The 72089-nt window shown below is 37.7% G+C and overlaps 3 protein-coding genes and 1 pseudogene across 3 annotated transcripts; 3 read left to right on the top strand and 1 right to left on the bottom strand.

The window, feature by feature from the left end:
- Positions 1-22916: 22916 nt before the first annotated feature.
- Positions 22917-25053, top strand: LOC147502010 (uncharacterized). The gene is made up of 5 exons (XM_086606981.1): positions 22917-23228; positions 23346-23414; positions 23505-23587; positions 23862-24064; positions 24643-25053. Exons 1-5 carry the CDS (start codon positions 23008-23010, stop codon positions 24787-24789), a joined length of 723 nt encoding a protein of 240 aa, XP_086463107.1. The 5' UTR covers positions 22917-23007; the 3' UTR covers positions 24790-25053.
- A 7297-nt stretch (positions 25054-32350) lies between these two features.
- On the top strand, positions 32351-34263 carry LOC147502009 (uncharacterized). Its single transcript, XM_086603844.1, has 5 exons — positions 32351-32846; positions 32934-32996; positions 33241-33323; positions 33443-33645; positions 34013-34263. Exons 1-5 carry the CDS (start codon positions 32659-32661, stop codon positions 34094-34096), a joined length of 621 nt encoding a protein of 206 aa, XP_086459970.1. The 5' UTR covers positions 32351-32658; the 3' UTR covers positions 34097-34263.
- A 10798-nt stretch (positions 34264-45061) lies between these two features.
- Positions 45062-47934, bottom strand: LOC147502008 ((R)-mandelonitrile lyase-like; annotated as a pseudogene).
- A 16373-nt stretch (positions 47935-64307) lies between these two features.
- On the top strand, positions 64308-66401 carry LOC147502007 (28 kDa ribonucleoprotein, chloroplastic-like). Its single transcript, XM_086606980.1, has 5 exons — positions 64308-64680; positions 64773-64871; positions 64958-65242; positions 65336-65492; positions 66023-66401. Exons 1-4 carry the CDS (start codon positions 64333-64335, stop codon positions 65474-65476), a joined length of 873 nt encoding a protein of 290 aa, XP_086463106.1. The 5' UTR covers positions 64308-64332; the 3' UTR covers positions 65477-65492; positions 66023-66401.
- Positions 66402-72089: the final 5688 nt, after the last annotated feature.

The raw sequence follows: 72089 nt of genomic DNA, 5'->3' as shown, positions 1-72089 counted from the left end.
TCGGATCTACATCCCACCTTACAGCTCGTGTTTATAGGGCAACTTGATTTGCTTAGAGATAACCTGGTTTGTGTTTTTGTGACACTCAGGTAAATATCTTTGTTTGTAGATGTTTATGCTGCATCTATTGAGCTAGTCTGTAATCTTGTAATGTGTTTTGTGAGACTGCTTCTATTGAGACGCTCCCAGTTGGCTCTCTTTGTTACAGAGTAGGTAAGCTTGCGAATACTTGATGTTCAGGTTTCAAGGACATCCAGACTCTTGTATATACCCGTAATGTTGAACTGTACGTGTCACCACACTCGGGTTGCAACATCCAATATTTAGAAAACCTGCTTCCAGCACAATTACTACCATTGATAGTTCACAATTACTACCATATATTAGAAAACCTGCTACATTGATAGTTCACAATAAACTGTTTTTACTCTGTACAGTAACTACGCTTTGACATATTTAGATATCAAATCTGCTACGCATGACAACATATGACCAATTAGCCAAAACATTCTCACATTAAAACCGACATAAAGATCAAAACATAATGAGTGGCCATTAACTAAGAAAGAAGGGGGATCACGACCAATTAATATCCATATTTTCACTCTACTTGGTACAAAAATTCAAATCTTATGAGCATTCGAGTCATTTTTTGCACATTATATAGAGAGATTTCTGATCCCCTCTTGTCAGCAAAGTCTTCATGCTCATTATCTAAAGGATCATTTCGACCAGTATCATAGCCATTTGCCACTTATTGCACCACCACTAAAAAAATTATCACTGCCACCTCCAGCATCTTCAGGCTCATTATCTAAAAGATCATTTTGACCATACCATAGCTGTTGCCACTTGCACCACCACTAAAAAAGTTATCACTGCTACCTCCAACAGCGACACCATACTCCCCACCGCTTCCACCATAACCACCAGCAGTAGCACCTCCATCAAAATTGGTTCCACTACCATAGACACCACCTCCACCACCACCATAGCTGATATGCCGCCACCATAACCACATGTCATGTGTCTTCACATCAGGTTAGAAAATGAAGGAGTGCATTTCAAGAAGCTTGGACAGATGGGTTTCATGTTAAGTCATAGAATTTACGCACTTTTAACATGTAATTAACTTTCAAATTGATCTTGAATGTCTCATGTTGACCTGAGCTCCTACTTGCACTTTTGTGGTGGTTAAGTACTCTTCAGTAGAATACAGCTTCTTCTTAAGTGATAGCATCTCAATACATTGCTAAATAAGATTTAATAGAAAATTAAAAGACACAGGTTAGAGGCAGAAAACACATTAACCACATTAACAAAAACCTTAATAAGCACCATAATGTTTTTCTTAAATTATAAATATTCCAAAGTACATACCAAAGTCACATCTACAGAGCTAGATATCCAATCTAGGATTTGGCATAATAATTTAAAAAGTATGTGCAAATGCAAATCAAATGTAGGCTTCAGTCTGACTATTTATAAGATTAATCACGAACTGGATTGTTTATGGTATTAGCTAGAAGAACTTACAATGGTCCATTTGATCTTAGAGTTAGAAAGTGAAAGCAATCATATTGCGAGAAGGAGTATGTAGACACGTATCGAGCCTTCATCTTTCATCCAATGATCAGTGTAATTCAATTTTTTGCTGCAAAAGCAAAAAAATAAAAATGATGAGAGCAGCACCAAGAAAAAAATATATATGAGTTCTAGTGTTTCGAAACCCTTTTATCCTTCTTTAAATTGGGGAAGAAAGTGGAAGTATTAGGCAAGAAATTGCATTTATCAAAAGCGGTGTTACTAAAAAATGAGAAAAGGACAGTAAAAAAAATACACTACTGGAAACGGCATCCACTTCCAATCATAAAAATTTCGATATCAACCACAAACTCATTAACAACTACTAATGGGAAGACTTTAAAAAGAGGACAACTACTACGAACAACAACACTAAAAGGTTAGTTGCACGACGATGCTTTCGACTTCAGGATTCCTATTTACAATGTAGCACCTGATTTTTTTTCACACAATAATTATGTGTTTTGTTGCCCTGTATTTTTTTTTTAAACAATAATTGTTTTTCAAAATAGATGTGTAAATAATTTGCAAGCAATGACATACTGGTGCAACTTTGCTTGATTCTTCCTTATGGTCAAAAGTAAAAAACGTTAAGACTACATAGTACATATATAATTAATGGCTCTAAGATTCTATTTGAAGCACTGTTTAGCTGTTGATTACTTCAAATTTCAAGAGCAAATCTATATGAAACTTTGGCATACACTTTTCAAGACTTGAGCATTTCTATGTCCTGAATCCGAACCTACCTATGCAATGCATAAAAAGTTGCTAGTACTATTATCATGTCATATTTGCTATCGAAGCAAAAGTAATATAAAAGTAATTTAGTGACTTGAATATACCCTTGAACCAAAAGACACCTAAGAAAGATTTATGTACTATCAAGTTATACATTTTTTTTTATACATGCACACACCCAAGAAGGATTTTAAACTCGAAACATTAGTTCCACAACTGAATTTCTTTAACTTCCCCCCATCTGAATATACTTACCCACTTTGGTTAGATGAAAATCAGAAGAACCATTTTAAAGACGATATATAGGTTCTAGGACATAACGATAGTCAAGACCGATTAAACATGGCATTGTCTTCTTTAGTCTGCAAATTAAATGTCATATTACGAAGAAATCCTTACCAATATCTTCATCTTGATAAGTACATTTTAACCATTAAGAACATAAACTATGGTACGTTCTTACGTTTTTTTATTGTACAAATCAAAGTTTTTCTTCTTTTTTTATTCTTTTCCAAATGATGTAGGCAAATAAATTATTCTAGTTAGTGAAAAAGAGCTGACTTCAGAACCAAAGACAAACTTCAATCATTCATTATGGAGGTATTAAATCATCGATTTGACACAAAGAGTTGATTGCAAATTAATCGCAGATTGCAAAATCATAAAAAAATAAACATTCGAAAAATCCCAGCATCCCCAACACAAAGCACTCATTTATATACATATGTTAAGTTATGCATATCATATACTTAAACTGAAAAAGGTGAGCCAACACAAAGCCTATGAAGCTTACCAACTGATGGTTTTTCCTCCTGTGAAAATTTCTCTAGAGCCTCCCGATCTCTGATTGTTGCCAAAGTAGATACTTTGAGCTGGTACCATTGTTTATCGAAAACCTGCAAAGTGATTCAAGGTTTGACGATACGTTTTATAGTGTTGCAACAACAGCTATTTCTACAATAATAATATTGTAAGGAAGCAATTTATCAACCTTGAATTCTTTCTTCACTTTCAATGAAACATGATGATTGCCAATTACAATACACGTTCTGATAGTTTCACTAATAATTGAATCAACACTCGAATCGAGGCACGTAGCAAAGTAGCAAAACGTGTTCAAACACTCAGCACTCACTAGTCTCAGAGATGCAACTGGTCTGTCTAGTGTCTATTAATACATTCCTATTTTCCATTAGAACCCCATATTCTAGACTAATGCATTTCTCTTTCACAGCCTCAGATTCACGTTCAAGTAAGAAACCTAATAAACACTACCAAGGGGGGAAAAAACCTCTTCCAACGCCCATTTCCTACGCCAAGCAAAAGATTTGGGGAAACCGATTGGACTGCTGATTTCTTTAAGCTGCACTGCATAAGCATTTGGAATGATTTATATGTATGGCTAAGTACTTCCATATGAACTCTCTTGGATACTAATACAGCCGAGCATTTAGTTTTTCTTTTCATTTTCTATTTTTCATTTATTTTTTTGCTTCAAGGTAACTGTATTGATTAATTAAACAGGTTACAAACTTACAACAGATGTTTGTATCCACGGTATAGGATTAGTAAATACTTTTCATTTTCAATATTTAAACAACTAAAAGATGTTATTATATACACAGGAGAGTTCCTTTCCCAATACCTAGTTTCACAACTAAAATGATGCAAAAGTTGCGAGGAACAGCTCACAAGAACTTCTCCATAACTTTCTAGGGAGTTTAGTGTCATAAGAAAGTTTGGAAGAAGTTATTGTCCTTCCGCTTCTGCCAAAGAAGTACTCTCCTGATATGTCCTGAAAAGGGAGCACATCAGCCTCCCAAATTAGTCTTCACACAAGATTAAAAACTTAGACAGAATGGTATCTACAAAAGTTCATATTAGTGGGATATCACTATGAAATATGGCTCCACGGTCCTTTCAAAGATGTGATATGGATTCCAGGCCCACGCAGAAAAAAATCTAGCTTACAAAGAAAATGGACATCTCTCAAATCACACCATAATCAAGCACAAACTAAACATTGCCATCATTAAGTGGTGACTCTATTTATAGATGGTAAATATACGACCAGTAATGGAGGCACAGTATTTACACCCAACTAATGAGATTGGCACCCCTTCGACAAATTCCCATGTATTGGCAGCCCTCCATTAATCATATAAGTTGATGTACACCCCTCCATTCTCACGGGAACAAACTTCCGCAATCTTTATATACTCGCGGCAGCGTCTTACCATGGTTTTGGAGGCATCACGGTATTCGTTTGCTGTGGGTTTTGGGATATCACGGTATCCGTATGTCATGGGTGTTCAAAACTTGAAGTACAAAAAAAAATCCTTCGCGACAAAACTGTGTCGTGGGATGTGGGAACCCACGACAACTCGCTGACGTGGAATGTGGGAACTCACTGAGTCACGACAACTCGCTGGCGTGGGATTATCAGGCATGTTGGGGGTGTAAAAGGACATATAGGAAATAACTATTATTCTTCTACCCTTTTGTCAAAGAGGTGCCAATCCCATAAAGTGGGGTGTAAATACCGCCGCCTTACTTTTATGATCTCTTAATCTGACATTCAGTAATGACTCGGTGCACAAAGAAACCAAACTTACTAGAGGAGCAAGAGTCGCATCAATAATCGAGTTGACCCGCCTTGGAGAGATCGTAGAAGTCCCAATACTTTCATAATTGTAATAGCCGTAACTGAAAGATGTGAGGGCAATTCGCGATGATGTTTGTTGCCACCGCTCCGGGATCAACCGCGACTGCACAGAGAAGTCATATAAACCCGAGTCTACCTAGTATATGAAACGTAAAACCTACATATGTCAAATAAAAAATTACAATAATTTGCAGAAGAATTGTTATCGTAATATAATCCATTTAACGACCACTTAATCGCGACTCAAAGACGCAGCCTACATAGAAATTATGCACTAAGTTTCTACAATCCCACATGTTTGCCGTGAGATTAAACGTAGGTGGGAGTAATAAGTTGTTGGAACAACATACAGATTGACTTTTAGATGACAAAGTTAAAACAAAAGTGGTGTTCTCTAATAGATGGTTGTGGCCAATAATTAGGCCATCCACCAAATAGACCAGTATAGCTCATTGATTTGGGGGCTTCTGCACCATCCACAACTATCCTTTTCTCATCAATGTCATGCTTGCAGATGGTCGATTTTCAATTTTTCATTAGATTTCTCTTAATTGGCTATCTTCTACAGTAATTTTAAGTAAAAGCGAGAAAGGAGACAAAGAAGTTCTTAAATACATACAGACGTAAAACACGGGAAGAACCTTCAACCAACCATAGTTGCCGATGGAGCTCATAAGAGAATAGCAATAAGCGCATTGTTGAGAAAATAATTAAATGTGATTATTATTTTAATTTGGGATCCATTAACATACTTACCAAATTTACTAGTATAATCATTGATTGATATTTTCCCATTTCTAATGTTATTCTTTTCTCAAGACAGCTTACATTTGGTGGATTCATAAACTTCAAAGACATGGATATGCTTTTGACAGAGATGAACACTTCCCAAATGACGTTTCCTCAATGACTTGTATAGTAGATAGATACTGCAGAAACATCATCAGTTATATTTATCAAATTATTTTTCTAGATACAAATGGAAAGATGACTGAGAAGAAGAGTAAAGACTCAAGCCCGTAAATAATGTGGGAACCCCATATTTGCACACACACACACATGGAAAGAAATTGAAAAGGTAATAATTCCCAAAAAATTGAGTATACCATAGAGCACAGTTTGCAAGATTTTGCATACAATTTCAAGGTACCAAAGAATCAGTAGAAGATATTTCAACTTTTTTAACACTGGATAATTTCTAAATATTATGACGAATCTCAGTTAAACACTACGTCTTTTCAAATGGAGAAATATTACCCAAATCCGAGGTTTAGTTACACTGGTAAAAGATCAATACATGAAAAGGGATCAAGGTATTCCAACTTTTGGTATGTCTTAATAAATTTATTAATAGAATTGGCATTACGTACTCCCAAATGGTTTTGATTGCTCGAGAAAATGGGTTTTCACCCAGGAATCTAGAGTTGATTAAATGGACTCTGAAGTTGCAATTAGACAAAAAGAAAATGGAAAATCAAGCAGTAAAAAATAAACTGAAACAATTAAATAAGCATGATCAGAAATAACCTGCTTGCGATTCATAGCAGTGCTAGAGTCAGTGGTACGGTTTATAGAGAAAGCGTTTGTTGATGAACGAAAGTGGGGATAGAGGGAAAGGTTTTTACTGCTCTGTTTCCACAATTAAGTCTCCCAACACTTAGTAGTTTAATTTTGACATCACTCTATCATTCTTAGTTTAATTTGGGAAGAAGAGAAGAATAAGAGAGAGGGTTTGAAGAGATGGATCTGGAACATATTTGGGATAACAGAACACTGATTTTCAATTTCAATGTATTGGAATATTTGTATGACTTGTCCAAGTACAGGGCAAAAGACTACTAGAGGGAGCAGTCCCTTATACCTGGAATGCTTGGAAATAACCACTGGAAGCAGCAAGGTAGAGGGGGGTCATCCCCAACTTGTTTCTCTGGCTCCCATTATATTAGCTCCACGTTTCAGAAGTAGAAATGGAATCCTATGATTATCATTAAGCAAACGCCACAATCTTTACAGTATAAGAAAAAATATATGTCCTGCATTGAGATTTTAACCATGAACCGCTATTAGGATAGCAATGCACTTGAGACATAAAATTCACCAAACCCGGGAATCTTAGTATTGGAGGCGATGCTTGAGGTAGCAATGCAAAGTGTCGAAGTTTCCTTCTCTCTCATCTGTTTCATTTACATCAATGTTGGTATCGGAGAAGAAGCTTTTTACAACTTCTTCATCGCGACACCTTAAATAATAGTTCAAATTGTTACTATCTCATCCGGACATTCACATTGCTCCTCATAATTTTGCCTCCAAAATGCCATGTTTGATTTGTCTTCTCATCCTTAGTACCATTATTTTATGCTCCTTTGCTTAATTATTAAAATTTAGATAATACCTTAGGCCATTTTTTCACTTGGGATGAATAAGTTAGGTGTCCCTCATCTCATGTCATTTACCACTTCTAAATTCCCAGATTAATTGTTAAATGAATAGGATAATCTTTGTTTTCGACAATCTAACATTAAGGTAATTGTCAAAATGACTTTTAATAATTACAACCTTCCTATGTATATTTATATTTTACGAAAGCGGCAAGAATAAGCGGTGAGGTGACTCGTGGTCGCCTTTACAAGAATGAAGCATCGAATAACTGCAGCAACTCAATCTCAATGAGCAATAAATTTCTTTTTTGAGTTCTACTCATCAATCCAAGCCTCCTTCTTGACACTTTAAATGAACCCTCTTTCTGACCAAGACACAACACTTCTCATATAGCACATTCATAGATGGTTGTCATGTCTTTCGAAGCTAATCCTCCATCTGGCCTCAAAACCATAATCGAAGCTATCACCTTCTCTGGTACCACCATAAGCAGAGCTACTAAAGAGACAACTTCTCCTTCCATTGAGCTCAGGTATGCCACTTCTGCTATATCATAACGTGTTCTCAGCCAACAGTCTTACGACACTCAGATCCTACAAAAAGCAAAAAATCAACAGTTTTGTATAACTTAAAACTTATTATATGAGGAAACCAACTCTTAATAATCAACCAAACAGTGATTAAAATATAGTATGAACGCAGTTCCTAACTCGGCAAGGAAGATTGAGCCAATAGTCAAAAAGGTATTTAGTGAAAAGATTTTGGTTCATTTTCGAATACATGTGAATTGGAAGAAGAGAAGAATAAGAGAGAGGGTTTGAAGAGATGAATTTTTTTTTGGAGAGTTGGGAGTGTTTTGTAGAATTGAAAAAAGAGTATAGAAAGAAGTTTTTATCTATTTTGGGTTACGAACAATTGAAATTGGCAAAAAAGGGCGTAGAATTCTTTTTTTTTTATGAAAAATCTGATGTGTCAATCTCAGAGAAAAAAAAGGTTGCTGACGTGGGTCACTGGGATCATTTTCCACTACTCAGTATTAATGGTCTTTGATTGAATGGGAAGAGTTGAACTTATAAAAATTACTCCAATAAATTAATAAATAAAGAGATAAGAAAATAACAAAGAAAGTTATCGATGGATTGGATCGATTTCATCATTTTGCATTGTCGATAGCTGGCTTTGAAATCTTGAATTGCATTTTTCTTCAGATTTTGAATCTACAATACTCTGGACCGAATTCCTGAAAGTGTTGTCAAAATCTTTAAAATCAAGTTATTTCACAATCAACTGTTTGGAGTGAAACTTGCGCAAAGGAGATCGATAATCGTTGGTATACTTGCACCAAAATTGGATATTTGTTGCACATACTTGAAGAAAAATAATTCCAACAATGCGAACTGAAGCTTTAGCTTAAAATGATGAATTTGAGTCCAATAGTTATGGATCCAGACTAGACTCACCAGATAGACTTGTATACCGAATTTCTTTATTCAACTTGGATGATCTGTTTCTGGCAAAATCTTTTAAATAATTAAAATATTAGTGAACAAATAAACATCGACCCAGAAATATTTTTTACTGGATGGAAATGTGTAAATTGCTGTAAAGAAACAAGCTAGCTCAATCAATGAATCCAATAGACCTCGTTTAAACCGTTTAATATAGGTATGTGCAAGCTGCAAAGCTGCATCAGTAGTAGATCATATAAAAACAAGTGGTCGGATTGTCTCCACCCGGGTGGAAAACTTTAGCTATTACACCTTACAAAATATTTTTGACATGTGTCCCTTATTTAACACCCAAAGTAACGGTGTTATTTAAAAACAAAACACAAAATCAATAAAAAATCACTACAAAAAAGGAAAGATTAGATGGAAAATGGAAAAAAAAACTCCACCATTTTGTTTTTAAAAATATTATCTTTTCGTCAACAATATTATTATTATTACTTGTAGATGTTGGTTATTTTGGGACTACGACCTGATGTTTGGTTGGATAGGAAGTGATTGCACTCTTCTTGGGATAAAAGTTGCCTATGTATCAAGTTTTTCGGGGTAAACTTGAATCAAGCCTTACGTAGTTCATCTCTATCTATTTATAGATGTGTGCTTGAACCGTTATGGATTGCAGATCCATCTTGTATGCTATCTTGATGATTCGTCATTACTCTAATGTTACAAAGTAAATGACTCCTTGATTGTTGCGTTGACTGAGCTCTAGGATTGCGCTAGTTGATATCTCTCCATGAATGGCTGTAACTGCTGCTAGTAACGACCTGGGTTTTGGGTCATTGGTACGATCTGATGTTGTGGGACGATCTGAAGTAAGACGTCTTGTCTTGTGGACACGTGCTCCGTAGTGTGGAACGGAGGGTACTTACACAGCCCCTTTTACTTTTTATTTGTTCTTTGGATAGCTGTTGCGTGAAACAAGAACGGTTTAAAAAGTAAAGTTTGAAAACACGTGTCTGACAGCTGGTTTGTTTTGAATTTAAGTTTTGGAGAATCTATTTTCGTACGAAGAACGGTGTTATTGAAAGGTTTGCTTGTTTGAGTTTGGAGGATAAGCAGGCTTTGTTGGGCGAGGTTGCGCATTACTTTAAGAGGTGTGGAGGGAAGAAAATCAACCGTAAGAGGCTGGAGCAAAAAACTAGGGCTCGCAAGGTAGTGGTTGAACTTTCTGATTCTAGCTCGGAATCTGCCATGGAGAGGGAGAGTCACAAGAAAGCACCTGTTTCTAAAGTGAAAAGGAGTGGAGGTGCTGGTGATAGCCGTTCTGGTGGAGCTAGGACGTCTGGTGGGGTCGCTAAACACCTTTCTGGAGCGGTGAGGGTGGCTGGAGGGAGGACGCCTTCCAAACATCCTGAGTTGGGTGACGCAAATTGTTTGCTATCCCAACGTTCTGAGTTGGGTGATGCAAATCGTTCGGCACCCCAACGTTCTGAGCTGGGGGGTGGAGGGCGCTCTGCGTCCAACCGCTTCTCCTCTGGTGATGCAGATCGTTCTGCATCCAACTGCTTCTGCTTTGGAGATGCGGGTGCTGGAAGTGCTGGTGGTGCTGCAGGTGGCAGTGCTGGTGGGGAGGGTGATGCTCCCACTTCGTTTAGGAAGCCTAATCTGAAAAGGCGTTCCGAAGTGGTTGAGTTGGCAGGGGCGAAGAAGGCCCGTACTGAGTCTGAAGACCGACTTGGTTCTGTTGAAGGTCGTTCGACTTCAGGTCGGGTCCTCTGAAGATGATGAACCTGATTGATTTGGCTGATGATGCCGGGTTGGCTGAAGCTCGTGGAAAGAAGAAAATTGGTGAGGCTGCGCCTGCTGCTGAGCAGGGCAAGGGGTCAGAAAGTACGGACCCAGGTAAGAAGAGTGACTGTGATGTCCTTGATAGAATGGTTATGTATGAGGACCCCTATAGTGGGTTGAAGAAGTTTGTTGAGAATGGTGACTGTAGTTGGTGAGAATGGTGATTGTAGCTTCAAGTCCCCTTTGGTTGGTGGGGCGTTGTTGGAGAGCATTGCTGTCACACCCCAAATTTCCAAATCTATAAAATAGGGAATTTTCACACCCTATTCCATATTTTGGAAACCCAGGATGAAACTAAACCCTAATAACCTATTACTAAACACAAATAAAAATTTTAATCATTTTAACTTGGAAGACAAGTTAGTTCCATTTTCTCAAAATGGCATGTAGTTTCTTCCCAAGTAAGATTTCACCCCCAATATACAATTCCAAGAATCCCATATAACGGTACTCATCATTCCCACTTTCCATAATAACTCACAACATAAATACCACTTACATTCCACTTATTAAACGCACATATGATAACCTAATTAAATATAAATTTGATACACCTTACCTTTAAGCCAACACGTCGTCTTAGGGTAGGATATTTACGTCCTTGCAAAAAAGATTAATAGATCCTACCCTCCTGCAAAACAGAGTTAGACATCACAATAAATGATTTATCTTAGCCAGTCAAATTTCTATTCATAACCAGACCTCATTTAAGACATTTAAGTCTAATTGATATAACCTGGTTCATCCCGCATACTTGAGGAATACCATTTATCATAATACATATATCAAGGGTAGTCATTCATATGACATCATTACGTCATAAAGTTTTCTGCGTGCATAACTATATATCTCAGACTATCACAAGTCATTAATATTTTCGTAATGATATATCAAGTTATAATCATTTCGCAGTCACATAGATATCACAATCATTCACTAATATTTTTCACAGTCACACTTCACATCCATAACATCACACAATTCATATATTTTTACTTAAAAACCACTCGTCTACTTATGAGAACGAGGAAAAGTCACAACCAAGGAGTACATTTATCCTTTGTAAGTCTTAACTCATACAAACCACGTATATATTTCTCATAAGGGCTAGAATTCATATATATCATATGCAATAACTCCATCACACGAAAAATCAATATTTTCACTTTTCTTATTAATTATCTTGTTGACTCATTTATTGAAAGACACAACCCAACCTTTAGTTCCTACTCCACGATTTGCACTACACACATTTGCCAAATCACACATATCCGTGTGCCTCACTCACACCGAGTACCACTACAAGACATATGTCCCAAGCGGGATATCGCCTCCAGGAAACATACTTTTATCTTGTAAACTCGTAACTTGTGAGTCACAGCCATCTCTGGGCTTTCCATACACATAATCACAAAGCCTCCTTTGGGCATAACAAAATATCAGGTCATTCATGGCACATTCAATGAATACTTTGGGTCATTCCCGCCACATTCAAGGAATACCCATTATAACACTAGCGGGCCATTCATGGCACATTCAATGAATACCCTGAGTCATTTCCGCCACATTCAAGCGTACATTCAAGGAATACGACCAACCCGCAAGGCGAATACCTTAGTTCCTCTCTAGGGCAGTCCAAACTATTAGGTCATTCATGGCACATTCAATGAATACCCATCTATCACATGACATCACAAGTCATAATATCTCATTACCAAATCTTGAGGCGTGGAGAGTTCTAAAGATGTGGGTGACACATTAAAACATTATTATCACTTATAATTATACTAGCATTACTCATGTCAAAACACACCACACATGCAGAGAGTCATTTTCGCGCGTTAAGGCAAATCAAGCACTTAAATATCATTGAATGTAAACAGACTTATAATCAAACAAATACAATTTACATAACCACACTCATAAACACAATATCGTAAACAAATAGTTCATTAGCCCAAATTCAAGTCCACACGCACTAATGTCCAAAACAGATCCACATATATTAAAGTCTATATTCATATACAACTTCTATTTCACACATATATATTTATGAAGTCTCAAAACAACAGTAATTTCTAACACAATCGTATAGTTATCACACAAACTAATATATATATTATAGATATAGTGGCTGCACTTTTATTCAAAGCTGCCTACGTATCCAAATATTTTAGGATTGGAATCAAGCCTTCGTAGTTCTTAATATATTTTCTAAATATTTTAATAATCACGATAAAAGAAAACATATAGATATCTTTTCATTCCACACCAATATTTCCACAATAGTAAGAATATATCGAAAGTATAATAACCACTGACCATCTAATGCCATCATGTAACCACCCAACTATATCCATTTTAAACTTTAGCTAATTCGAACTACCTTGTTAATCCGTGCCTTGATAGACAACCCACCATTGGATCTGCCTAAAATTTGTATATGTCATTTAACTGAATATCAAGAATCTACAGATTTAAATTTGAGGTCAATCCGATAATAGGTTGACCTCCATCTATGCAGAAACAAAGGACTGCACCCATCAGTTTTCTGGTGTAGTTTCTACTACAACCAGTCTCACTAATGGAAGCCTCGACAGATATCAAACCGTTGGATAAATCTAAAAATCTAATATGAAAGACTACAATGTGTCAGGAAACTATGGATTAAATTTTATATAAATCCAAGTAAGGAAAGGTCACCATCTAAGCAGATACAAAAGACTGCGCAGTGCAGTTTTTCTGGTGTAGAAACACCACGACCTGTCACGCTTATGCGCGTCTCGATAGAAATCTAACCGTTGGATCTGTCCAATGTTTTAATATGTCATACTTCAATGTGTCAGGACCTTACGGTTTAAATTGGAGAGATATCCAACTACGGAACGATCTCCATCTAGGTAGAAAGAAAAGACAGCACAAAATGGTTTATGACTAGTGTCATTTAGGAGCAAGACAGAGCAAACGAACAGTACGTCTCATTTCTTTTTATAAATTTTCTGTGATTTAATTAGATTTTCTTTTAAGTTAGAACTCAGAAGCAGACCAAGACGGCAAGATGTGTTTAGAAAAGTACGCGGGAGCGAAAATAGCACAGCATGATAACGATACCTTAGACCTCACTTTAAAATTTTCAGTAACCAATTACCGGACTCTGAAAACTTTGGGGCATTCCGATCAAATCGATATTTAGTCAAATAGTCACACCTTGGCAAACTGATATGACCAACAGTGATGATTTATCACACCAAAAAGAAGAAGACAAACATGCCCATGCTAACTCAGACCAATTATAGGCAACAATAAATAAAAGTGACAAGAGAATAACTTACTACGGTCCATTAGGTGCAGCTAGTTTGGAAAATCAGAACCATGATGATCAATATAACCAAGTAATTTACGCTGAACCGGAATGTCCAAATGAACAAGAATGCGCATGGACGCTAGCATGCACTAACTTACTAACACAATAGCACCCACCAGTTCCCAATAGTATACGAAACTCAATCCAACACATCAGTGTTTAGCTCGCATAATGTACAAGGTGATGAACTTGTGCAAGGAGATGTATTCATTATCCATACCCGTTAGATCTGTCAACTCTTTAGCAGGACCAAATATGACTTCCATCAGTTATCAGGGCTTGCTAAGTGATATCCATGCACTCCCAATTTCCTCTCATGAAATGTTGAGAGCTGAGAGAGATGTCTATCGAAACTATTACTTCTTTTAAATATTCTTTTTCCTATATTTCCTCTAACCACTCCCTGTATACACGACCCTTTACAGTTATCCTTTTTTTTTTTTTTTTTTTTTTCATTATTATTATTATTATTATTATTATTATCAAACCCCACTAGCCCACATTGTAGATACTAGGTCCATGTCCAAATAATATTAATAAACAAAATAAAATACATGATATATATATTTATTTATTTAATTTAAAATAATAGGGTTGTTATAATTGCGCTTGCTGGGTATAGGCGCAAGCTGGATGGTAAGGGCTTGGACGTGAACTTTGTGGAGATGGACTGGTCATTGTGCTTTGTGAGTATTCTTCCGTTTTGAGCTTTCTCCTTTTTGGTCTTGTTGATTTTGATCCATTTTAATGTCTATATTTGTTATCTTGTTTGCTAGGTTTTGGCGATGTATCAGAAGATGAAGGATATGACGTCTATCTCCGACCGTTACAAGAAGGAGCTGGATGTCTACAAGCAAACTTGTAGCAGACTGGTGGCTGAACAGCAAGTGGAGAGAACGGAGGTTGCAGGGCTGAGGGATCAAGTGCAACAACTTGGTGGTAAAGTGGCTCTGCTGCAACCCGCTTTGGATTCTGCAAAGGTGGAGGTTCAGCAATGGGTCGATGAGTGCAAGAGGCTGCGCTCCGTTGTTGAACGAGCTGAGACTGCATATAACGACTTGGTGGACACGGTGGAGAGTGGCGATGTGTACGTTCTGTTGGATGATTATGTTAAGGCATTGGATAAGTATGATCGCCTTAAGATGTCTATTGAAAGTGGGGCTGCAACAGTGTCTGCTGCAGATGCTGGTGTAGATGCTAGTAGACCATTTGATCTGCCATCTGACCAAGTTGTTGCGCCACCGGTTGCTCCAGCTGTTCTTTCTGTTATTCCTGTTGTTTCTGGGTCAGGTGTTTCTGAAGTTGTTGTTGATCAGGCTACTGGTTTTGGTGTTGTAGAGGGTGGTGATTTGGACCCTTTGAATGTGGATAATCTTTTTGTGTTAACTGATTCTGAACGTCTTGTGCTTGTCTTTGGGTTGGGAGGTCTTTGAACGTCTTGTGCTTGTTCTTTTTCTTGGTTTGGGAGGTCTTTAAACAATATTTAAACAACTTTTGTTCTTGATACTGATACAATATTATTTTTTTGATGGGGATACTGAGGTCGTTTTCCTGGGATAACCTGGGGGCCTCAGTATCTAACCGATTATGTAATTAGAAAAATTTAAATTACTTACTTGTTGAAGTTGGCTTGAAGTATGCATGTGATTGCTTTTGTTTTGATTGATTTGTTGTTTGACGACCTGTGCTGCGTATTACTAGTCCTGATGGACTGCTTGACTTTGCTAGGTCATCTTTTATCACAGGTCGTAGAGCATTTGAGTACGACCTGATGCATTTGCGTAGTTGGCACCTAGGTGTACGCCTTGATTCGTTCCTTTTGGGGGAACTTCTGATTGATATAATTAGCCTTTGAGTGGCCATTATATTTGAGTCTGACTTAAATCTTTTGTGAGGTTGTAAGTTGACTTGGGGTCGTTTTGGGGGTCTCCTAGATTGAATTTGTCTGATAATTGGCCTTTGAGTAGCAATTACAGTTGAACCATACTTAACCCTGGTGTTGGTGTTTAAGTTGGTTTAGGGTCCTTTTGGGGGACCTTGGTTTGAACTGATTGAAAATTAACCACTGTGTGGCTGTTGTTGAGTCGTTCTGGATTCCATCTTTGATATCCGACCTGATATTGTGATGTCTTAGGTCGGGTTGCGTAGTGTGAAATGTGATGTGCTAATGTAATGCAATAATGATAGCTGCACTCAAAGTGTTGATGAAATTTCATTCATATTGAATTATGTACTTGGAGAAAAAAACTTATTGATAAAAGCGCTTGAGGAGAGCTGTATTCCAAGGTCGGGGAAGCCTATCACCGAGCTGGGTTTTGATCCAGTATGTGCAATTTCCAATGACTTTGTCAACAATGTAGGGGCCCTCCCATGTTGTGTCGAGCTTGGCTGGTACTAAAGTCTTTTTGAGGACTAGGTCGGCAGCTTGGAAAGTTCTTGGGACGACCCCCTTGTTGTAAGAACGTTGGATTGTTTGGTAGTACCGAGCTAGGGATATTGCGGCAGTTTCTCTACGTTCTTCTAGGAGATCAACTTCTTTTGCCAAAATGTTGTCATTGACTCCTGATTCCACAATGTCAGAACGTGTAGTTGTGATTGTGAGTTCTGATGGTATCACTGCTTCTGTTCCGAAGCAAAGTGTGAAAGGAGACTCATTTGTTCTGGCTCTAGCTGTTGTTATGTATGCCCATAGAATGTTTTTGAGTTGTTCTGGCCATTGGTTTTTCTTGCTCTCCAGCTTCTTTTGGAGGTTTTCTTTGATGGTTTTGTTGGTGGCCTCTGCTTGGCCATTGCTTTGTGCATATCTAGGTGTAGAAAATGCTTAAGTGATGTGCCATTTTTGTAGAAAATCCTTGACTTGTGTGCCAGCAAATTGTGTTCCGTTGTCCATGACTAGGGTGTGGGGTAGACCAAATCTAGTAATGATATTAGTCTAGATGAAGTTGATTACGTTGACTTCCTTGACTTGGACTAGTGGGATTGCTTCAACCCACTTGGTGAAGTAATCTGTGGCAGCTAGGACGTATTTGAGCCCTGATTTCTTTTGCGAGATGAACGGTCCCATGATGTCTAGCCCCCACATGTGGAATGGCCATGGGCTGGCTATGTTGATAAATTCTCTTGCTGGACTTAGGTGATTGTGGCCAAAAGTTTGACATTCGAGGCATTTAAGAACGCACCTTTTTGCCTCGTTATGCATGTCTGGCCAATAATACTCTTGAGCGATTGCTTTGTGTGCTAGTGATCTTGCTCCGGCGTGGTTGCCACATTCACCTTTGTGGATTTCATTGAAAATGAGTTGTCCCTCCCTTGGAGTTCTGCACCTTAGGAAGGGTCCTCCTGCTGATTTGCGGAACAGTCTTCCTTTGATCAATGTGTATCTTGGGGCTCGGAATTGTATTGCACGAGCATTCTTTGTTTCTGATGGGATCTCACCATGTAAGATGAACTTGAGAAATGGGCCCATCCAAGATTGATTGATCTCTTCTTCGGATGAGGGCTGGAAATCTGTGAGGCTATTGATATTTTCTTTCTGGTAGGCAAGTCGTTCCAGAATGTCAATGTAGACTGTGGTCAGACATGCCTTTTATGTTTTGGAGCCTAGGAAAGCCAAGCTGTCTGCATGTCTGTTGTCTTCTCGAAGAATATGGTCTAAGGAGAATGTTTTGAACGAGCTGATTATGTCATAAACGACTTGAGCATACTTTGCCAAGTTTGCTCTGTTCATGACATATTCTTTGGTGATCTGCTTGACGACTAGCTGGAAATCGCTGTAAGCTTTAAGCTTTGAGACTTGTAGTTGTTGTGCCATTCGGAGGCCTGTGATCAATGCTTCGTATTCTGCTTCTTTGTTGGATGTTGCAAAATCAATTTTGATTGATTTCTGTAGCTGGGCTCCCTCTGGTGAAGTTAATACAGCCCCCAGTCCACTACCACTGCTATTGCATGCGCTATCTACGTGGAGGTGCCATGTGTCTGGGGTGGCTTATTGATGGAGTGAAGTGATTGGCTCGGGTTCCCAGTTGATGTCTTCGACAGGGAAATCTGCCAAGAAATCAGCAACGACCTGGACTTTGCGAGACATTTTTGGAACAAACTTGATGTGATGTTCTCCGAGTTCTTCAACCCATTTGGCCATGCGGGCTGTTTTGTTGTTAGAACTCAATACCTGTTTGATGGGTACATTAGTGATGACCTTGATGCTGTGAGATTGGAAGTAAGGTCGGAACTTCCGAGCTGAGTAGAGTAAAGAAAGCATTATTTTCTCTATCGGAGAGTAGTGTTTTTCTGCATCTGCCATCGTCTTGCTGGTGAAGTAGACCGACTTTTCGATTCCATCATGCTCGTGAAAGAGAACTGAGCTGACTGTGAAGTCGGTAGTTGCAAGGTATAGCCCTAGTGTTTCTCCTTTTTCTAGTTTGGACAGAACGGGTGGAGTTGATAAATAGGGTTTTAGGTCGGTGAAGGCTTTATGGCACTCGTCTGTCCAAGTGAATGTTGCTCACTTTTTGAGTATTTGCAGGAATGGTTTGCATTTGTCAGATGCTCTTGAGATAAACCTGTTGAGGGCTGAAACCATGCCAGATAACTTGTAGATTTGTTGCTTTGTCGTTGGTTCTGGCATTTCAAGGAGAGCTCATATATGTTCTGGGTTTGCTTTAATGCGTCTTTGTGAGACGAGGTAACTTAATAATTTTCCTGAGGCTACTCCAAATATACATTTGGCTGGGTTGAGCTTCATCTTGTTTTGGCAAAGTCGTTCAAAGGCTTCTTGTAGGTGGGAGATGTGATCACCTGCCTTTTCGCTTTTGACAACCATGTCGTCTATGTATACCTCCATAGTGTCTCCTAGCAAGTCTTTGAACATTTTGGTGACCAGTCTTTGGTAGGTCGCTCCTGCGTTCTTCAAGCCGAAAGGTAGGACGTTGTAGCAGAATGTACCTTGCTCGGTTTTGAAGGACGTCTTTTCCTGGTCTTCTTCTGCAAGTGGTATTTAGTTGTAACCATTGTATGCGTCCATAAACGATAAGAGCTCATGGTCGCAAGTTTGATCTACCAGTATGTCGATTCTTGGTAGGGGGAAGCTGTCTTTTGGGCAGTGTTTGTTGACATTGGTGAAATCTATGCATTGTCATACCTGACCGTTCTTCTTTGGGATGGCTACTATGTTGGCAAGCCAGGTCGGGTACTCGACTTCTCTGATGAATCCCACATTTTTGAGCTTTTCTATCTCTTCGTTGATAGCTTTTTGAACCTTGAGTGCTAGCTTTCTAGGTCGTTGTTTGATAGGGTTGATGGTTGGATCTACATTTAACTTGTGGCAAGCGACCTAAGGGTCGATTCCTGGCATATCGATATATGACCAAGTCAAAACATCTTTATTGAGAGATAGAAATTTGACATGCTGCTCCTTGAGCTTGGGGTCTAAGTCAGCCCTACATAAACAAATTTTGGGTCATCAGTTGTGCCCAAATTGATTTTTTCTCCTGGTTCTATTTGAGCTTGTTTTCCTTTGAGCTTTTCTGATGTCGTTGTTGGAGGGTTGGATGTTTGAGGATCCTGCCTCTTTGGGACGTCCTTTGCTTCGACGACCTGGGGCTTGGGTGAGGTTGTAGTGCTGACCTGATTGCATCGGTGAGCTTCTAATCGGTTGCTTCTGAGCTCCATGATGCCTCTGGGGTCGGGAAATCACTGGACCTGGTGTAGGGTTGATGTAATAGCTTGGATTTTGTGAATCCAACGGTGTCCTAGAATGGCAGTGTAGGACGACCTGACATCGATCACACTGAAGCGTGTTGAAGTTTTGACCATGTCCTCTTTTTCGCCAATGGAGATTGGTAGGATTATGTCTCCGATGGCATCTGTACGATCTCTACTGAACCCATAGAGCAGTGCATTGGACTCTATCATCACCGAGTTTGGCAAGTGCATGTCCTTGTATGTTTGGTAGAATAGTATGTCGCATGAGCTCCCTGGATCAATGAGGACTCTTTTGACTATCCAACCATTGATTTTGACATGCACTACCAAGGCATCATTGTGAGGTAGGCACACCTTGTCTAGATCCTCTTTTGTGAATGAAATTGATGTTGTCCTTTTAGGGTCGGTGGGGTTGATCATCTCGACTTTGTGTGAGAGGTGGTAGATTTCTTGGATTGCTCCCACTCTTCTGCACTTCTCCCGACCTGAGGTTTCATCGTTTGAGGTGTCTGTAATCATGTTTATTACTTTGTCCTTATCTTGGTCGGAGGAGTGTTGTCTCCTGTTGTGCCTTGACCGACCTGGAGACTTAGATCATCGAGCTGATCTGCTCCGCTTCGTTTACATTTGTTGGCGCGTGTCGTTCATTCTTTGTGGCTCCATACGTGGCGTTTGGCATCCAGCTTGTGCCTCAGGTCGCTTTCTGGCAAGAACTCTTTTAATTTGCCTTCCTCCACTAGGTCTTGGAGGTAGTGCTTGAGGCTCCAGCAATCATTGGTGTCGTGGTGGTAGAGTTTGTGGAAATGGCAGTATGGACGCTCTGGTATGGCTATCACCTTGTTGATGTTTGGTTTGAAGTACGGTGCTGTATAGATTTTCTTAAGGATTTGACTTGGCGTCTTGGAAAAGTTGGAGAATTCCCTCTTTGTGTATGAGGGCTTGCTGGCGTTGGATCTCTTGTTGTTGTTGTTGTTGTTGTTGTTATTGCTTGAATATTGCTTGCTTTCCTTGGGGTGCTAACTGTGATGACCTCTTTGCCTTTGCGTTTGGTCATCCACTCTTCGTACTTGATGTACTTGTCGACTCTGTGGTACAGGTCGGTTGAGGTGTCTGGCTTGTTGCGCATGAAGGACCTTGCTAGGTCGGATTCGTCCAAGAGGGCGTTTGTGAACGCAGAAATTGCAAAACTGCCACTGAGTCCTGACTCCAGTGAGAGGAGGTCCTTCTTAAAACGTCCTAGGAAGGCTCGGATCGTTTTGCCATGAGCTTGCTTGAGCTGGAACAAGGAGTCGTGTCGGCGCTTCTTTTGTGGTGGGCCTAACTCGCTACACGAATGTCTCAAAGAAGGCCGGCCGGGTTGTTGATCGAATCTATAGGGAGTGTGTAAAACTAGTCTATTGCTCCGTCCTTTAAACTGGCTGGAAAAAGTTTGCACTTCAGGTAATCGTAGTCTAGATGGCTGTAGAGTGCAAGGATTTGACTGAAGCGAGCTATGTGCTCGCCTGGGCATAAAATATCGCCGTACAGCGGAAACTTTGGTTGGATGAACTCTGAAGGAGGCTGTTTGTCTTTGATATCCTGGATGAATGGTAATGCCTTGTACTTTTCTAGCATCTTCTAAGCAATCTGGATCGCGCTGGCTCTTTCATTTGACTTCTCTAGTTTTTGTGAGAAGTCCTCTAAACGCTGATTGGTGGTGTTGGTTAGGGCTGCAACAGTGTTGTGCTCCCCGATTTCTGTGGTGCCATTGTTGGCGTTGGAGTTGGCCTGCTCCCGCATTGTCTGGTTTTCTTGTTGCAAAGTGATGAAGGCTCTTGGAGTGTCCTCATCTGGTCTGCCAATGCTTGTAGGTTGGGCTCCATTGTGGTTTTTCTGACCAGCTTCGTGGGCTTTAGAAAAGAGTGGTTGTTCTTTTCTTAAGGAAATGAACCGGCAGACGGCGCCAATGTAGATATTGGTTATTTTGGGACTACGACCTGATGTTTAGTTGGATAGGAAGTGGTTGAGTCTTCTTGGGATAAGAGTTGCCTACGTATCAAGTTTCTCGGGATAAACTTGAATCAAACCCTACGTAGTTTATCTCTCTCTATTTATAGATGTGTGCTTGAACCGTTATGGATTGCAAGTCCATCTTGTGTGCTATCTTGATGATTCGCCATTACTCTGATGTTACAAAGTAAATGACTCCTTGATTGTTGTGTTGACTGAGCTCCAGGATTGCACTAGTTGATATCTTTCCATGAATGGCTGTAACTGCTGCTGGTAACGACCTGGGTGTTGGGTCGTTGGTACAATATGATGTTGTGGGACAATCTGAAGTAAGACGTCATGCCTTGTGGACACGTGCTCCGTAGTGTGGAATGGATGGTACTTACATTACTTCGATGAAATTGCCAAATTTTCCATTGAAATAGAAAACCACATTTGGATTTGAATGAAATTCGAAAATACAATCATAAATTATTACATAACTTCACATCATTTGATTAATACTTAAGAAATAATCCAAAGAACTGATTAAAACTCAACTTGAAGTAAAAAAGATGAAATTATTCAAAATTATGATTAAAGCTCAAAACCCAATCATCAAATTACTAATTTGTAGAGATCTAATTGATCCCGTAGAAAGAAATTTAATTAATTTTCAACCTAATATTGAAAATCAATATCAATCAAAAGTTATTGATGTTTATTACAATTAGTGTTTTGATGATTTGATTATAATTAAGTTATGTTTTGATGTTTATTACAATTAATTTTTGTAATGATTTTTATTTTTTGGTTTTAAGTAACACCGTTACTTTAAGTGTTAAATAGGGGACACGTGTCAATAATATTTTGTAAGGTGTAATGGCTAATGTTTTCACCCGGGTGGAGAAGATCCGGCTCCTAAAAACAATACTGATACGCTAATTATTTCTTCGTATGCTTCAATTAGACCTCGTTTTAACATATTATCCACACGTTATCCACCAAAGACTTTCAAAGTACAACCAATACAGGGAAAAAAGTAAGAGAAAAAAATAGCAAGTGGAAGTATAAAAATCATATTGTACAACCACGGCGAAGTTGGCAAGTTAAAGAAAACGACGACATTGGGATTTAGATAATTGGATATAAATTACAAAAGCATGCTTGCAAATGGCCATTATATATATATATATATTCATAGAAGTTGGAATTTAAGAACAACAAGCACTAAGCATCACACTCTCCTTAACAAGTAATTCATTTGAGCTTGGAGAGCTTTCATAAGCGGATAACCTTTTCAGCGAATGAGTTTTCTATCAACTATGTCAACTACAACTTCTTTCAGTTCTCACCAGTTTGAAAAACTTCATCATAGTTCTCAATATAGATCTTTTTCTTCTGTCCATAATGCATGTTCTCTCCCATGGATACACACAGCGAAGTATGGATATTGCGACTCAACGAGTAAACATTTAAGTTTGTCCAATATCAATCGTCGAGGGAGAGCCCATCGTACTATAAAGATGTAATCTTCATTGATTGATTAGTTTTTGTTCTACATTTCTAGTTCCTCTTATGACTACTTAGTTGAATTTGTAGATTCTTTTTCACACGCTAATTTGTTTGTATTGGTTGAATGCAGGGATTTAAATGCACTTAACAACCTTCCTCCAACATCTCCAATGCCTTCTGGATCCCCTTTTCCTGGATGGTAACTTCTCTACTTGGTGGATATATACTTTTGTTCCCCTTCTTAACTGGCGTACATGTATAATTTTCGTCTTACTTGTGTATGAATCAGGTCAAACTGGATGTTGTTGACTATCATACCGATGATTTTACCTTTCTTCAAGAGCAAATGGGGACCATTGCTTGCACTTAAAAGTAAGTACCTTCTGTATGTGCAATTTTGATAAACACAAAATCATCAATGCACTTTCAAAACTGCACAATGATATTCTCCTATGCTTTATATTCTTTGAGATTTTGGTGATGGAAAATCATATAAGCCTGTCAAATCCTTGTATAACCCCTGTTTAGCTCAAGATCTAACTTGGAAAAGTTTGCGAAGTAAATAAGCACAACCTTTACTGCAGAATTGTTTTCTTTATCACATCAAAATGCTGATGTATTGATCCTTGTGCTGTTGGATGTATAGATAAATTTGATTCAACCCTACAGACGATTGAATGTGTGTCAGAGATAATAGAAGAGGTCGCCGTGAAAGTGGACAAGATAGCCGACGACATTACAGATGATCTTCCTGATGGTTCAAAGCTCAAGCAGGCGATTGAAAGGATTGATGAGGTAGCTGAGGGACTAATCAAGGGTGCTGATTTAACACAGGAGCTCTTGGACAAGGTCTTACTTTCACTTCAAACAAATTTTACTTTCTATATGTTGTCTAATAAATTGCAATACAAGACCACATCGAGCACGTGTTTATTTCACTTGAAGTTCCTAGTTCCTACTTCCTACCAATTAAAGATTCCTTGCTTCTTATTTTTATAACCAAGCCTTCTGAACATTGTTTTGTACTAGTCAATCCCAAGTTGCATTAAACATTTTTAACCTTCTGTTTTAAACAAAAGCCATCCCGCGAGAACTTTCCATTTAAACTACATCCCTTGAATTGTCAAAATTTGCATGTGTTGCGTCTTTGACTTTGGAGTAACTCAACCATTTTGCTTGTGACGTCAATCAACAGTTACATCATTTCACAATTCAATATTTCAATGGTTGTTTTGTGAATTGTGATACACTTTCATTTCTTAAACGTGTTTTTTTATTCAAACATTTATGACTACTTCATCGTGTGTTTCCTAGCAATAATATGTATACATACACATTCAGAAGTACAGAACAGCTTAAAGCAAGAAAGCTCACATGGGAAATGAATTTGTTTGGAAATACTGAGCAATTTTCTAATGCAAATGTAGGTGGACGATGTAGGTGATAAAGTAGAAGAAATGTTAGAAAAATCCATCAAGGGCCACCAGGTACAGGTAGGAGTGAAGGCTAATAATGTGAAAGTCCCTGAAGAAAAAATAGAAAGAGGTGATGTTCAACGTGCTGATCGCGAGTAATTAGAGAAAGAGTTTAAGTGACTTGTAAAAATGTTTATCATTCCATATAACTGATTCATTTTCATGGGAAAAAATCAAAATTATATTTGTTATTTTTTTAAATGAAGCTTACGAATTGAAAATATAATCAGTGATTGCTCACCAATAGTATAATAAAAAATCGCCATCGACTATGGTTGATCTACTCATTATAGACGTGACTTGTACGTGCATCTTGTGTGTAAATCATGGATCAATGCAATAAAAAGACTAATTTTAAAATGATGGAACATGGAACATTATAAAATTGCTCTCATTATCGATAAGTAACACTGGGTCTCGAAAGTCGAAAGTCAAAAATGAACATAAGAATACACTAGCAAAATTGGACTTTTAAATTTTCATCAGTATATCTTTAGTATTTCTGAGGGATTTTGGAGCAAAATACCCTTCGATACTGTAAATGATTGAATTATTTTAGTGTAAAAACACAGAGGAAATACGTTTACGGAAACCATATAAAATATTTTCCTAATAATGTACACGCATATGACAATGTTTCATAATATCCTAAATATTGGATAAAATTGTTTGACGTGCATTAGTTTTTTGTCCTTTCAATCCAAATGTTCACCAGAAAGAACAATTGATATGTCTAGATATAGCTAGTAATACTCCGTTTTATACACGTTTTATATGTTTTTCCGTATAATACGAATAATAAGGCAAATATTTCAAACTTAAAGATTAATACTCGAATTATATGATCCAGGCATATAATTGCTGAATAATAAGGTCCGTATTTTTTAAATGAAAAAAACACACTACAATTTGGGCAAAATATTACTTTCTAAACTTATAATGCAACAAAATATGACCGATTTTTTTTGTATTATACTCGTATAAAACATGAATTATATGTTTGACATTTTTTTTGTTTTTTTGGGCCGAATTTTTAAACGAATTAGAATCCAAATTTTCGGATTTTTAACGAATAATTTTCATACCGAATTTTTGCCGTCCACAAATTTACTAGCTACTCTAGACTAAAAAATCTCGCCTAGAGATTGTAATATAAAAACCACCTACTAGTTATCACAGTTAACTTCAAGTCTTCAACATTATAAAAAACTAACAAAAAAAAAAAAAACTTCAAGTCTTCAACAACCAGTCATTTAATTGAATAGCTACCAATAGTTTTTTTTTCTTCCGAATAGCATTGACAAAAGGCCAACAAATTAATCCCCAAAACTAACTAAAGAGATTATAAATTAAAATTTTAAAATATACGGATATCTCTACACTATGCTCAATTTAGAAACATCTCTACACTATGCTCAATTTAGAAACACCTCCCTCACAAAAATGAGAACCCCCCAATAATTACTAGTTTGATACAGGCGCTATGCACCTCTCAATTAAACACATGCCATCTGAAATCGCTTAAATTTAATGATCAATAGAGGGGCAAAATAGTCATAAAAGAAGATTAGGGCAAAACTTAACAATCATTAAATTAAAAAAGCTAGGGGCAAAATCATTACAAAAATAGACCAAGAGTGTCATACCCCGAATTTCGACAGAATTCGGAAAAACATTATTTGTTCCCGACTCTTCGATCTCCGAGGTGTGACGCACTCTCAACTCCCAAAAACCCATAAACAGTTTAAATAATGCGGATAATTAAAAACCAGTAAAAATTTCAACTTAAACAAAAGTCATCTCCATTACAAAAATTTACAAATGAAAATACAAAAACATTGTCTAGACTGAAAATCTATATCACCTTAAGGGAAAACAAAATACATCCGAAATGCAATGCTAACTAAAACCACAAAGCAGTTGACAACCTTCTTCAACACTAAAACTGTCAAAAACTTATCAACTATGTTCATTGAATGAACACAACCGATAAGCAAACATGAATCGGGTTGACATTATAAACAATCTTTGGTGTGAGTAGTCCTAAAATACAACATATAATATACATATATATACACAATCCATACGGCAGTTAGTTCCTCCACCGAGGCGCCTTAACTTTTAACGACTAATACAACATCCTTAAGTACAATAATCTAGGCAGGTAGTTCCTCCACTGAGGCGCCTTAACTTCCCACTAACCACACCACAAACTATACGCATCATAAATAAGGCATGTAGTTCCTCCATCGAGGCGCCTTAGGTTCTAACTAAACAAATAACCAACATATTACCATAATTATATTATTTAAGGTTTTCTTTGTGTGTCCCTAAAATCACGTCGTATCTATGTCTTACCTAGTTTCCCTGGCTACCACAATCGCTACCCAACGCCGAACATGTACATCCACATGCCTCCCCTTACATAATGAACCACTCCGTGCGTAACTACCCTGAGCGGGATGCCGCACACCAGGTAAATCCTCACACGGAAGCAATTATGTAAATAATGCCACTATTCGGCATAAAATATCGCGCGTCTCGTTCTATTTTGCGAGCGGAATAATCAAGCAACTATTAAATTTCGCCAGAGGGCCATTCGGGTTTCTTCAAAGCGCCGGGGAGGGCCAATCACATTACTTACGCCCGAAGGCCATTCAGATTAACTGAAACGCCAGAAGGGCCAATCACATGAGTTGTGGTAGTCAGGTTCTAGGATTTTCGTTACGTAATTTATTCAAGTGCCATCCATCTATGACTCATAATAATTCCACTATATCACGTGCAGGTCAATTACCTTATTGCACTAAGCCACACTATTTAGAAATATCTCAATTATATCTCGTAACTACTTTTATTATTTCACGTGCCAATATATTATTGCACTACTACGCCTCCTGGGCAAATATCCCCACATACTATACTATCTCATAGTAGCATCTCACATATAAAATAATGGAGTGTTTATACATTTATGTCTCCAAAACTATTGCATTTAATATATATATCTCAATATATATATGTTTTACACACTACTCACGTCAAATCTTAATTAGATAATGACAACTAAATTTATATCGGCTTCCACAAGCATTTCAACATTTAATTTGTCCATACAATTTACAACATAAAATGTAAGACAATTATCTGATCTACAATCCACAATCAAAGCCCAATATATATATGCTTTTACACACTACTCAAGTCAAATCATAATTATATAATGACAAACAACGTTATATAATGTTAAACAATATTTTATTCTTATATTAGTCCATATAATCAAATATGAAAAAATGGAAAACGATCAACATTCCACGGTCAACGGTCAACGGTCAAAGTCAATGGTCAATCACAAAGTCAACACATCATGGTCAAAGTCAAACGGGCATGGTCAAAGTCAACATATCGGGGTCAAAGTCAAAGTCAACATGTCATGGTCAAAGCCAAACCGTGCGTTTCCATGTTCGACGGGTCAAGCGTCATAGCCATGATTAATTACATTTAAGGTTAATGTGCGTGGCTCGGGGGCTCGTGACTAAGGTAATGGTTCGAACTTGTTGTGCTCAAACCTTAACCCGAAAGTTTAAAACCAACTTATTTATTCTACCTGACCCAATTGGATATATTTTAAGTTATATGGACTGGCCCAGGCAATATTAGAAACGGGCCCAAAAACAGTTAAGTGGTTCGGTCCAAAAACTTTAATTAAACTGATCCAAAAATTACAAAACAAATAGAAAAGGGCCCAACCACTTAAATTAGATTTCGGCCCACCTAAAATTTGAGTTTTGGCCCAACCAAACAAAAGGTTTAGGCCCAAGGAAACCGACCCAGGCCCAAGCCCAAATTCGGTCATCTCCTTCCTCCAGCAGTTCTCCACCACCACCAAAAACCGGCCACCACAAAACCTTCACACACCACCCCAAACAAACACATCGAAAATGGTGTGGGTGAAAAACCCCACAACTTTAATTAACGCCCCAACTCGATTTATTGACTCCATCTCCTACCTCCAAACTAGATCTAGAAAGTTTACTGCCGCCATTAATGGCTTCCACCACCATTCAACAGCCCCCATCCACATTCCAACATACCAACATACATCAACCACCCACCAAAACAAACCAAAACGGTTCAAATGATTTTAAAGATGCATAAGAACCTAAGTCCAAGAATGGCATGCGCCATTAGCTTCTCCCTCCAAGCTTCACTTTGCCCCACTCGGACCCTCACACCTACTACACTACTCCATCATCCCCAATAACAACTAAGCTTAAATCAAACCGAAGTTCAAACCCATATAAGGCGGAGACGACGCCATAAAAACTGTTTTCCCCCTTCGACCTCAAAAATCAAACTCGACCTCACCCAATCATCCAATCAACAATCCACCTTCAATACAATATACCCAACACTACATAACCATAGGAGTTTAAAACCCACACAAAACAAAGAGTTAAAACTATGTTGGACGATTTACGTGAGGCCGACGCCATTGGCCTTTGTTCAAAGTTTGAACAGAGCTCCACAGTTCAACAAAGACAATATCACAGTATTATAGTTTAATTACAAATCCGAAATTTAACAAAATTTAATAAAACAAATGGCACGAAGTCTAATACAACAGGATAATGAGCGATTATAAAAAACGAAAGCGGTATACACGATATATGTAAACTACAAATCCGGTGAAATATCACAATAGCTACTCACTGTATGAGCGACTCCTACTGAATTCCTCCGAAGTCCGAAGCCGTGACTCAATCCTTTCGAGCAAACGAGCTTCAAGCTCTGCCTTCCATTTTTTAATATTTTATTATTCTCTTTAACCCTATTTTCGGAAACAATGTGTTTATATACTTGGGTCCGAAACCAAGCCAACATGACTTCGGGCCCAAAACCAGGCCCACGTATCCCGAATCCAATCCGACGAATTTTGAAAATAATTAATTTAATTAATTAATAAATAGATAAAAACGTATTTTAAAAATACGGGCGTTACAAAGAGTCACACATAAAAAAATATTATAGTACTATTACAGTACTGTAAGTGGGAGTCGGAATTTTTTTAGTTAATATTTAGAAGAACCTCCCTAATATAATGTCACTTAAATTATATAATTATTTCCCATTTCCCTCACTGAAATTAAAGCAAGCCTTATTTTATTGATAATTTAGAAAAACCTCCCAACTTTCACTTAAATGACATAATTTTCCCCTATTTTTTTTAGATGAGCCTCCCCTATATAATTAAAATTAGAATCCGAAGAAACCATGCCTAACTATTCATATCGAATGATCGGGTTTCCAGACTTTAAAAAAAAAAAAAAAAAAAAAAAAAACGGTTTGCATACTTGTAGTATAAGGGGGTAAGAGTCATAAGTGACATGGGCAAACTAGCTCTTGCCCAAGAGGTCTATTTTACTCGATGATAAAAATTAATCAGAAAATTAAAGACAGATCTTAATTTGGTCATCCTAAAGTATTAGAAATTCATTATGTGGCATTGAATAATTTTTGTTAATTTGATCTCCATTTTTTTTTGGGTGAACTAGTATTACCCCGCCACTAGATGAGCCAATTAGGATTTCCCTCCACAAGATGGGAAATTAGGGTCTCCCCCCTAAATACACACAAAAAAAATTCGGTCAACCCACTTTGACATTTTTTTTGTGTGTATTTAGGGGGGGGGAGGGGGGGGTAATACTAGTTAACCTTTTTTTTTTTCTCTTTGATTTGCAGGAAAGAAGTGAGCAACATATTGGCATGATCCTGTTGTCCATGTTTGAACACATCCGCTTCTCCATGTACTTTTTATTCTCCGCTGGACCAATCCACATAATATTGGATTTATGTTACGGATCAACATGTTGCACCTAACAACCTATCCACTAGAATCGATTATTTGTAGGGAAGTTATGTAATTTAGTGAGTTAGTGGGTAGTTATCTAAATTTGTAACTCCTGAACATAGAGATGCATGTACTTAAAGGCTTGGTGCCATATCAATAAGATTAATTAGAGAATTAATATTATTGAAAGTTGATTACACTTTTATGTTATCTTAACTTGACTTGGAGGTCATAGGTTCCTCAATCAACCCAAATACTAGTTAAAATCTAGGTGATTGTAACAATTTACTTGTCTAATCGGAGCATTCTAATACACAGGTGATTGAAGCAAGGGTTGCAAATGGGCCTTTTCATCTTTGCTCTCGGTTGAGTCGGAACTTTGAACTATTGTTTTGATTTCTCTGTTCTTGGTGTGCGCCTGTGTGGGACTGGGGTGTGATCTGTATGTAGAGATTTGCTGATCGAATGATCTGATTGGGCCAACGGGTTGTCCGCAATTCTCATAATGCTTTCATTTGCGGTGGTTTTTTGCAAACTTAATTGATTTGAAAACTTCAACAGAAATACTTTGCAAAGTGAAATTAAAACTGATATTTTGCTACACTATTGAGTTTAAAGACTGATAGGTTTCGTTCTTAATTATCATGAAATTTCCACAGTTTGGTTATATAACTGGAATAGACTAAATGAATTGTTTGCTTGTCGCGATTCCATGATTTTTGTTCGCCATCTTCATAAACTTTCTTGTCCATTAGGCCAAACACAAACAAGTTTTTTTGCACACAAGTACGGTATATTTTTATGTAAGAATAAGAGAAGAATGTTACAAAGCGTAGGAAAAATCCCTTTACAACTTGAACACATTAAAATTTTCTGGTGAATTGAGCCTAAAGTAATTTCTAAGAGGGCATTCTATAACTCTTACAAATTCAGGCATATTACCACTCCATAGAGATACATCTTTGGGCAAGTGTGCAGTGATCCCTTTTTAGCTACTGCATCTGTAGGAAAATTCGCTTATGGAATACATGAGTTAACCTAACGTCCTGAAGCTTGTTAGTTGCCCTGACCCATCTCTGCCCTCAATTGTCAAGGTAACGTACCTTATCCTCTTTTATTCTTTAAAATGAACAAAAGAATTATTTACTTTAGTTATCTTGTGCTTAGCTTCCAAATTCTTCTAATCCCCAAGAACATATAACATATTAGACATGTCATGTCTACAAATCTCGTGTCTTTTTACTTAGGTTTTGTAGACATAAATATTTGATCAATTGATCCTTAACAAATACAAATACTTTACTAGTGTTAATATTTTTTCATTTGGGGGGGGGGGGGTGGGGGGATCTAGTCATCTGATCCAGTCACCTCAAATGCGTGTTACAGTGTGTATATAGGATATGTAGTCATCTGATCCAAGCCCAATCAATAAGCAACACATTTCTATAATATTTTGAAATCCAACTACCAATCAGTCAAGTCTTTTTTTTAGACTTACCCAATTTTCCCTCGTCAAAATTTAAAGAGAAAATCTAAAATATTTGCTGAAAAAAAATAGGAAATGATTTTTCAAATGTGTCTTTTTTTTCATTTTCTATGTTGACTCATGAATAGTGTGATTCCCCACAAATCTCTTTTTTATTGGAGCTCAAATGATAATTATTGAATTTTTTGATTAAATAAAAAAACTTAAAAATGAATTGTTAGCCAATATTCTAAGGGTAAAATCATAAGTGCAAATCTAAAGAAGATCTCCACATGTGTTGCTTCTTGATCTTGGAGGGAATATGGCTGGGAGCAAAAAAATCACTCTGTATCACTGACACAGCATACTAAAGTAATTAGAGGAAAAAATTTAGTAATATGTGGGCAGGTTAGAGCCCTGATTTGAGGTGATTCAAATAGAAGCTACTTAGCATTATCACTGTAACGCCATTTCTGTCGTGTTTCACATGTCTTTCCTATGCTCACACTAAATGCCATACTTGTTTATATATAGTCCTAAACAAATGTTTTAAGGATGCAGAATCTCCTAAGTGAAGATCTTGAAGAACTAGGCCATATATCTGTTGGTTGTGAACAAGAGGTCTCTTCGAAGTAGTTTGTATTGAGATATGATGTCTATAAAGGCAATTTCATTCACTTCATATGACTTGTGTAATCTTCATGGCTCGGTTGCCCTTCAACCACATCGCCTCTCCCGGTCTCTCAAAGCCAATAAGCAGGGTCATTTCTTTGCAAATCAAGGATTGCTCTTATTCAGAATCAATCACAAGAGACATATCAAGCACTTTATGAAGATGTAATATTCCTTATACATTCACGAGTGTTTTTTATTCTATAGGAGGGATCATAAGTTCATAACACATTTTGGTTTGATTGCATGCAGGGAGGTCAAAGCAGCTAATGAGATTTACCAAGTGGCTTTATCAGGATCAAATTTTCCTGGATGGTGATTATTTCTCTAACTTTATAACGGGTTTGTAATCTGTAGTTTACAAGTTTTCATAAGTAAAAGAATTGAATTTGGTGCTATTGACTAGAATCATATGATTTCTAGTGATCGATCAGTGAATAAAAAAGGCTAATTCCAGCAACATTTCCATGCACTTCAAGAAGTTTGTATATATTTCATTTCACTTATTCAGAATGCATATGAGTTGCTAGTAATGGACAAATGGCTTCATGTTATGTAGGTCCAATTGGATTTGGGGGGGCTTACTAGCATTAATTATATCTATGATCAAGAACAACTGGGGACCCTTTCAACTATTAAAAAGTAAGTTTAAGAATCATCAATTTTCTTGTACACATTTTAATTTCTCATATATCTGAATGAATTTCAAAACATCTTTTGTTCATATTTTTCTAATTGGGCGGATTATTTGGTTGTTTTAGAGGAAGTGGTTAGTGCAATAAAAACGGCAGAAATGGTGACAGAGATGGTGGAAGAAGTAGCAGAAAAAGTGGAAGAGGTGGCCGAAGAGATAGCTGACAAGCATCCAGGTGATGTAAAGCTCAAAGATGCAATCGAAAGAATTGAAAATTTAGCTAAAGAAGCAGTTAAGGATGCTAAAACAGTTGAAGGAGGCCTTCACAAGGTACTTACATAATTACGTGCATAGTAACAAACTTTTAATTTTTCTATATAGATTAGAGTTACAAGATAATCTAGAAACGAGTGAATTACAAATTATAGACGTGGTTGTTCTTTCTATTAACTATATGATAGTGATGTAGTATCTAATGCGATTGTTTATGATGCGTGATGTAACTTTTTAATTTTTTAGCTGTCATGATCGTATATATATAGTTGTCTGACTGTCGTATGTGATCGTATATGTTTTGTTTTATTGTTATATATAAACTTATAAATCACCCTTTCCAAGCATATTTAAAATTTTACTTGGAGAGAAAGCATGAGAGATTGATTGGTAGCTGATGCTAATTTCCTCTTGCTGATTGCAGGTAGAAGAAGCAGAAAAAAAATTAGAGGACGCATTGGCGCCTGGGAAGGATCAAGAAAATGTGATAAACCAAAAAAAAATTTAACTGAGTGAACGAAATTGTCGATTATGCAACAACTATAACTAGAGCTGGTGTAAGCGTGTAGCTCTATCGCGACGTGCAAAATCTTTATTTTTTTTCCCTCATAGTATCTTTGTTGTACGTTGATACATCGTTTCATATATATTTATATAATTATATATGTTCCTTTCTTGTTGATTTTGAACTTTGACATATCTTCGATCACCACCCAAAAATGGAAGAAAATTTCTCTCTGGTTCTGCCTAATGACGACCACTTCAGCTCACAATTTATTTTTAAGAGAAACACCCTGGAGGAGGGGGAAGGCCACTTCAGCTCACACTTTTAAGACCCAAAAATAAGGTCTCCCATTGTCATTTATCCACACAAGTAAAATTAAAACTTTTCTCCGATCCGTCTCATCAATTTTTTGTAAGAGTTTCTAAGAACCCCCTCCCCCAGTTTCACTCCAAATAAGTCATATAAAATATCTGGGGACGAAGTGATCCAAATTGTCAACGAAATAACTTCCAATTTAGTTCCAAGACTAAGCAATAGTTTCATGATAAAAAGTACAATTAAATCTAAACATTGACATAGAGAAACTTGATTACAACGACACGGCTGAGACAACACATAGGTGATTTTGGGATGATGGCAACTGTTGGGGTTTATACCAATACTAATCGATTCTCCCACTACACAGATAATTTGTATTTGAACACAATTCAACTCTAGATAACTTCTAAATATCAACTACAACCTATACTAACATGCCCAACTCGCTAAACAACTATTAACAACATATAATGTAAAGCAGAATTGAACGCATACCACAACACAAAGATATACCGTGGTTCGGCCAATGGTGCCTACTTCCACAAGAGCTAGTTCTTTATAAAGTGGGAAGGAAGATTATAATATCTTCTTTCAGTCTCTCACCTTACTAGATCACTTTTATATCTTTATAGGGTTGTATCTCTGTAAACGTTATCTCTCAATCTTGATAGCTTTTAAGATTGGGTTTCCTTTGACTTTTGTGTTGCCTCTCGTGTGTTTTCTGGGTGTTAGGTTTTGCCAAAAACTCTAACTCTTATTGCAAACTCGCGGTCCACAATTTCTTTTGAAAATAGACTTGGGCGCGGGTCGCGCCTCGGGCAAGACCAAGTCGAGCACGGGGTCGCGTTGAAGGTACTAGAAGTCTTCTACGGCATAGGTGCGGGTCGCGCCTTGGTCAAGGCCAATTTGAGTGTGGGTCGTGCTCAAACATTTCCACACAGAATGAACTTTGTTTTCTCTCCTCATGTGAGGGATAATGCCAACAATCTCCCCCTCCCGAACAATGAGGGGGGCTTTCTCTAACCAATTTCCAAATCAACAGGAGGAGTGTGTTGCCATTCCAGCAATAGCACAACAAACATCAAACTTACCTTTCGATAATACTTTGGTCATCATATCCGACCCGTTCTTGTCGGTATGGATCTTCTCGATACACAAATGCTTGTCTTTGAGTACTTCTCTAATCCAATGATAATGCATGTGTATGTGCTTGGATCTAGAATGAAAACTCGGATTCTTGTTCAAATGGATGGCGCTCTGACTGTCACATAGAACTACTAACTGTTTCTGCTTTAGCCCTAGTTCGTTGAAGAACCTCTTTATCCATAGCAACTCTTTGCAACACATAGTGGTTGCAATATACTTGGCTTCTGTAGTGGAGAGGGCAACACACTTTTGCAACTTAGATTGCCAAGAAACTGCTCTCCCTGCAAAAGTAACCAGATAATCGGAGGTGGACTTCATCGAGTTAACATCACCTGCCATGTCTGCATAAGTGTAGCTTTCAAGTAAGGGCTTACTTCCACCAAAGCACAAACACGATTTGGAAGTGCCCTTGAGATATCTCAATATCTATTTAACACCCTCTCAATGTTCCTTATCCGGATTTGACAGAAAGCGGCTTACAACGCCCACGGCGAAAGCAATATCCGGTCTTGTACACACCATTGTATACATTAAACTGCCCACTGTGGATGCATAAGGAATCTTTTCCATCTGAGTCTGCTCATGCTCACCCTTTGGACACATCTCTTTGGTCATGCGAAACTGGCCACCAAGCAAACAACCGACCGGCCCGGGCTTTGATCTATATTGAATCTCTTCAACACCTTTCAATGTAGCTTTCTTGAGAAAGCCACAACTTCCCTTTTTCGTCATGAGTGATCCGCGATCCCAAGTATCTGCGCTTTGCTTGACCCAAATCCCTTCATCTCAAATGACTTACTCAAGTCTTTTTTTCACTTGGATATCTTGTTGATGTTTGGGCCAACTATCAACATATCATCCACATACAACAATAAGCACAATGAAATCCCCGTGCGGAAATCTCGAACAAATACACAATGATGGAAGCGGACTTCTTGTATCCTTGCTTCGCCATAAAGGAATCAAACTTTATGTACGACCGTCTCGGTGCTTGCTTTCAACCTATACAAGCTCTTTATCGGCCAGATACTAGGTGCTCCTTGCCTTTGACCTCAAACCCTCGGGTCGGGTCCATGTAGACATCTTCTTCAAGGTCTCCATGAAGAAAAGTTGTCTTAACATCTAGCTGCTCAACCTCTAGGTTCATACTTGCGGCCATACCCAATACCACACGGATAGAAGTCATCTTCACTACAGGAGAGAAAATCTCATCAAAGTCAATACCTTTCCTTTGATCGAATCCCTTCACAACAAGGCGATCTTTGTGCCTTGGGTGAGGATTATTCTCCTCATGCTTGGCTTTGTATATCCACTTATTCTTGAGAATTTTTCGTCCTTGCGGTTTCTCAACTAACTCATAAGTGTGATTCTTATGCAAAGAATCCATCTTGACATGCATGACCTTCAACCACTTTTCTTTGTCTGTACCTTCAAGTGCCTCTTGATAGTACATAGGTTCTCCACCATCGATAGTAAAGACGCGTCGTATGTGGTGGATACCTGGTTGAAGCTAGTCTCTCTCTGTTTGACCTCCTTGCCCCATCTGCTGGTGCCTCAAGAGGATGCACTTCTGCTTGCTCTGGTGGTGGTTCATACATCTCATCTGCATCTTCTATACCAATAGGTTATATCCCATCATGAGATTCAAACTCATGGTTCTCTGTATTTTCAATGCCTTCTGCACATTCCACAGTAGGAACTTCTGGTTCTGAATCAACAAGATCATTGGTGAAAGCCTGTAGCTTCTCACCCTCCTCAAACTTTGCTATGGTTTGGTTTTCCAGGAACACAACATCTCGACTTCGGATTACCTTCTTGTTAATCGGATCATAGAGTTTGTAACCAAACTTTTCATCTCTATAACCTAGAAAAATGCACTGCTTGGCTTTGTCATCAAGCTTGGATCTCTCATCCTTCGAAATATGCACAAATGCCCTGCACCAAAATACCCTCAAGTATCCATAATCAACATCTCTGCTTGACCATACTCTCTCTGGATAGTCACTATTCAGAGGCTTCGAAGGCGATAGGTTGATTACATGCACGGCTGTACGCATTGCTTCTACCCAGTAGGTTCTATGTAGCTTATAGTGAGACAGTATGCATCTCATTCTCTCTACAATGGTACGGTTCATTCTCTTTGCTATTCTATTCTGTTGCAGTGTCTTGGGAACGATCTGCTCATGACGAATCCCATGACTCTGGCAATACTCTTCAAACGACCCAATGTACTCACCCCCATTATCTGAGCGAATACATTTCAACAACTTCCCAGTCTCTCTTTCCACCATGCTGTGGAATTTCTCAAACACGCCAAGTACTTCATCCTTGGTCTTCAGACTATAGGCCCATATCTTTCTTGATGCATCATCAATGAAGGTCACGAAGTATGAAGCTCCCCCATGGGACTTCACTTTTATAGGACCATATAAGTCTGTGTGCACTAGTTCAAGGACATTGTCCTTTCTGTGAGACGAGAATCTTTGGAAAGACACCCTGTGTTGCTTTCCTACCAAACAGTGAGTACATGTATTTAAATATGTGCCTTTGATGTTTAGCAAGGCCTTTTGCTTAGCAAGAACTTCCATCCCTTTTATGCCCATATGACACAGTCTCTTGTGCTACAATTCGGAGGAAGCTTCTTCTTCTACCACATTCACTTCTGCTTTACACATACTAGCCTGTGTTTTGTAAAGAGAGCACGTTTTCTTCCTTTTGGCTGCTACACTGGAACCTCTGCTCAGTTTCCATACTCCGTTACCAAACGAGTTTACAAAGCCATCGTTATCTAACTTCCCAGCCGAAATTAGGCTTAGCCGAATGTCAGGGACATGTCTTACATCCTTGAGTATCAAGGTGTAGCTGACATTGGTTTCTACATGACCATCTCCAATGCCTATAATCTTCGAGACGCCAGTGTTACCCATCTTCACTTCACCATATTCACCACAGCTGTAGGTAGTGAAGAATTCCCTGTGCGGTGTGACGTGATAGGATCCTCCTCAGTATCTATCACCCACTCAGATCCCGACATGAGGTACTAAGACAAAGACACACCACAATCTGACACAATTTCTACTAGGTCGTCAACTAGTGCGGTAGTATCTCTGCCTGTGTTTCCGTTCCTCTGCACCATGTCTTCATGTACACAATTATTCTTCTCATCCCTCTTCAGTGTTCTGTACTCATATCTGAAGTGGCCCTTGGTGGCACAATAGTAATATTGCCTCTCTGCCTTAGGAGTTCTAGCTTCACCCTTAGATTTACTTTTGTCATCACCTCTAGAACGAGATGGTTTTCTGTATCTATCTCTCCCCCGTTTCTCTGTGACAAGGATCTCTGAGCGAGAGGAGCTGCCTTTTGAACTCTTTCTAGTTTCCTCATTCAACAAAGACGCGGTAGCCATCTCCATGGTAACTATTCCATCATTGGCTGCTCCGTGTAGAAAGACTGCTAATGTCTCCCAACTTTTGGGTAGAGAGCCTAATAGAAACAAAGCCTCAACTTCGTCTCCCAAATCAATCTTCATCAAATGCATCTGATCGATGATATTCTGTAATTCGTTAAGATGCTCAGACATTGAAAAACCTTCTTGGTACTTTGTGTCGGCAAACTTCTTAACGACCAGCACTTTATTTTCGCCCGACTTACTCTCATAAAGGTCTTCGAGTTTCTTCCACAAGCCAAAAGTTGTTGTCTCTTGGGATACATGGTGAAAGACACTGTCGTCAATCCACTGTTGAATATACCCAATTGCTTTTCTGTCAAGCTTACTCCACTCAGCCACAACAACCGTTTCCGGTCTATCTCCTCCATTCTCAATGGGTTGTGCCAAGTCCTTGCAATAAAGTGTAGTTCTTTCTATTCAGACTCGTCATGCAAGTGTTCACGGAATGATCCATTTCTACAAGTTATTTAAACTCAAATCTTCTCTCAAGAATTTTGTCAAACACCTTCCGACCAAGATTTGGATAACACCCTAAGCTAATCTAACCAATGCTCTGATACCACTTGTTGGGGTTTATACCAATACCAATCGATTCCCCCATTACACAGATAACTTGTATTTGAACACAATTCAACTCCAGACAACTTTTAAATATCAACTACAACCTATACTAACATGCCCAACTCGTTAAACAACTATTAACAACGGATAATAATGTAAATTAGAATTAAACGCATACCACAACACAAAGATATACCGTAGTTCGGCTAATGGTGCCTACTTCCACAAGAGTTAGTTCTTTATAAAGTGGGAAGGAAGATTACAATATCTCTTTTCAGTCTCTCACCTTACTAGATCACTCTTATCTCTTTACAGGGTTGTATCTCTGTAAAGGTTATCTCTCAATCTTGATAGCTTTCAAGATTGAGTTTTCTTTGACTTTTGTGTTGTCTCTCGTGTGTTTTCTGGGTGTTAGGTTTTGCCAAAAACTCTAACTCTTATTGCAAACTCGCGGTCCACAATTTCTTCTGAAAATAGACTTGGGCGCGGGTCGCGCCTCAGGCAAGACCAAGTTGAGCGCGGGTTGCATTGAAGGTACTGGAAGTCTTTTCGGCGGCATGAAGCGAGTCGCCAGTCGAGGTTAACTGAAGCTGGTCGGCTCAAATATTTCCACACAGAATGGACTTCGTTTTCTCTACTCATGTGAGGGATAACGACAACAGCAACTGGTGCTTTATCTGGAGCGTCCAAAGTTCTATTCTATGACCATGTGATATTCATATTCTAGTCCAATCTGTATTAAGCACTCGTTAACCTTCATTAGCTTAAGAATGCTAAATACTTCTTGAAAGTACAGTGTTCTGTTAAGATTAACCACAATGTCCACACTGATAAGATTGCCAGCAACATCAGTCATTCATCGGATTTCCCACCAACGATTCCTTGGACTAGACATAGATCCAATGTATCACTGAATGGCTTGCGATATTCTTCTTACAACCACTAATTAACATATTGCGCTCTATGCAGAAAATGTAATTTGCTCATGAGAAATTGTTCTAGTAATGCTTTAACCAATCGGATCGAAAGGTTTACATTTCTCCATTCTTCTGATTTTATGTAGAGAGTTTATAGTTCAGAGCAGCAGCAGCAGCAGCAATAACAATTCGCAGCAGGAATCACTCCCTCCTCGACAAACTTTCTCATCCTGGTATTCTATAGTACATCAAGTTAGTTATTCAAAAACCAACTAGTCATCTAGCTACCGTTAAACATAAATACTTTTACACATATTTTGATGGAAGCTTGTGTTCTTATTCATTGGAATGCTTTTCTTATTCCCTGTTTGATTGCACGAGTGAATATGAAATAATTAATAGGCCTTGTCGAGTTGAGGATCCATACCAAAAATCAAAGTAAATGGATTATACAGGGTGAAGCACATATTGCAAACAATATTACCATGTCCAAGGATCAAACTGGAACGGTTGCTAAGACTACTAGGTAAGGCTGAGGAAAACTGTCAAAGATATGGTATTATGTATATCTTGCTCGTTATATACTGTGACATCAAGCACCCACATACAAGATTTTACTTATTTGAGTTTTATTTCCTTCATTCCATGACATAGGAGAGGCAAAAGTAGTCGCTGAAGTTGTGGAAGAAGTTATGGAAGGGGCAGAGGAGATGGTTGATGCAGTTTCGACAAAAGTTCCTGAATCCTGATGATAACAAGTTGAAGCAATCCCTTTTGACTGTTGATAGCTGAAGAAGTTGCCAAGGATGCACAACATGTAAGCGCATTCTTCCGTTAGTTTTTCAGTTTCTAACCCCTAATTTTTATCAAGCAGGCCCTAATAAACCTAAAATCTACAGTAATTTTTTTTTTTTCGATAATGTTAAAAAAAAAATCTATAGTATTAGAAATTCGATTGAATTCATATATCATAAAAAATACATAAATTCGACCTATACCCTAAGGCACACTTAGACATGCATATGAATGAAGATCAAATTATATCAATCGAATTTTCACTTATGAAGTTTCTTTAACATTAGCCATCTTATTTTTCCCACACCTCCAGGTCGAAGAAGTTGATGAACAACTTGAGTCTTTGATAGAGCAAACGATTGACCATTTGAGCAATCAAAGGACAATGACAACGAGATCAAGAAAGAGAATTATCCTACAATGCCACATATATAGTTGACAGCAAATTTATTTAAGCTAGGCCTTTGACAGTTGACACCAACATTCAACAGATTGCTACATGAATGAAAGTTTTACTTGGATCTGTAGTTGTGTACATCAAATACTAATACTAGTTTATCAACTTTAGTTGTACCATACATTTGTCTTCATTCATGTTTGATTAATCTTGGTGATGGGCACTCATCAAATTGGATTGGGCAACCCCTAAAAAACAAAAGAAATTTTACAAATTTGTCATATTACAAGTTTGCCATCAAAGCCCAAGCCCAGCAACCAATTCAATCGGTATCGCCAAAACGAACTCTCCGGGTCGTTTCTGTTTACACTCAAACGACGTGGTCACGTAGTTTGAGTGTACACTCAAACGACTTGGCCAAGTCGTTTGAGTATATACACAAACGATATGGCCACGTCGTTTGAGTGCACACTCAAACTACGCGACCACATCGTTTGAGTGTAAACTCAAACTACGTGACCACATTGTTTGAGTGTACACTCAAACTACAAGGTCACGTCGTTTGAGTGTTAGTTTGAGTTTGAGTTACACTCAAACTACATGGCCAAGTCGTTTGTGTGTATACTCAAACGATATGGACAAGTCGTTTGAGTGTTATTCACACCAACACTCAAACTACGTGACCATATCGTTTGAGTGTACACTCAAACGACATGTCCATGTAGTTTGAGTATACACTCAAACGATATGGCCATGTAGTTTGAGTGTTAGTGTGAGTAACACTCAAACGACTTGTCCATGTAGTTTGAGCACGTATACATATCGTTTGAGTGTATACTCAAACTACATGACCAAGTCGTTTAAGTATACACTCATACGATATGGCCATATAGTTTGAGTTTTAGTGTGAGTAACACTCAAACGACTTGTCCATGTAGTTTGAGTACGTATACACTCAAACGATTTGGTCATGTAGTTTGAGTGTACACTCAAACGACGTAGACATGTAGTTTGAATATACACTCAAACGACTTGGTCACGTAATTTGAGTGTACACGTACTCAAACGATATGGCCGCGTAGTTTGAGTGTTAGTGTGAGTAACACTCAAACAACTTGTCCATATATACTCAAACGACTTGGTCATGTAGTTTGAGTATACACTTAAACGACTTGGTCACGTAGTTTGAGTGTACATTCAAATGACATGGACATGCACTCAAATGATTCCAAACGCACTCAAACGCATCCAAACGCACTCAAACGATTTCAATTGAATTATAAAAATTGAAATCCGATTTAAAAAATTGGGTTAGAAACAACACAATTACACCAATAAAACTACATGCACTTTGCACTCTTTATCTGTTATGACATAATATCTTTATAACCAAGTTAAAACATGTAATCAAACATGCTAAAATCTAAAATAATAATTTGTTTTATATCTAAACTTGTTATTATTATTATTTTTTCAATAGTGAATCATAAATTAGTTTGGGGTTTGGAATTCAGGGTTCAGGGTTTAGAAATTTCGTACCAACATATTTCACTTAATTATTTGAAATAATAATTTGTTTTATATCTAAACTTGTTATTTTTTATTTTATTTTTAAAATTGTGAATTATAAACTAGGTTGGGGTTTAGGATTTAGGGTTTAAGGTTTAGGGTTTAGAGTTGTTTACAAATTTCATACTAACATATTTTACTTAATTATTCAAAATAATAATTTGTTTTTTTTATAAACTTATTATTTATTATTTTCTTTTTCAAATTTTGAATCATAAACTAATTTGGGGGTTTGGGTTTTGGGTTTAGGGTTTAGGGTTTACAAATTTCGTACCGACATAAAAAAAAATTTAATTTCAAACATATTTCACTCAATTATCCAAATCTAAAATAATAATTTGTTTTATATCTAAACTTGTTATTTTCCATTTTTTTTTATTCAATTGTAAATAATAAACTAGTTTGGGGGTTTAGAGTTTAGGGTTTACAAATATATTTCACTCAATTATTCGAAATATATCAAAATTTCAAATATATATAGAATACTCATTCACTCAGTTTAGAGTTTAGGGTTTACATAGAATACTCAAATTTCTCTACATATTCAAGTTTCTCTACATATTAGAATACTTAAGTTTCTCTAAATGGAATACGAAGATGAAGAAGAAGCATTTGAGGTTATGTTTGAGGTACAGCAACAAATTAGAGAAGAACAACAAATTAGAGAAGGAGAAAATAGAAGATATGTTGAAAGTGAAGAAGTGGAACAAAATGTTGAAGGTCAAGGTGAAGAATTTGAAGATGCGACAAGTCGAGCAAATAAGATGCCGAGAAATTGTCGATGACAAAGTGCAAACCTAAATAATGAGGTAACACTTGATTAAAATGAATACAAAACACTTGATTGATTGAATGAATGAATGGATGCAAAACACTTGAATGAATGCAAAACCCGAGCCCAAACGACATGGCTGGGTCATTTCACCATAACAGGTTATTTGCAACGGCAAAAAAGCGTTGCTAATAATTTTCGCAACGCTTTTTAAGCGTTGCAAATATGGCGTGGGTAAAGTGTTGGAAAATTTTGCAATGGTTAATAAGCGTTGCAAATAGAAATTTCCAACGCTTTTTAAGCGTTGCAATAATGATTTGCAACACTTTTTATAACTATTTTGTATACAAATTTAAAATATTTGCAACGTTTTTTTTATTTCACAAATGCTTTTTAAGCGTTGGTAATTTGTAACGGTTTTTAACCGTTGCAAAGTTGTTAGTTAATTTAAAAAAATTAATTTAAAAATCATTTGTAACGGTTATGGACCGTTGCTGATGGGTTGCTGATAAAAAAAAAATGTAATTTCACATATTTTGTAGCAACTAGCTAAACCTACAAAAAGATGCCCCCTTTTCCGGTACACAATACATTTTCATACTATTTTACAAAGAAATCATAATATACATGGGAAAAAAAACCGATAAAGTACAAAACTAATCCAACCATATACATTCACAAACATTCACAACTTTGAGCGATTTTCTAAACCTCACAAACTTATTGTTGGACTATCACCATAAAAAAAGTTTTCATACTATGATCCTAAACAAGAGATAACAGCTTGCATTGTTGAAAACCGTACGCCCATTTATTTCCACAAATGCTCCAAAAGAGATCCGGCCTAGCATTAAGATAAAATAGTCGACCAAGAAAAGATCATGAAGTAGACAATAAGGGGATCACTTGCACAGAATGCAAAGCAGTTTTAGAACAATGGCATGGTCCACATTTTTATCTCTCGACACTCCGAGGTCATTTCTCATCCCGACAAAAAATGCCCATGAAGGATCTACGACAAAAACAAAAACGGGAAGGAATATTATCAAACCTTAGTCTCACAAGCAGTGACATCGTAGCGGAAGAGCCCTCTCTGCACACGATCTTCCCACTGCAATCAAGTACTACATGTTAGCTGGATTATAGTTAAAAGTTTATCTTGAATATTAATAGTGCAAATTTTATCAAGCCCCTTTACCTCTCCGAGAAGAAGTGAATCCGGAAAGGCAACGGAGACTCTTGCACCGGTGTTACTACTTGCACCGCTAGTCCTATCGCTTCTGCTAGAACTCCGATTACTGAAAGCACTAGTAGATCCCCGTGGTGGCAGTTCAAGACGGCATACTGAAGGCAGGAGTTGTCTTGAACCAACCATGGAACAATACATTCAGCGCGGATACATATGGTTACATGGCATCCGGGCGTGCTTCGGTTCAAAGCTCAAATTTTTCTTTACAAGCAGGCAAGTGTGAATCTGTTTCGAGATGCCTCTGCGAGATCCTTACCGTGGGCATTGCTTCAATTGACGATTGAGCTGATATGAATCCCGAAGTTTCATCATCTAACTCGGAAGAAACGACTTGTAGAACCTTAAGGACTGCGAGGCAACGCTTCTTTATATGCTCAAAGTGACGTCTTTGGAGGGATATAAGCACCGCAAGGAAGAAATAAATGCATCAAGAAACTATCTCGAGCTCTCTTGACATTATACTTGTACCTAGCTTAATAAGTAATTTCATCTCTCGAGTCTTACATGCATAAAATGTGTGAACTTTATAGGGTAGATTCGGTTGGTAAACAAGATGAGTAAAACTTTTCAACATTCAACGGCTTTTACCTTTTGATAGAGCAAACAAACAGAGGAGTAAAAGAAGCGGGGTTCCTTGCACATCCCTTTATGAGTATATATAATAATTGATTCAATAAAAAAACACAATGAAACATGTTGAAAACAAAGATTACCAACCTCGAACAATTAATAAAGATTGACCTCGCAGATAACGGTGAGCATATCTCTTGGACTACAAGTAGATATAAGGCGGTCAAGTATACATTCACCAATCTGAAATAACTCTTTGGACATGCTTTCGAAACCCGAAAACTAATTTGGGCAAGACAAACGACAAGGTGCATCAACAACCACCTGCAGAAAAAACACATATTCATTAAACAAACAATTTCATATAGTTAATAAAACAAAGTGGTCAAAACTAAACTGGTTTAAGGAAGGAGAGGAAATAAAAGCAAGTAGGTGATTGAGTGTTTTCAAGGTGCATTTTCTTTTGAAACTTGATTGGCAAGTTGTTGTTGTTCTTCTTCTACTACTGATTCTTGAAGAATAGTGTTGTTGTCGTGAGCGTAGTCAATAACTCGACAAGCTCGTAAACCGACGTTCGAAGTGTTTCAATTCGATCGACCGTGATAAAGAGTTGAGTATTCCTTCAAGATTCACCATTAATAATTCCATTTCTTTCTTCGTGGAGGCTTTTTTATTTATTTTTACTTAAGAAAGATGCGATATTTTTTGTCTTGCCGATATATAAAAATAGTGTTGTCTTTGAGCATCAATTTCCTCTACACAATCTGAGACATCTGGTTGAGCCACATCAATATGTTGACTGTGAGCTAAAATATATTCACATTCAGAATTTCATGCCTACCTTGAAGGCCAAGCTCTATCAATTTCAGGTATCCTCCGGCTGTAACAGTTCCCCAACAATGCAATGCGCTCGCTCAAATCTCTCTCAATCATAAGAACTCGACGTCCATCCTGATATCAATTGCAAATAACATTGCAGCTTGAATTCTTCAAATACATAAATATTAGTTTTAACTAAGAAGCAATTTCATCATGACAATTAATAACTCAATGAAACACTGTTTTAAGCGGACACCCAACCAACTCACAATTTTAAAATACAGTGAGAGTATTGAAACTAACTCTTAAGCTTATTCTAAAAGCACCAATGGGTGATGTTTCTTAATCTTTTTCAAGCAAAGGGCCATTCTAAACATGTATTACAATATGAATTCCAACCAAAACAAACACACATACAAAATAATAGAATGTAATACAAGAAGTTTGTTGAATGGAAAGAATAGGAGTACCGAGTAATCGGAAGAAAGGGTATTGAGCGAGAATATTTCAACACCGCATGAAGAGCCACCATGATATTTGAAGGTCTAGCATGATTAAGTAAATCAGCAAAGACTATGTCTTCTCCCAAACCATCAAAAGTAGACCCACCAATCTTAGTCCCAACAACATGATGAAGATTAAAACCATTATAAGGTGTAACATTAGCTTCAAGAAGTCCATCATGAGCGGATTGCCGGTTTTCAACTGAGGTCTAAGAACAACAGCTTTTTCAATCCAATCATAAGACCTGTTCACTAAATCAAGATTCAATTTAAACCCAGGTTGTTTAAAGAAGTCATCATCAGCTCTACTATAAAAACCAGCATTAATAGCACAACTTCCACCAAGAACTCTTCCTCTACCATTCGCAACACCATCTTCTGATGAAAAGATTCTGCTGGCAAGTCGTTTGCGTCGTTCTGAGTTAATGTTGTTAGAAATCCTTCTTGTGTCCATAAGTTTGGATATTCATGTGTATGTCCACCTCTTTCTAGGACTAAAACCCCAATCAACTTTCAATTAACAATTCCAAACTTACAAATATAAATTTACCTCAACTACAAGCAAAAAGATGGTGGTGGTGATTGTTCGAGAGAGCTAAACTAAAAGCCGATTCCTCTTTCGGTCCTTGGGTTCTCTTTTCGAAAGGAAAGTGTAAAACAAGTTTTTCTTCAGAAATGAGGATAAACAAACAAACTTCGCCAAGTCAAAAACCGTTTCTTTATTTAAAATTGCTTATCGAACACCGAAGTTCGCTTCGGAACTTAAACCAAACTCATTCTTTATAGAAGGACCATCAAAACAAAAGAATACCCTTCTTCTTCTTCGTCATCATCTTCAACAACAAAGTCTTTCTCGGGCCAAAAACTGGTTTTCAAAGCTTTAGTTTCAACACAATCCTTTTGTTGGGAATTAGAAAAGGAAGAAAAAAGGTAGGAAGTGATTGTTCGGAGAAGAGGAGGAGGGGTTGAAGGAGAGAAAGAGGAATGATAAGAAAACCCTAACCTAGCGGGCCGTGAGAGAAAGAGAGGTTTGCTATTCTCACATACCGAGCGCGATTTCTTTTTTGTTTCTTTCTTTTCGAAATTTCGATGTTGTTTTGGTTTTTTGGATTTGTAACGCTTCTCAAACGATTTTCAAGCGTTAGCAATTAATTCCAGAAATTCACCAAAATAAACTAACGCTTTACAACATTGCTAACGATAAATAAGCGTTGCAAAGCAAAAAAGGTGTGTGTTGCAAATATCCTATTATGGTGTAGATAACACTATAGAACTACATGGCGATGTAGTTTGAGAACACTATAGAACGACATGTCTGGGTCATTTGGTTACACTATAGGACTACATGGATGGGTCGTTTGGTAACACTATAGAACGACATGTCCGAGTCGTTTGGGGACACTATAGAACTACATGGCCGGGTCGTTTGGACCCTCTATGAAACTACATGGCTTGGTCGTTTGGACTAAATTTAATTAAAAGTTTTTTTTTGTGACTTTGAAACTAAATGCAAATTGTTTGAGACTATTGTTTTATTCTTCTATATGTATAATTCTTTGCCGCTATCCGGGAACCAATCCTCTGCAAACTCGAATGATGTGGATTGTCAACCGATTTTAAGTGATACAACATAAATTTTTACTACGGAAGAGGTATGATTGAGTAGGCATTGATTTCATTTTTTTTTAAAAATTTTCTAAATGTAATTTTATTAGTGTATTAATAATAATTGTTGTTTTTTATGTGTTTAGGTCTTTCATACACGTAGCGAGGCAATCGGTTGGGCAACCGCTAGAGGAAGACAAGTTAATGTTGTTGTGGTCATTGAAAAGTCGGAGTGTGCCAAAGAAAACCGAGTAGTAAGATTGAATTTGGCTTGCGAGTGCTCGGGTGTATATCGGTTACACAAGAAGGAAGGCGAATAGAGGGCTAATAAGAGAAGGTCGGGAACCAAGAAATCGGGATGTCCATTTAAGTTAAAAGGTGTTTTCCAACGTGGCACTGTCGATAGTTGGAAAATTGTCGTTCTTAATGGTGTTCACAATCATCCATTGGCGAAGACCCTTGAAGGACATGCATTTGCTACTCGACTAACCGTTCCAGAGTTCGAGTATTTGTCAGAGATGAGTAAGTGTGGAATAAAACCTAAACAAATTTTGGATTCCATCAAGAATAGGTATCACGATAACATCTCTAGTATATCCCAAGTCTACACCAAAGGCGCGGAAGGTGAGGAAATGGATATGAACGGTCTCACACAATTGCAGAGATTGCGTGAGTTGTTAGCAAAAGAACATTATTTTGAGGAGTTGAGATAGGATGGAAATACTGAGGAGATAACGGGATTGTTATGGGCCCATCCAGAAGGTGTTAAGTTGGCTCGGACTTTTCCAACAATTTTTCATGTTAGACGCTACCTACAAAACTAACGGTATCGGTGGCCTTTCGCAGGTTGCTTTGTCAGTGACTTCAACGCGGAAATCTTTCATCGCGGTGTCGTGTCGCCGATCTGAAACAACAGTCAACTATGAGTGGGCCCTGCATCATTTTAGTGGCTTGCTTGGTGACATAAGCCCATCTGTGATCGTGTCTGACAGGGACTTGGCCCTGATGAGTGCCGCTGACAGAGTTTTCCCTAACGCACACAAGCATCTATGTAGATGGCATATCGCTACGTGCGTCCTTTCAAAATGTTACAATATTTTTCCAACTACAGAACTTGTAGAGAAGGCCCAGTTCTTGTGGAACACTGTAGTCAAATCGAAGACAGAGGTTATTTTCCAGCGTAGATGGGATGCTTTGGAAAAATATTACAGGGTTGAGTACTCTAATTTTGTTAGTTATTTGCGAGACACTTAGTTTCCTCACAGGGATCGATTTGTATGTTGTTGGACTGACCAACACATTCACTTTGGGAGTACAACGACCAATAGAGTTGAAGGGTCTCATGCTCAGGTGAAGCGTGTACTAGGAAATGCAAACTGTCATGATTTTTTTGAGTATGTTTAGCTTAATCCACCCGATTCTAGAGATCCGGATGTCCGAGATTAGAGCTACCTTCGAGAGAAGTATGATTGTAACTTCAAAGACCACCACCGATTTCTTTGTTTCGTGAACTCGAGAGGCCTTGTCTCACGCAAAGTGTTTGGACTTGTTATTTGAAGAAATAGATACCCGCGATAAAGCGTGTTAAAGATGGAGAGATAAGGTGTTGGTGTTATTTTGCGACGAGCCATGGACCGCCATGTGCTCATGAATTAATGAGTTTGAAGAGCAAGAGCGGTCCATCCCTTTGACTGCTATCGACCCCTTTTGGAAAACATTGTCTGCTTCTCCCAATGTGTTAGTGGGTGTTGGTCCCGATGTTACACCTTCGATGGACTTGTTCATGAATAGGTTTGCAATAGTTTCTGAAGAAGAGTAGAGGGTTATGATTAGGAAGCTTATGGAGATTGCCGCATCGAAAAGTACATGGCTAGTACACCTCGTGAGGAAGCAAAAACCAAAGGTCGGCCGAAAGATAGCTGCAGCAGAAAGCTTCCAACTGGAGATGATAACTCTTCAAAGCGAGATCCATCTCATTTTGAACATTCTCAACGTGACCATGAAGAGTGGGTCTCATCACAACCAAACACTACGCCCACCCAAAACACCCACACCACACCAAGAAAGAAGTCTTCTCCAAAAATACCAACCCAAAACATCCACACCACACCAAGAAATAAGCCTTCTCCAAAAACACCAAAAACAACCACACCAAGAAATAAGCCTTCTCCAAAACACCAAAACAACCACACCAAGAAATAAGCCTTTCTCAAAAACACACCACCAACGAAATGTGAGAGATGGCTTAGACTTTGGAAAGACGAGGGTCCTAAGGATTACGGGTTGGATATTCTGAAGAAATGCATAAATACATTGTTAAAGTCCATGACCCCTGTTGGCGATGGCAACTAGCGGTTATAGAGCTTTTCTGCATTGCATTAGGAAGAAGTCAAGAAGAATGGCCACGGATGAGAAGGGAGTTCAGACGAAGATTTTATCGACAACCTCCCTTTATTGTACTTTGTACAATCAAAGTGAGGTTTTTATTCGATGAAGGAAATCCTACATGAAGAAGGTTACACACCCTTAAATAAGTGGATGAGCATGCCCTTTGTTTGGATACTTATTTGCTTCAAGATTTAATGTTGTCCTACGCATTTAGGAGCTCACAATACTTCCTTCTCATGCCGCTGAGAACCCAAGCAAATCTTGAGAGAGTGACCCAAGTGTTGGGTAGCGCACATGTTGGTGGAAATCATTTTGTCAATGTTGAACTTGTTGAAGATTGTCCGGTTCCTCCAGTAATGCGCCAATGGCTTAGAGCTCGATATGATATTGCTGAAAGTTGGAATTTGGCCTTGTCAGCAAGGCAATTGCAATTTATGGCATTGAACATTCCCAATTTAATATGGGAAAACGAGCTCGTTGAAGACCCAACAGTACATGTTATCGACTAAGTTGTTTGTATGTTGTCGATATGATATTTTGATGTAATTTGGAACAAGTGTAATTTGATTTGATTTTTATGTTATCAATGTTAGGGCTTTTATTTGATTTGATTTAGAAATCGAGTAATCGACTAAGTTGATTCGGACGATAATCGAGTGATTTGGAAATCGAGCGATCGACTAAGTGATATATTGATGTAATTTGATATTTTGATGTAATTTGGAACAAGTGTAATTTGATTTGATTTTTATGTTATTTGGAAATAATGTTAGGGCTTTTATTTGATTTGATTTGGAAATCGAGTGATCGACTAAGTTGATTCAGATGGCAATCGAGTAATTTGGAAATCGAATGATCGACTAAGTTGATTCGGATGGCAATCGAGTGATCGACTAGTTGATTCGGACTGCAATCGAGTGATTTAAAATAATGTTCGTATGTTGTCAATAATGACCGAAACTACACGGTCAAGTCGTTTGGCTTTAATCCCAAACGACCCAGCCACATCGTTTGGGATTAAAGAAAAACGACATGAACAAGTTGTTTGTATTTTATACCAAACGATGTGACCATGTCGTTCGGTATAAAAGTCAAATGATCTGGCGAAGTCGTTTAGCCTTTAGACCAAACGATGTAGCCATGTCGTTTGGTATAAAGGCCAAACGACTTGACCATGTCGTTTGACTTTAATCCCAAACGATGTGGATGGGCCGTTTGGGATTAAAAGAGAACGATCTGCCGAAGTCATTTGGTATAAAGGGAAAACGATCTGATGAGGTCGTTTGGCCTTTATGCCAAACGATGCGGCTAGGTCGTTTGGAAAAAAAAAATTCAAAATTCATTTTGTTTTTACAACACTTTCATATTCATCAAATTCCACTTAATTCCATTCAAACATCAAATATCAAACACCCATTCATCAAATTCATCCATTCATATTCATCAAATTCCATTCAAACATTAAACATCATTCATCCATTCAAACATCCAACATTCATTCAAACATCATATCCATCCATTCATTCGAAGTTAACAAAATTACAAACCCTAAACTAAAACAAATTACATCCATCAAACAAATTACAAAGTTACAAACCCTAAACAGAAACAAATCATGAACTATAGCGCCCACCAATGTACTTGCACCTAGTCAAGTTGTACGTCTGTTCGAAGGAGGACCTTGCTTCCTCTAGCATATCATTCACAGCTAATTGCAGACCTCTCTCTAGCAAACGACTGGTTTCATTGATGATGTCGTTCTGTCAAAAAATGGAAAATCAAGATAAGTTACCAATCGAATGCAAAAAATCACAGTTAGAGAAACTTAATTAAAAATCACAATACTTACAATCGGTGAACAATTAGGCAGTGTCTCCAGGGAGGGATGAATAGGAAGAAGCTCAGGGTTCACCAAAACTACATGAGAATTCCTCGCATACCAAGTCATGTAGTTTTGATGACACTCCCATGGATAAGACGAGATAGGTCCTCGGTTGCAGGGTTGGATCACGTGATTTTGCCACGACTCCCAATAAAGTGGCCCAATATTGGTCCAGTTCACCTCATACTTGCGTCCTGCCATAGTTCTTGTTCTTCAATTTGGTATTGGAGGATCTTTAGGTACAAGTTGCACGTGACCCAACTGACGCACCACCCTTGCGACAGCGTAAAGCTCGACAATGTTGAAAAAACATAGCAATCCCTCAAAAAATGCAATGTCATCGATCAGGTTTATATCTCTGACATTTTTGTAGGGATGCCGAACAACCTGAAACAAAATCAAATGTGTCATTAACAACTCCAATGATTAATTACTAAAAAAAAATATAAACAAACTTAAATACTTAAACTTAAACTTAAATACTTACATTGAACTCATTCAAATCATCAATTATCGCTCGATAAAACTGCAATGTATACGTTGTATCGTAATAGTGTGAAGCAACTGGGATGTGTCTATGAGCACGCGGCTGAGACGAAGTATAGTTGAAGTTTGGGACTGTTATGAATACCGGAAAATACTCATAGATCCACGCCTAGATATATACAAATAGTTAACATATTGATAGAGTAATAATTAACATTAAAAAAATAAACTCTAAAATACTCAAGTTTTACCTGTAGAAGAGTCATATAGCCTGTAACTCTTTTCACCTTCGCACATGTGGCAGCCCCGAGACCTCTATACAAAAACGCCAAAATTGCTGCACCCCATGCATACTCTTCTATCTAACTGAATTTCAACAACGGCCTCAGATAACATATAGGCACTCTAGTCCCAGACTTGTCAGTAAAAACGGCACATCCAAAATAGGATAAAAGCTCTAACAGTCCGTTGAACATCCTGGAAACTCGAGGCCTTCTCCACCACCTTCCCAGCAGCGTCACATATAGGGCTATCATGAATGTCACACCCCGAATTTCGACAGAATTCGAAAAAACATTATTTGTTCCCGACTCTTCGATCTCCGAGGTGTGACGCACTCTCAACTCCCAAAAACCCATAAACATTTTAAATATGCGGATAATTTAAAAACCAATAAAAATTCTAAACTTAAACCAAAGTCCTCTTCATTACAAAAATTAACAAATGAAAATGCAAATAACCTTATCTCAACTGAAAATCTACATCACCTCAAAGGAAAACAAAGCCTATCTTGAAATGCGACGCTAACACAAACCACAAGCAGCAACCAATCTTCTTCAACACTAAACCTGTCAATACTTAGTCAATACTTATCAACTATGTTCATTTAATGAACACACCCAATAAGCAAACATGCAAATCGGGTCAGCATTATAAAAATGCTGGTGTGAGTAGCTCTAAAATACAACATATATTTATACATATACATACATAATCCATAAGGCAGTTAGTTCCTCCACTGAGGTGCCTTAACTTCTAACAACTAATACGACATTCTTAACTACAATAAGTAAGGCAGGTAGTTCCTCCACTGAGGCGCCTTAACTTCCCACTAACCACACAACAAACCATACGCATAATAAAAAGGCATGTAGTTCCTCCATCGAGGCGCCTTAGGTTCTAACTAAACAAATAACCAACCAAACATATTATATCCATACCGCATTTCATGCTCAATTACTGAGCTGGTGGGTCTGCGCCCAAGTAATTAGTTTGACCCACACTTCTGCAAAGCCATATACAATCATATATTTAAAGATATATAGTTAACCAACATATTACCATAATTATATTATTTACGGCTTTCTTTGTGTGTCCCTAAAATCACGTCGTATCTATGTCTTACCTAGTTTTCTTGGCTACCACAATCGCTTCCCAACGCCGAACATGTACATCCACATGCCTCCCCTTACATAATGAACCACTCCGGGCGTAACTACCCTGAGCGGGATGCCGCAGACCGGATAACCCTCACACACGAAAGCCATTATGTAAGTCGCCACTATTCGCATAAAATATCGGCCTCTCGTTCTATTTTTTTAACGGAATAATCAAGCCACTATTATTCGGCTACGCCGGAAGGGCCATTCAAATTTTAAGCGAAATGCCGGAAGGGCCAATCACATTACTTACGCCCGAAGGCCATTCAGATTCACCTGAAACGCCGGAAGGGCCAATCACATTCCTTACCCCGAAGGCCATTCAGATTTATCAAATGTCGGAAAGGGCCAATCAAATTACACACGCCAATACGCAGGCAAATCACATGAGTTGTGGTAGCTAGGTTCTAGGATTTTCGTTACGTAGTTTATTCAAGTGTCATCCATTTATGACTCATAATAATTCCACTATATCACGTGCAGGTCAAATACCTTATTGCACTATGCCACAATATTTAGAAATATCTCAATTATATCTCATAACCACTTTCATTCTTTCATGTGCCAATATATTATTGCACTACGCCACAATCCCGTGGGAAATATCCACAAATACTATACTACCTCATAGTAGCATCTCACATATATAATAATAAAGTGCTTATACATTTATTTCTCCAAAACTATTGCATTTCATATATATATCCCAACATATTATATAATGTCCTAATATCAACGTCAAATCTTAATTAGATAATGACAACCAAATTCATACAAGCTTCCACAGCATTTTAGCATTTGATTTGTCCATACAATTTACAGCATAAAATGTAGCACAATTAAACAGTCCACAATCAATGCCCAATATATATATATGTTTTACACACTACTCACATCAAATCTTAATTAGATAATGACCAACAAAATTATACAATGTTCGACAACGTTTTATTACTACATTTGTCCATATTCTTAAACATGTGAAAAACTGGAAAAAGTCAACATTCCACAATCAACGGTCAAAGTCAACACGTCGTGGTCAAAGTCAACACCTCATGGTCAACGGTCAACAGTCAAAGTCAACGGTCAACGATCAAAGTCAACACGTCATTGTCAAAGTCAAACTGTCATCTCTATGTTCAACAGGTTCAGGGTCATAGCCATGGTTCATGGCTAAGGTCAAAGTGCATGGCTCATGGGCTCATGACCAAGATAATGGTTCGGACCCAACTGGCCAAGCCCAAACCTTAAAACCCGGCCCCAAAAGTCTACACTGGCCTAGTGAATCAACCTGACCCACTTTAAAATATATGGACCAAGCCCAAAACAAAACGAAAAAAAAAAACCAAAGAAAGCTAATTGGGTTCGACCCAAGCTAATGTAAAATGAAACTTAAACCGCCTAAAACCTTAATTGGTTTGGCCCACAAACCACTAAAATGAAACTGGACCCATAACAAACTAAACTAATCTTGGGCCCAAAGACTAAACTGAAAATGGCCCAACACTTAATCAAAACTGGCCCAACACACTAATGAAATTGGCCCAAGAAATCTAGTTAGTTTTTGGCCCAACCAACTTAATCTAAACCGGCCCAAAACAAAACCAAAATAGCCGGCCCAAAGAAACAACCTAAGTTACGGCCCAAGCCCAATTATGAGGAACATGTCGTCTTCCTCATCCTTCTTCCTCACAGCACCCTCCACTGCGAACTCCGGCCACCACCAGCCACCATCCTCCTCCTTCTTCCATTCCAGCGGTTTGGCACATATCGAAAAACCCCATCTTCCCATACCAACAAATCCCTATTCCCCTCACCTCCAAAACTCGACCCCCGACCGCCATTGACACTGTTCAAAGCTTCCCACAGCCCCCACTCTCCAACCAACAACCCAGCATTCATCCCTAACTCCTCCGCCATCAACCAACAACTTAGAAAAACCCCACAACAACGAGTTCAATAAAAACAGCACATGCGACGCCATTGATGCCGGATTCCAAGCTTCAACAGCCCCGACAACACAAGCTCAAATCGATAGCCCGACCACTGTATTCCATCCCACAACCACACAACAACCAAATCGACAGCCACCTTCCACTCACCATCAATAGCCACCCCCGATTCTAACCCGACAACCAATCAATACAGTCCAACCCAAACAACGATACTCACACTAACAGTTGATTATATATGTGGATTATTAATTAAAATTAATTAGTAGTCGCTCAGTATAAGTTGGTTTTTCACAGCCCGCAGAATATTTCGACATCGAATAGAATGAACCGGAAGAACGAACAAAACTTATATATTTTAGACAGTAAATCCGTAAATTCTAAACAGACGAAAATCATAGTTTTAGTACAATGAAAGATAAAATCTACTCACCTGTATTAAAACTCAACTCGACGGAACCCTCGTCGTCCGAATCGTCGCGCTCCAACGCTCTAGCCATCCAGCTTCTACCTCTGCCTCCATTTTTATTATTTTTTTATTCTCTCAAAACCCTATTTTCTAGAACAATGTGATTATATACTTGGGTCTGAAACCCAAGCCCAAAACAGACTCGGGCCCAAAAAATCAGGCCCGCGTATCCCAAAATCCCAAATCCAATCCAGCCGATTTTTAAATAAATAATTTAATTAATAAATTAATAACTAAATACGTATTTTAAATACGGGCGTTACAATGAACCTTGTTCGCAAAATGCTTCCGGATGAATTCTAGCCTTACTTTTGAAGTGAACCTGCTAGATTCCATCTCCGCCCTAATCAAATCAATAGGGAGCCCCAGACCAAAATGTTGGAGATTTATCGATTGTTGTAAGTTCAGCTTACTGTCCCCTTGCACCGCTCTTCCTCTAACTGTGACTCCACAAATTTGGACAACATCGTCCAATGTCACAGTCATCTCCCCAACTAGCATATGAAAGGTATTGGTCTCCGGATGCCATCTCTCCACAAATGCAGAGATCAATGGTGGATCCATATGCTCGTGATAACCTTCCACGAGATCAAACAACCCAGTCCTTCTCAACTGCACGGCAAATCTCGGAGACCTTTCACATTCATTTTTGAAATCCCATTGGGATAACTTCGCTAAGTGTGAAACACACTTCAACGCTCCGCGATCCTCCTGAAACAACCGAGAAAGCACATTAGATATATATATGAACAGAAACAAAAGATTTTGTAAAAGAAAATCAAAGTACACAAAAAAAACAAAATGTTACCCTTCTCTCTCAAACATCGTGAGCGACATGCACCGCATAGTCATACAACAACTCTGACTCATACGGGCCTCCCCCATACACACCTCTTTGAAACTCCAAATCATCATTGGATTTTCTTACGAAATCCAATACCGGAGGTGCTTCTTCCACTGGTGGTACGTCTTCTACCACATATTCTTCCACATCATCATCCTGCTCATCCTCCTCTTCATCCCTCTCCTCATCCCTCTCCTCACCCTCCTCCTCACTTTCCTCACTCTCCTCTTCTACTATACTCTTCCTTTTATCCATATTTACATCTAAACTTACATTAGTATCACTATCTATACTATCTACACTATCTTCACTAGACGAATCAACCTCAGGAACCTCTTTTTCCAATTGGTCCCGTCTACGCGCTGATGCCGTTAAGCCGTCTGCCCTTTGTCTTTTTCTTCCAACTGCGTCACCACTAGAGGAACTGCCACCAAACAATTTTTTAACACCCTTGAATGTAGTTTTCGCTACATTCTTCACATTCTTTGATTGAGGGCCCATCGCTACAAAGAAAAATAAAACAAGAATTAGTAAAGCATATTTAAATAAACAATGTACAAAGAAAACCACTAGAAAAAAGAGATCATCCCAGTCGTAAAACTAATATACTTATAAGCTTGCTATGATAACTCCAAGTATATATGAAGAAATAGAATGAGGCGTTACACTATCCAAATTCTATCGAATTTGGGCAGAGTTTCCTTTGTTTAGTCAACATTTCGTATACTTAAACCTGTCATAATCTGGAAATCAATAATGACATCCTTCCAACAACCATATGTACATAACACCCTATGAAATATTCAACCCACAATATAATTTCTAGTTGCATAATAGGTGGACGCAAGTAGAAGGAAAAGATAGACTTCCAAAAGAAAAGTTTTTGTTCTTTCAAAACGCCATGGTTATATGTCTTGTAACTTGTTAACAATATTAACTGTATTAAGAAAGGACAACCACTACAAGTTATAAGAAACTATTAATAGATGTCAAAGAGTAAATATTAGGAATACATTGATCGAACAACTGATTCTTTACTGACATGTGAGATCGAACAACCATATGTACATATAACCTAATTTTTACACGACAGTGAAAATGTATATATATACAAGACTATTTCTGTATGAACCGTCATTTATGTACATCAAGTATTACAACAAAATAACTGGACTCTCTCTACAACAAAATAAACTTGACTTTGTCCCTCGTCAAGCATAGGGGAAACCACCCAAAAAAACCACCTTGATAACATACATTCAGTAAGTTTGATAACCAAAGAAAGAGCTTCTCACCTATAATGCTTTACCGCTTTAGTTTTGTTCCCCTGTATCCAGACCTTATGCAAGTACTCGTAAAAGCTGCATGTGATCAAGGTCATTACTCATTAGTCAAGACTCAAGAACATAAGCAGTATGAAAGGTGAGTAAATGTAATGTACGTGAAACAAAATACTAGAACTTAACAATAAACTTTCAAGAACTTAACAATAAATCAACAAAATATGAGTTGATTTTCAGTCCTCCAAACTTGAAAGAGAGATTTTCTTGATAGCTCGAAACACAAGACTTTTTTGTCATCAAGGACTCAGGGAAGAGTTCCCAATGCTAGTGGAAGGTTGACATATAAACAAACTCATTGTTGTTGAATTGGTCCCATTAGAAAAGCATAGATACGGCTGGTTTTTGTAGGCATGATCTCCTAAGTAGAATCTATGATAAATCAAATTGCATACCTCAACCAAGTTGCATACCTCTAACCCTTTTAGAAGTTGTTAAACATAAAGAGTACTCTAACTATAATTGGTGACCACATCTTGTATGGTTAGAAATTACAAAATATTTACATGCATGTGCCTAGGATCATGAGTCATGAGTTTGTTTACATATAAAATTTCCACAAGTCCTCCTGACAACCCCGGGTGCGAGTTAAAATGTGTGCTCCCAGCAAAGACTTTCTCAATCTCCCTTCTTTTGCAACACCATCACATAATTTCCAAATTGAATAAAGAGTTAAAAACCCAACGTCACATATTGTTTTAGTGTCATCACCAGCTGATTTAAACTATTTAAGCATTACACAACCCAACAAAATTAGTATTTACTCCTTGTTCACTTGGCTTGGTCTTCACATGAAAGAATCAATTTTAGACCTTGGCTATCCTATATATACAATAATTTCAACCGCCATGACTTGACCAAGCCACCACTATGACAATTCTCTTGACATTTATAAAAAGATTCACACAAACGTAATGACCTCCTACCATTGTGTTAATCCCGCCCTCAAGAAAACATAAGAAAAATGACCTCCTTAAGGGTCTAGAAATATTAAGAGTGGTTGCAAATCCACCAATTGACATTTCACAGTTCAAGAAGAAGGAACCAAAAAAGGTTGGCAACCACCACAAGCTATTCTGAAGGTACAGCATCATCTGGAGAAGCAAGGTCGGGTTATCTGATACAAGAATAACATAGATTCAGAGAGTCCAATGGCATCTGCCATTTCAATAGGTGAACTTGTACTGAAAGAGGGACAATTGATGCATGGACCAATGACAAGGAGATGCAAAAGTCTACTGAGGGGTTTACATCCATAGTTCCATTCCACTCTTCTAAGGTCTGTCCAAATGATATCATCCATCCAAAACTGGATTCTAATAAAATTCTACAATGAGAGAGCTCTCCTCAAAATCTTATTCAAACACCACACTCGAAAGCATTAGCTTACAACAAGCAACATCACGAAAGTATTAGTCATATCAACTAGCTTCGTACTCTTATTAACTATACCAATGAATTACAATAATATAATGTAAACAAATATTGAAATCCTCTAAAGTGAGGACCCAATGACAACTTGCATGACTCAAAATATGGTCTTTGTTTCTAGACTAAAAGTAAAGGAGGTCTAATAAACTCCGGCACAAACTTCTTAGTGATAAAAAGTATCTTGATTAATTAGTCTTGAGAAAGGCACTCGGAGAATATTTTTGACACTTATCCGTTGAGATGAACTCCAAATATTGAGGACATTCTCAAGGATGATTGAAAAAAAGGCCATATCGTGGGTGCATTGCGAAAGTTTTTGTATTGGTCTATCAATTATGAAGATAGACGGCCAGAAGAGTTGACCGAGGATGCCCATAGACTTTCCTTTCTCAATCCCAATCTCTCCCCTTTCTTCCATTCCTCCAAGAATGACAAAATAGGAAAAGTAAAGAAGAAAAGTTTGATGGTCTAATAGAGACAAAAACAACAAATGAGATGACCACCCAAAGTTTGATAGTAAAATTACCTCCTTTTACAGAAAAAGGTTCCCTACAATTAACTCAACCCTTTCCATTCCACACACAAGAATCTTAAAGAGTAAAATGCTTTCCACAAATACCCACATTTCCCCAAAAAATCTGATTACCAAACAAGAAAAAGAACAAAAAATAGCAGATTGATATTTCTTAGACGTGTTTGTCTTTTCCTAATGATTTCACATTATTGTGTCAACCTTTGTTGTCCTAGTATCAACTTGAATTCACATAAATAAATCTCATATCTGTAATTGTGTACCTGGACATCTCACAACTTACTAGAAAAGTAAAGAAAAACTAATTGTGAGTTTGGTTGTGACATTGGTGTTTGCATTCATTATGCAGGTTCAGAAGATGAAGAACTAAATCAAATTTCGCGAAGAACTAACCTGTTGCTGGCCCTGTTGATGGGTTTATAAATGAACGAAGGTTTAAAACAAACTTTAGGCTCATAAGAATATAAACAAAACTAACAAGGACATTCAAGTCTTCAAATCAAAACAATAAAACCAATCTGCAAAATTTATATGGGAAGAACAAAAAGGATTTTTTTTTTTACCTTTGAATTTATGGTAACTTAACACAAAAACCCAAGTTGAATACGACCTGAAGACCATTTCACTACCCCAAGAGTACCTATTTTTTTTATAATAATAATAGTAATTAATTTTTTGTTTGATATTCTAGTCTCTAATTCAGTTCTAAAATAAGGGTTTTGAGGGACACATGAATATTAATGAGTGCATACCATTCAATTCGAACAAAGACAGAGTTGAAAAGAGAAGTTCGTCAATTTCTAATTGACCAAGCTCGCACATTTCTACAACATAAAAAAAGTGTTAGACTCAAGTTAATCTCCCCACTACAATTGTTTCCTAATTGAGAACCCTTGTTCAGAAGCTAGATAGTGCATCTCATGTTGAAATTTCTTCCGCAATCTCACGATATAAACCTCATGAACCTTGAAATTAACAATGAAGAGAGGCTTAACAAAGCTTTAAATTTAATTCTGACAAAACAAAACCTATGAAACAATCACACATTTATGGTGCACAATACTTTGCTTCATTACACTACAAACTCAAACGTATTGATACAAGTATATGACTATCTGCCCACTTGACAGTTGACGACTTGACACATATCATAATCAGACATGAATAAAAATCTGCTATATGCCTGTATCCCCTGGTATTCATCCTCATTCATCGTCATCGTTATAGTGTAAAATGTTTAAAAATACTATTGAAGTCCATTGATCAACTACTATATTTGCTATTCAACTCGACTAAATACAAATGACATACATACACTTCAAATGCATACAATGAACTATTCCATTTGTCAATCCTAGTATTACCAATGTAAACCACCCTCATAGCCTCATTTCATTAAAACGACATAAATTCACTTCACAGTTCACATGCATAACTATTAATACTATGAAACATATAAAAGAAAGAGTATATATATATACCTGGTAAAGGTAGATCAGAGAAATGAAGTAAAGAGTAGGATGACAGCAATTAAGAATCGGGCGCCCATTTTTTGCTACAATGGTGAAATTCCCAACTTTCAATTTTGCTAAACTCGAACAGTGAGAAACTCGAATCTAGTTTTCAATGGCAACTTTCAACTTTCAATTTGGGGTTTTTTAATGGTGAGAAACTCGAATTGTTGGAGATTTGTGGTAATTCAATCGGGCACTCGAAGGTTTGCACTCGAATTGAAATTCGAATTTGGGGTTTTTTCGTTAGGGTTTCGAAGGGTTTGTGTGAAAGAGATGACCGGTTAGGGTAGGTTTTCAGGGTTTCCACGATTTGTCAGTGTATTGGGCTTTTGTTTGGGGCTTTGTTGTTTGGGCTTGGACTGGAGGCTGCCCGATCTAATTTTAGTGGCGCCCAATACAAGACTCTTAATCTTCTCTTTTTCGTTATTACAATGTCATTCTAAGGTTGGTCTTGAACTGTTCCAAGTACCACACAAAAATAATCAGAAAAAAATATACAGAGTAAATTTGTGGACAAGCAACTGTTTGCTGTCCACAAGACCTCAGCTTCTTATTGGTGGAGTGGCTGCTCAAAAAAACTGTGCCTACTGCCCGAAAAAACTGTTAACCAATAGAATTGTGCTGTTTGTGTCCACAAATTCGGACTCAAAAATATATATGGTTCCACAATTTTAAGAACCGGACTCGGAACCGTTGGCAACCGGAACCATTAAATTAGATGGCTATAGGGCTGTTAATGGGTCTCGATAACCCGATAACCGATCCAAACCAAACCGATAAAAAATGGTTTGGGTTTTGATAATTTAGTTTCCCCTCTACCGACCTGAAACTGAACCGAACCAAATCGAACCGATAAAATTTTGATTTGGTTTGGGTTTGTCCTCCACTGAATTGATATGAACCCGAACCGATAAGATATCATTTTAGTAATATTTTATAATTAATTTTGTATATGTTTATCAATTGTGTGGTTAAAATTAATTAATTTAATTTAAAATTTAATTGATTTTATAGTTTTCGGTTCGAGTCGGTTCGGATTCAGTTTGCGATGTATCTTATCGGTTCGGTTCGGTTTCGGATTAAACATAATATTATCGGTTCGGTTTGGTTTTGGGTTCCCAATTTTCTTATTGGTTCGGGTTCGGATTTTCCAAAACCTGACCCAAACCGATCCATTGACAGCCCTAGATGGCTACACTAGACCGGACCAGAACCGGACAGTTAATACCAGAAGCTTAGAACCAACTCCTTATCCAAAGTTCCAAAAATCACGAAACAAGCTTTCCACTGATCATGGCGCTTCGTTTTCTAAGCTTCCCCTCAACATTCTCTACTGAACTAAAACAAACCATTCTCTCACTTAACAAACCTTCAAAGACACAACTCTCTTCTTCTTCTTCATCTCCTTCCTCTTTTTCCACTACTTCTTCTCTCTCTCTTTTCTCAACAACTAAAAGAAAAACAAACCTTCTTGTCTTTCAAACTCCCTCAACAACAGAACACACACTTGTTGAAAGCCCAACAACAGTATCAGAACAAGAACCCAAAACAAGATTGATTGCACAGAACATTCCTTGGAACTCTACAGCTGAAGACATTAAAAACCTGTTTCAGAAACATGGAAATGTTACAAATGTTGAGGTGAGATTTTTTTTTTAATCTTTGTATTGTTTGTTTCTGTTAAAGTTTATATTTTGTGAAGTTTCTGAACTTGGGTATTGTCAATTTGTTAGCTTTCAATGTATAATAAGGATAGAAACAGAGGGTTGGCATTTATTACAATGGGCTCTGAAGAAGAAGCTCTTGAAGCTTTAAACAATCTTGGAACATGTGTAAGAATATTGGGCTTAAATCTTTATTGGGGTATCTCTTAATTTTCTATATTTGTGTTGAATGAGTCTCTGTGGTTTTGTTTTAGGAAATTGACGGTCGTTCTGTAAGTGTTGCTTATGCTAAGGTGCGAAAAACGAAACCGCGTGTAATAACAGAATCGACACCAAAGTATGATTTGTTTGTGGCTAATTTGTCATGGAAAGTTAAGTCTAAAGATCTCATTGAGTTCTTTAAGCCAATGAATAGTGACGTTGTTTCGGCAGAAGTTACATACCAGATGACCCCGACTAGAAAGCCTACTGGTTATGGATTTGTTTCTTTTCGGTCCATGGAGAAAGCTGAGGAAGCAATCAGGGATTTCCAAGGAAATGTAGTTTCTGCTTTGAATTTTGACATTTAGTTTGTGATGATTTCCTGTGAAATGTTTGTTTTATGATATGGAGTTTTGAAAAATCTGCTGCAGGAATTGATGGGAAAACCAGTTCGATTGGCATTCAGTAACCGGATTCTGAAAGGGCAATCAAAAGATGGTATCAGTCTTGGAGAAAAATCAGCTGAGAGTAATAGTGAAGAAAGAAGATCAGACAATACCGAGGAAATTTAAAGTCTATAATCAACAAGTAGGTGAATCATCGTAAATCTTATATTGCTTGCTATTCATATATCTATACTAATTCTACACTTGTTTGTTGTTTTTCATTTGTTTTGTATTCGGTCTATTGACCTGCATTTATAGAGAGAGATAAATATTTGGATTATCTACACGGCAGAAGAACTTGTAATTGTACTCCGTTTGCAAATGAGACTACAATCCCGACATTCTATCTGCTGACTCGCATTTTATTTACAGGCAGTCCCTAGTCGGATATACATTCTCACTCAGTCATAGGATAGGAAAACTTATAGATACGTTGATCTTCTGGTTACCCTGAAAATTGCTAAGTACCGTAACAGGATTGGGTCTATGGAAACATATCACTATGGTATAGGTGTCGCTCTCATGCCTTAATGGTCTTATTTTGACATAAAGTCCATGTGTTCCCACATTATCTTCTTCAGAGAAGTGTCTATGCATCTGATTTTAGGTGATACTTATACTTTTTCTCAACTATTCTAAATTTCTAATTCAAGTGTTCCTGGATCTTTGTAGGAAATTATTTTTCGTGGGTAATACATCTTTCCTGGTGAATCTTAAACCGCATTGTGGAGAATGACAGCACCATATCAGTTGTCAAGGTTTTGATCTGTACCTTACTGTTGACTCCATTTGCATTTCTAAGCATCACATAGGGACAGAATGTGTAATGAGGGCTTGTGGATATAGTCATTACTCATTAGTATTGAATTTTCTCAGAGAAGTAAAACAGCAGTGAAAGATGTATACATGTTCGTGTTATTGTGTTAATTGTGTCTTATGTGATCACTAGGATGACAGAGATGAGAAATCATCATGAACGGATGCTACTGAATGTCTGAAACAGTTAATTACATCTTTTGTTTTCAATAACGATGCTTATGCCTGAACAAAATTTTCTTCTGAAGTTGTGAAGTTATACTCCTCAGTACTAGAATTTAAGAAAATAAGTATGGTAATTGTGAACTTTTCTAATGAGTTCGCATGTTTAAATGCCTTGTTAAGACAGTGATGTCACTATCACCTTCACAAACTTACAGAAAAATCAGCGAAACAGCAAGATTGTTAAAGCACATAATAGCTGAACGGCTTGATGGTATATAACATGATTTACCTTCGTGAGAGATTCTGTTACTCGTGAGACTGACCAAACTATCATGCGCTATAGAGGGAAGGGGATTTCTAAGGGGCCTGACCAATTATCACACGCTATAATATATAGCAAGAAAGGGGATTCCTAAAGAGCCCTGCCAAACTATCCTGTGCTACAAGGAACAAGGGAGAAAGGGGATTCCTAGAGCCCTGACCAACTATGATGTGCTATAGGGAGGAAGGAATACCCAAGAGCCCTGACCAACTATTGCGCACTGTATGGAGGAAGAAATGCCGAAGTGGCCTTTTGATGGTAGTTCATTTTACTTTCCCTTTTGATATTCTGGACGGTAAACAAGTTATGAGTTCATCCTTCTATATCTCCTTGGAAAAAAAAAGCTGAACAATTGAGTCTAGTCATCTCCACCAGGGAAAATACACTCGCTAGGTTTGAACTTGAATACCTCTACAAAGTTATTTTCATTGAATGGAATTTTGGTGAAATTTGTTTGTTTCTTTAAATTGTTTGAATGGATGGAAATTGTTGTTGTCTTTAAACTAGTTTGAGCTTGTACAGTTCCCAAGCGCTTGCCAACCTCCCAAGCAGTTCTGCACCACACAGACTAGACTATAGAAAGTATAGATACCGGATTGCCATTTAATTTAAAAAACGGAAAATGCCTGGATTGGACGTTGACTGAGAAATGAGGACAGAATAGCCCGTTGAATCTGCCAGACAAGTTTCATTCCACTGCCGGACGTGGCCCCCACTAGAAGATAGTGTGTAGTACCCATAATACCCTTCTACATATTAGTTATTTTTATTTGAAAAAAATGAAATTAACATAATAGGAATTTACATATAAACCCTTGAACATCTCCCACCCTCAAGTCACCTCTCGTCTCTTCTTCTCTCTCAACAACATTCACTCATGAGTACACAATCTCCAATGAAAACTTCATTTCTTCCCGTCCAATTTCCTTCCCCTTCTCCATTTCTACTATGATAAGATACTTTTATCTTTCATTATAGAGTTCTTCATCTAAGAAAATCATTTGGAGAAATAACCGCAGTAATGTGTGCTTGATAATAAGGCTAAAATTAATTGTTTACATTTAAGTTGATTACACTTATAAACGTTTCTGTTACATTCGAGTTAAATGTCGGTTTAATAGCAACATCCTAAATGTCCCAAGTCACTTTGATCATTGGATTCATTCATTCCACATGTTGTAAAAGTAAAGTAAAATAGGGATGAAAGCCGTATTAACCGTGTATTTTCAGGTTATCTAAATTCGAATTTTATAGCACTACATATTGTTGTACATTTGAGATAAGATGTCTTACTATGATCATATTCATTTCAGTTAAACTGTAGTATGCTCTCTAAAGTGAACTTATATAGTAGAGTACATATGAGATAAGATGTCTTAATATGATCATGTTTAGTTCAGGTAAACTATAGTAAATTCCCAAAAGTGAACTGATATAGTGTTGTACTTGGGAGATAAGATGTCTTAATATGATCATGTTCAGTTCAAGTAATCTGTAGTACGCTGTCTAAAGTGGACATATATAGTGTCGTACTTAGGAGATAAGATGTCTTGAGATGGTCAAGCTCAGTTCAGGTAAATAGTAGTACGCTGTCTAAAGTGGACTAATATAGTTTCGTACTTGAGAGATAGGATGTCTTGATCAAGTTCAATTTAGGTAAACAGTAGTACGGTGCCTAAAATGTTCTAATATAGTGTCGTACCATGGAGATAAGATGTTGTAATATGATCTTGTTCAGTTCAGGTAAACTGTAGTAAGGTGTCTAAGGTGGACTTATATAGTGTCCTAGGTGGGAGATAAGATGTCTTAATAAGATCATGTTTAGTTCAATTAAACTGTAGTACGCTCTCTAAAGTGAACTTATATAGAAGTGTTTTGGGTTTTTGTTTCAGCCATGGTCACTAAAGCATATCAAAGTCCAGAGGAATTATACCATGATGGTGATTTTGAAAAGACTATAGAGAGGAATTATTGTAGAAAGAAAGCCCACTATTGGTGGAAAAGTCGTGTCGAGATGGGCACATTTGACGAGTACTGGATTATTGGCAAGAGACCAGAAGCAGTTGTGGCTATATGTAACAATAATGGATACCTTCATTTCCGTAGTTATCATCCCCAGACCCCTCATTGTCTGGATCTAGAGACTTTGGCCCATTTGATGGAGATTTTCGTGGTGACAATTACCAAGATGTACAACTTCGAGCTCAATATGGAGGCGGTAGTGAAACGAGAATTTCATAAATTAGTTTCTGACATAGACTTGCTCAGGAATTGGTGTTTCGATATAAACTTCATGGCTAGGTATCTATATGAGATGGGATGCGACAGCAATGCAAAAAAGGCCAAAGAAATTAGGTTTATTCTATACCCAAGCGTGGTTTATACGCTTAAGTTCCTGGGAGAATTCGAAAGTACATAAGACTATGATATTTCAGAAAAACCACCACGCCCGGAAGCACTGCCATTTCCACTACCATGTCAAGTATCAGTGGATAGCCAAGGAAAAAAAGGTAATAAATATGGTTTTGAAATATATAATAGTATTTGATATATAAGGAAAGGAAAAGTTATTGTCGTTTGTTTATGTTGTATGTTATGTGCAATAAATTTAAGTTCAAATCTTGTGTATAGTTGAAAAGAAAATACGATGAGGCTATGACAACTTCTGAGGACATTGAATGGAAGGCGTATCTACTCTCAAAACGACCACGACTAGGAATGGGTGGAAGTGGTCGTAAGTGCTATGTGCCTGCTAAGCCAAAGGATCCATGCATCACATATACGTTGCCATGTGGATCTCTTGAAACTGACTTCTACGATGAAGACGAATATAGTGATTTGGAGTAATTTGTATGAGGAAAGTTTTGGAGTTTCAAACTTGTTTTATACGGCCCTTTTGTTGTGATGAAAGTGAATACTTGTATTGATAGGTTTTAGAAAATTCTATGGTAGAAGTTGATAGTTTTAATCTGTCGAAAGTGAGAACCAAAAACAGACCAAAATACGACGCTTTCCAAATTTAAAGTACACCAAAATAAACAAACAAATCCATGACGCACCACATGAACAACTTCAATAAATGTCACAGAAATATGTAATTTTTACAATGCAAATATAATCAAAGTCATCAGAGATCTACTATTATCTAATAACACGTACAATTTCGCAAGGCAAGTTTATGTAGTCTTAGTATGGATAATTATGTCTGCTGGGCAATAGAGATCTATCTATATTTTTCAAAGAAGACATGCAGTCTGAGTGGGAGCATATATTATCTTGCTCTAGGTAATGTTCTAACTGTACTCAAATAAAGTAATTAAATACAGCCCAGCAGCTACTAAAAACAAACAAAATCCAGTACCACGTAATTATAACCAACTAATTAATACAATCACATTCGCTTCTCATTATGACTAGAGGATGGTATACATATACATAATGTATGCTGTCATATCAACAATATTTCGTCTTCAGGGTGCTCTAATTTCAAATTTGAATCTAACCGCCTAATTAAAACCTTGGGAAATGTTGCTTCTCTCTTGCCACTAGACAATTGTACACTTAATGGACTATATGGATGTTATGTTGTCATACTTGGTACGTTTCGTGTTCTTGGTGTTCTAATTTTTAATTTGAATCTGACCGCCTGATTAACACAAAACTGTTGGTTCTCCATTCCAACTACAAGATGGTGTACAAAATGTCTTGTAAGGACTTTAAGTTGCCCTATTAGAAACATGTTTTGTTCATGCATGCGGTGCTCTATTCCAACATTTAATTTTAAGTTCCAAATATAAATACATATATATATTACTAGTTCCAAAGTCTGACATGAATGGTAGAATGGAGTGAACGCCAATTGTTGGGATTTTTTATTCTGATAACACCTCCTTGTCCTTGAAACTGTACCATATGATCTTGTTATTCCAACTGAAAACCCCAACTTCTGTTGATAGTAAGTCGACAAATTTCGGATGACGGTAACGTTCATACAATTTGTCAAACAAATACTTCTTCGGTTCACTCCACAACCTGTTCTTGTATTGATGTAATACCTTTAGTTCTAATATTTCAGTAGGAATGTTGTCCTCACCCCAGTAGGAGAACATAACAACAATCATGCCATCGAAGCGAAAAAGTTTGTAGGACTTGGTCGGGGATTCGGTTTACGGTAGCATAATCTTTGTCCATTGTTGCCAACCAATGTTAAATACCAATATGCCTTCTTCATAAAGATACCAGTGGAGACATCCCTTTGCATCCACCCCGGGCTGCCTGTTTTTGTGTTCAACATTAAAGGACAGTGCCAAGTCGTTCAGCCTTTGCCAATTGAATGTTTGTGAATCAAACAATTCAACATGGTGAATGATTGAAAATTTCTTCTTATTGTCTCGTCTTTGTCTTACAGTGTTGTAGTTGGGTTTTGAGACCCTAACTATAGTGAAACTTAAAGGTGCCATGGATTTCACCGACATTCCCACACATTCAGTGAAGAATTTGATCCTAGGATTATTCAGGCGACACACTTGTCTAGTCGTCGGTTTGCACAAGTAAAATTTTTGGTCTTTCTCGTGTGGGGTGTTCAAGAGAACTATACCTTCCAATGAAGACGCAATTACCGACATACCATATGGTTTGAATTCCATAGTTGGGGCTGGAATTGCGGGTTGGCCAATGCTAGAGGCAAAAGATATTATTGATTCCCATCTTCTTTCCGTGTCTATCATGTATCCTAGAAATGATCTTGTCTTCAACACGTGCTCCTTTATGAAAGAACTTGAATTTGTAAAGGTTTCCCATTTTCTAGAGACAAACTTGACCTTTTTAAGAAATGGAAGTGGAGCACGTTTGATAATTTCTACACAAAGGTCATGCGGCATGTCGTATCCTTGGCTTTGGTAGTCACCATTCGAAGAAGAGACCACCATTGTAAGTTTCTGGTTGATGGTGTTTTTAAATAGTGAACATATGGGACTTTTCAGGACCTACTTCTCTATGTTTCTAGTTTTATAACTGTGGTATTCACTCTATGGGGTGGTTAGAAATAGCCAAATAATTTGGATAACTGTATTTCATCAGTACTCTAACTGTATATCAATAACCGTTTGATACTATTATCTATAATGCCCCAAACCATCTTTATATTGTCCTACGATGCAGTTGGTTTGTCCTGAAAAGTCTATTGTGATGGTCACACGTGGTTTTCAGATGGACCACACTACCACTTTAATGATGATGTGTGCGGCGTACCAGATAACATCAGTTTTGGGAACCATTGGGAACTGAGATGTATGCTTTTCGACACATCAACTCCAATTTCTTCTCAAACCGTGACCAAATTTCTTCTCGAACTCAGAAATCGCCTAAATCATGACAAACCCTAAAACGATACGCCCCAAAACTGAAATATTCATTTTTTTTGTTTCTTGCTTTTAT

The sequence above is a fragment of the Coptis chinensis genome, chromosome 4 (genome assembly GCF_015680905.1).
Source record: "Coptis chinensis isolate HL-2020 chromosome 4, ASM1568090v1, whole genome shotgun sequence".
NCBI lineage: Eukaryota > Viridiplantae > Streptophyta > Magnoliopsida > Ranunculales > Ranunculaceae > Coptis > Coptis chinensis.
This window is presented reverse-complemented; position numbering and strand designations above follow the sequence as displayed.

Coding starts and splice junctions, on each gene's coding strand:
- LOC147502009 (XM_086603844.1), top strand. CDS start 32,659: ATGATGTCTATAAAGGCAATTTCATTCACTTCATATGACTTGTGTAAT. Junction 32,847..32,933: donor ATCAAGCACTTTATGAAGAT/GTAATATTCCTT, acceptor GATTGCATGCAG/GGAGGTCAAAGCAGCTAATG. Junction 33,324..33,442: donor ACCCTTTCAACTATTAAAAA/GTAAGTTTAAGA, acceptor TGGTTGTTTTAG/AGGAAGTGGTTAGTGCAATA.
- LOC147502010 (XM_086606981.1), top strand. CDS start 23,008: ATGAGTTTTCTATCAACTATGTCAACTACAACTTCTTTCAGTTCTCAC. Junction 23,415..23,504: donor GGATCCCCTTTTCCTGGATG/GTAACTTCTCTA, acceptor TGTATGAATCAG/GTCAAACTGGATGTTGTTGA. Junction 24,065..24,642: donor CACAGGAGCTCTTGGACAAG/GTCTTACTTTCA, acceptor ATGCAAATGTAG/GTGGACGATGTAGGTGATAA.
- LOC147502007 (XM_086606980.1), top strand. CDS start 64,333: ATGGCGCTTCGTTTTCTAAGCTTCCCCTCAACATTCTCTACTGAACTA. Junction 64,872..64,957: donor TAAACAATCTTGGAACATGT/GTAAGAATATTG, acceptor GTTTTGTTTTAG/GAAATTGACGGTCGTTCTGT. Junction 65,243..65,335: donor TCAGGGATTTCCAAGGAAAT/GTAGTTTCTGCT, acceptor AATCTGCTGCAG/GAATTGATGGGAAAACCAGT.